At 39.0% G+C, this 72,089-nt stretch overlaps 1 long non-coding RNA gene across 8 annotated transcripts; it reads right to left on the bottom strand.

Moving 5' to 3' along the window:
- Positions 1 to 18,748: 18,748 nt before the first annotated feature.
- Positions 18,749 to 63,082, bottom strand: LOC131239909 (uncharacterized). Of its 8 annotated transcripts, XR_009168474.1 has the most exons (6): positions 62,801 to 63,082; positions 60,560 to 62,340; positions 60,353 to 60,445; positions 21,378 to 21,512; positions 19,085 to 19,148; positions 18,749 to 18,945 (listed from the first exon to the last, which is right to left on the bottom strand). It is a non-coding gene; the product is annotated as an uncharacterized LOC131239909 (long non-coding RNA). The 8 variants fall into 8 exon arrangements; XR_009168477.1 differs by lacking the exons at positions 18,749 to 18,945; positions 19,085 to 19,148 and having other exon boundaries at positions 19,398 to 21,512; positions 60,560 to 60,657; positions 61,116 to 62,340; XR_009168476.1 differs by lacking the exons at positions 18,749 to 18,945; positions 19,085 to 19,148 and having other exon boundaries at positions 19,398 to 21,512; positions 60,560 to 61,318; positions 61,427 to 62,340.
- Between the last annotated feature and the right edge of the window lie 9,007 nt (positions 63,083 to 72,089).

Below are 72,089 nucleotides of genomic sequence, written 5' to 3'. Positions count from 1 at the left end.
GTCTCCTTGGCATAGTTTTGTGATGGAATCACTTCCAATTCTCACAACTCTCATCCATTGAGAATTAGGTTAAAAGAAGTTCAGATTCAGTTTTACTGAGATATCTTCCAATTGGATAAGATGGGACTCTGATTCCAGTTGTGTCCTTGAATCAAGCATAGATCTCCCTGATCACTACAAGTGGATCATTGGAAACCCTTCCCACCTTTAAATTCTTAGTTTTAATTACTTAATTCACAATTATTCTCTCAATCACTGCAGATTTAGGTTTACATCTTTTTCTAGTTCTACTTCTAGTTGCTTTCAGAATACTCACGAGATTAGTCCCTGTGGATTCGACCTCGGCCTCACCGAGATTATTACTGCATTGCGATCCTACACTTGGGGTTTTGAATAGCTAGCCGAACCAAAACTTAGGCTAGCCGAATTTTTAAGAAAATTTGTTATTTTGCTCGGGCTTGAAGTTGGGCTGGTCAAGGAAGTTAGGCTGGCTGAATTCTAAGGAAAAACCACTTATTGAAAGCCAAGTTAATGAATTTTTGAAAGATACTAACCTAATGTCTTTTTAGGGTTATACCACCTGGGTTTTAGCAAATATATGAGATACCTTGTCTTGAAACTTTGACTTGATCTTGTCTTGAATTCGACCGTCAATTTCTTGAGAAGATGTGTCAATTTTTACTTGATCATAAACCGATATTGACTTGATCATTAGGCATGTAGAGTAGTTGTGATTCCATACTTGCGATCTGACCTTGAAGCGCTTTTGTCTTACGAAATTTAACAATCTATGTGTGCTTAACATAATAGCACTTATAGTATGGATTACTCTATTGAAAATGATTAAAACTAACTTGAGAAAAAGGAATAGAATAAGCTAAATTAAAATAAGATTTATCGCACAAATAGTTTAAGAAGGCCCTGACTTTCTCTCCTTACTTGAGTATATTGCTCACAATTTTTCATTGTTGAAATGAATGAGAGAAGGCCTCTATTTATATCCAAAGGTTTTGAAAATTCGGCTGGCCAGATTTTTGGTTTGGCTAGCCAAATTCCAATGATATCGTTCCAACAGCACTTGAATTTCCCAGGATAAGATCTTTCAAAAATTTAGCTAGCCCTAGCCAAAATTCGGCTGGCCAACTCCCAGTTCGAATAGCCGAATATAGGGTTCGGCCCACCGAGTCTCCCTGAGATCCAAAAATTAAATGTTGCTGGAAACTTGACCGAACACACTCGGGCTGGTTGAACCCAAGGTTGGGCTGGCCGAACTTGACTTGGAAAATCTTTATCTTGTTGTATACTTGCCCAAAATGTGTTGGGTTAGCCGAAGGTAATTAGGCTAGCCGAACCAGAAGTCGGGCTAGCATAACTTCAGTGTATTTTAATTAGAGTTATGTTCATTACGATATTAAATGAAATACACCTAACCTAGGGTCATTCTAAGGTTATACCACCTGATGGTTGACACATACAGATGCTTCAAACTTCAAACCAGGATAATTTAGAGCTTATGACGATGAGTCTTCCTTGAGATGTTGATCCACTCTTTATGCAATCTTTATGGGTCTTCGAAAAACATCTTCATGAGTGCTTGGGATCCATTTGGGACTGTGAAATTTGACAATCCTAACTGTGCTTTAAGTATTAGCACTTACAAATGGTCTGTACCTTAAGTTGATAAGATGAGTCTAGGCTTCCTCCTGGGGCTAGCATGTCATGGGTTGGCTCACCAGTGCCCTATACCAAGACAATTGGCTCGTAAGAGTCCATGCATTCAATCCTCAAGGTCCAATTCTCAAGGTAGGGCTTGCTAATTACATTTAACCATAGCCGGGGAGATTCTGGCAATGGGACGTGGTGTGGCTCTAGTGTCAACTAGCAGCAACAGGGTGACACTTCCAATCAACTTCCCTCTCACACTTTCTCCCCCTTCTTCTCTCCCTCTTTCCCCTAATGGTAATGAGAAATTCATATGGGAATGAGAGGGTGAGAATGAGGTGTTATTTATAGTGCACAAATAGCCATAATGTCCCCTTTTCCATTAGACTTGCCCTAGGGGAGGTTGCTTTCGGCTTATGGGGTCTTTCCTGGGTCCCACTGGCTTATCTACACCAAGGGATAGGTGCCCCGCTATGGGATTTATGTTTCATCACAACCGAGCGGCAATCAGAAGCTTTAATTAGCCGTGGGGGCCCCACTTACAATTAAAGGTCGTCAATGATTGATCGGGGTCACGGCTATCTGGATATGAGCAAGGAAATATCTTTAACTCGCACCTCGAGTTTGATCACGATCTAACGATTGGAAAGCCACAACTTCTTGAAAGAGTAGAAGGTTTATTTCATTAAGTTTTAGCTTACAGCCTAAGGCATTCACGTATTCTAAGCACTCAACATCTAGCCCAAGTTGAGTAGTTTTGAGTACTTTCTTAGTTCGCCACTCATGATGGGCATCAAGCCCAATGAGACAGATGTCTTTCTATAGCCTTAGGTTTAGTGGCCCACTAATGAGCAGTGTAGAGTTTGTTCGGATAGTCGAAGTATTTCTGAAATGAATTTGGTAAGGAGATTTCTTGCGCATAATGATTTAGGTCTGGATTAGCTAAGTCCATAGTGTGGCCTATTTACAATTTGCAAAATTGGTGATTCGGTCATAATCACTCTAAATCATTGGTTTATAGGCTAAATGAGTAGTTGAGTTGATTTGGTTTGCTAATTAAGATCTAACCCCTAGTTTTCTCGACTTTAGGTAGTTCTTTTTTTAGTTACGGTTGTCTCGATTAGTCAATGATAGGTCCCCTAAATGAACAAATCACAAAGCTAAACTTAATGTTTAAGTGATCGGTATGGATATATTGGCTTTCTATGGTTGATTATTCGAATGTGTGTGGTTCTTTACTGGTACCACCCATGTATAGGCTCACCTTGAGCGTCAAGGGTCAGTAAGTGACAAATAGGCTACTTATATCAAAAAATTTCAAGGATTTTTAAATTTTAAAATAGTGTAAATCTAGGACATTACAAGTACATTCACTTTTCCTTGTCTGTTTTTTCACCATCGCCTTCCACTGCTTGAAGATGGTGAAAACATCGGATTTATTTTTCATAAAATAAACTCGTACCTTCATGAAATAGTTGTCAATGAATGTGGCAAACCATGACAACCCTTCACCAGAAACCACGGGCGACGGCCCCCATACAGCAGAATGCACATAATCAAGAACACCCTTACATACATGTTTTCCATACTTAAAAGATAACATTGAATATTTACCATATATACAATGCTCGCATATACATAAATCAAAACTTTTAAAAGTTGAAATTAAACAACGGTCAGAAAGTACCTTCATGCCCCACTCACTTATGTGGCCTAAGCGTGTATGCCACACACGTGTAGATGTAGAATTCGCTACAGCCGTTGCAACTCCATCTAATGAAGTGATCCTTATCAACCTGTAAAGATCTTTCATTATGACTTCATGGCTATAAGTGGCCCCCTTTGAAACTTTAACGACATGATCAAACCTAGTGAATTTGCACCGAAGCACCTCGAGTGCCCTAAGAAATATCAAGCTTTTCCTTATCTCAAGAATGTGTCTCACCTCGGTCAAGGTACACTCCATGCCATCAAACATCTTGATGCGCACCAATCCAACACTCACAACATTACATGCATTGTCATTACTCATAAATACCTAGCCACCATCGCACTCTCTGTAATTGGTAAACCAATTCCGATGATGAGTCATGTGATATGATGCCCTAATATCCAAAATCCACTTGTCCTTACATTCATCGTATACGTGTCCAACCATGGACATTAATAATACATCATAACCACTTGTACCAACATCAAACTCTACAATGTTGGCCTCCTTGGAAGAAGCTTCTGAGTTCTCTTTCTTAACCTTAGGATTTATGCAATCCTTCTTCATGAGCCCAGATATCTCACAATTACAGTACTTCAACTTCCCTTTGCCCTTACCCTTGGATTTAGACATCAATCGAGAAAATCCATTATTCCACTCAAAATTTTACCCCCTTATAACCAGTGCATCAGTAGAGGCACCCATGTCACCACTTTTCTTTCTCATTGCCTCTCCTTGAAGGGTTGAGATAATGGTAACGACACTAATGGTCAATCTACTAGTGCACAACGAGTCCTTGAATGACTCATATGATGCTGGGAGAGAATTCAACAGGATGCATGCCCAATTCTCATTTTTCATCATTTCTTCCACATCCAACAATTTGTAAATAATATTGTTAAAGCTACTAATGTGGGCCTCAACATTAACCCCCTATGTCATCTTCAAATTGACCAACTGGAAATTTAAGTACAGGCGATTCTCAAGAGATTTCTTTGCATAAATATCCTCTAATTTTTCCCATGTACTTACTGCTGTTTTCTCTCTCGTAACATTGTAGAAGACCTCATCTGTTAGGCACAATTGGATAGAGGTTCTCGTTTTCTTATCCATCTTGTTACATTCTTTATCTACCATATATTATGGCCACTTCTTAAGGAGTGCATCATCTAATCCTTACCATACTAGGAGACCGGTCATCTTGACCTTACATAGTTCAAAGTTATTTTTTTCGAAATATTTTTCAAGATCGAACTTAAGATTAGAAGTCATTGATACTATGATTTCTAATTCAAATTGCCCTCAACATTTGCTCTGATACCACTTGTTGGGGGACCATGGAAGCACACAGAGATGAATCAAGTATTCCGATCACAGAACCAAGTCCAATAAAAAACACCCCAAATTTAACGTGGAAAAACCCTTTCGGGAAAAAACCACAACACGAAACGATAATAATGTACTATGAAAGTAGAAATTACAAGAGATAGAGATTACTCGATTCGAACAAGCCTCGAATCTCCCTTACAATCCCTTAAACCCTTTAGAATGAATTAGAAAGCCTTGAATACCCCCTATTCTTAATTACACCCATATATATATATATATATATATATATATATACATATATATACATATACATATATATATATACATACATATATATATAGCCTCTATGAGAATCACAATCGAAATAGGAAACAAATCCCGCACTTACGTAATTCTGTGTAAATCTGCACGATCATTTGATGGTACTTCGATGGTGTAAGGCCCGTACCCTAGACCGTACCATTCAGTATACTCATACGGTCCTCCCGGTCGAATTATGGCAACCCGCGATCTGTTATCAGTGTTGGCGCACGATCCTGAGACGTATTGTGTATAAGAGTTGGCTTGACCTGAGACTTGTACTAGTGCGACCGCACCGTCGCCGCGGTTCCGACGCCGCATCTTGCGCAGTGAGGCGATGCCCAGGCCAGGAGATGTGGGCCCGTATTCGGTTCGAGGAAAATGCCGCGCGTTGTAAAACCCAAGAGAATCTTTACGAAATGTCACATCAATCCATCAATCAATCAAAGTACAACCCATCACTCCATTCCATCCCCAAGTACAACTACCCTCCCTAAAAGTCAACAAGCACCTTACCTCTCATGTCACTCCACCATCCCTCTCTCCCATCACCTCATTTTCTCTCTCCCTCATTTTTTCTTCATTTTCAAGCAACCATGAGATCCCAACGTCCATGGCTCTCCATGGGAGGAGCTTTGTGCGACCCACTTCTATCTCCCATCTCCACCATCCAAGTTTGATCTCAACCGTTGAAATTGTCCATTTGGAGCTTTATCATGCATTGACGGAAGAAGAAGAGATCAAAGGTGGGTGTTCGTAACTCTAAATTAAGATCTTGGTGTAGGTCCCACTTATGATGGGACCCACTTTGATATATATGATGTGATCTAAGAGGGGCCCATAGTGGCGGGGTCCCTCATCTGCACTCTCTCTCTCTCTGTCTCCCTTTTTGTGATGGAGTGTGGCCCACCTAATCCAGACCATCCACGTGTTGGGCCCACTGATCAGATGGACAGGCTGGATGAAAGAAAAAAAATATAAATATCAGTTGATCCAGTGCTGTGGTGGGCCACCATGTGGACACACCTTGATGTATTATCAACACCATCCATCTGGTGAGACCCACCTCGTGCATATGATGTGTCTGGGCCGTCCATCTGCTGGACGGCCAGCAACACCTTGCTGATGAATTAACGTCAATAGGTTCTGTGAATTTCCCATGAGGCATGTGTTTCATCCATGTGTCATCCATCAGGGTCTGGGCGTGGCATCATGTTGATGATGTGTTGAATATCCACACAGTCCACACCTGGACGTGGGACCCACCCTGATGCGTGAAGTATATCCACGCCATCCAGGCTATAAAGCAGATTCAAATTTCTAGTGAACAACTGTCTATACGTGGGCCCACCATGATTTATATTTATATCCACACTGTCTAGTATCTGGACGGTGGAAATCCCACCTATATAGTTGCTGGGTTGGATGTTAGCTCGGTACGTGGACCTCCACCATGAGGTATTGTTATATCCAAACCGTCCATCAATGACGGTGGGGTCCACGATGATGTATGTATCCTATCTCCACCTCATCGTCCATCTGGATAGCTGTGTGAGAGGCCACCATGATGTTTTGTTACTTCAGCCGTCCATCTGGACGATCCATGTGATGTCTGAGATGTATATATAATATAACATTTAATATTATAATAAATATAATGGTGGAGCCCACCTTGTTATGCAACCATCCACACCGTCCAGTCTCCTGGACGGTGTGACCCACCTATTTTATATATACATAATATCATGTATTAACATAATATATATTATACATGTGGACCCCACATGGGATCCACCATGATGAATGCCTTTATCCTCACCGTCCATTATCGGGGACGGTGGGCCCCAGCTGGTGACGTCAGCAGGTGAAATGAGTCCGGTGATCCAGACCGTCCATTTAAAAGGCGAGCACTCCAGGGCTGATATATTGGCGCCAGTCTTGTGGGTATTGTCCACACCGTACATTTGCAAGGTCCCATATGATGCGTGTGCTTCGTTCACGCCGTCCATTTAGATGGGGCCCACCACAATATATGTACTTTTGATCCCCACCGTTCGTCTGATGGACGGTGGGCCTGTAGCTGCTGCACGTACAGCAAGGGATAAGGGTCACCATGATGTATGTACAATCCACTTCATCCGTCCATTTGGATGGTGGCAGATGGGGCCACCACTGATGGATGTATTTCATGCAAACCGTCCATTCACTCTCATGGACCCCTCACTCTGCTGGATGTATTTGATCCAAACCGTCCATCCATTTGATGTGTTGGCTACCCCACCGTTGATCCATGTGCTGCACCTAGACCGCCCATCGATGGGCCCCACGACACCAGCAATTCTGTGGGGCCGGCTAGTGTATGTGTTACATCTAAATCGTTCATCCGTTTGGTGTCACGTCTCAAGGCTTAAGACTAAAAGTAAGACAGATCTAGTATCAAGTGAACCACACTGCAGAAATAGTGGGATTGAATGTCTACCATTGAAACCCTTTGGGTTACAGTAGTTTTGGACCAACATGATATTTGTTTATCCAAGTCTTTGTGACCTTATGAACAGACCGGATGGAAGGTAAACGCTATGGTGGGCCCTCTTGATTTTAATGGTGGAAATCATTATCACCGCTGTTATGTGTGGTATGGTCCATATGATCTCTTGATATAATTCTTTTTTTTTTTTATAATACTCTAAAATGATCTCTACAGATAGATAATTGGTGTGGCCGTGGACGCGATCCACTTGTTGTATATGAGGCCCAATGGGGTGGCCCGGGGATGTGACCCATTGTGATATATTTGAGGCCCATAAATGGGGCCCAATGTGATGCATATGTGGCCCATGAGTGAGGCCCATTGTGATGTATATTAGGCCTTTGTGTGAGGCCATGGGCTTACTTTATGTTTGGCTCTATGTAGGTCATTGCTTGGGATCGATGTTGGTTGAATGTCCACATTGATAGGTAATAATAGTTGGATGTCCACATTGTGACCTTCCCTTAGGCCTTATTAGGCCCATTCTCACCGATATCGATTTGCCGATTCTAAGTATCGATCGATTTTGATTGTCGTGGCCGATTGACCGATTAGCGATCAAGGTCGATTATCATGACCAATTTGCTGATTCTGATTATCGATCGATCCGATTGTCGTGACCGATTTGCCGACTCTGATTATCGATCGATCCCGATTTGCCGATTCTGATTATCGATCGATCCGATTGTCGTGACTGATTTGCCGACTCTAATTATCGATCGATCCCGATTGTCGTGACCGATTTGCCAATTCTGATTATCGATCGATCCGATTATCATGACTGATTTACCGACTCTGATTATCGATCGATCCTAATTGTCGTGACCGATTTGCCGATTCTGATTATCGATCGATCCGATTGTCGTGACCGATTTGCCGATTCTGATTATCGATCGATCCGATTGTCGTGACCGATTTGCCGACTCTGATTTTCGATCTATCTCGATTGTCGTGACCGATTTGTCGATTCTAATTATCGATTGATCTGATTGTCGTGACTGATTTGCCGACCCTGATTATCGATTGATCCCGATTGTCGTGACCGATTTGTCGATTCTGATTATCGATCGATTCGATTGTCGTGACCGATTTGCGGATTCTGATTATCGATCGATCCAATTGTCGTGACTAATTTTTTTATTCTGATTATCGATCAATCCGATTGTCGTGACCGATTTGCCGATTCTGATTATCGATCGATCCGATTGTCGTGACTGATTTGCCGACTCTGATTATCGATCGATCTAGATTTCTCGATTCTGATTATCGATCGATCCGATTGTCGTGACTGATTTGCCGACTCTGATTATCGATCTATTCCGATTGTCGTGACCGATTTTTCGATTCTAATTATCGATTGATCTGATTGTCGTGACTGATTTGCCGACTCTGATTATCGATCGATCCCGATTGTCGTGACCGATTTACTGATTCTGATTATCGATCGATCCCGATTGTCGTGACCGATTTGTCGATTCTAAGTTCGATCGATCCGATTGTCGTGACCAATTTACTGATTCTGATTAGTGATCGAGGCTGATTATTGTGACCGATTTACCGATTTTGATTATCGATCGATCCCGATTGTCGAGGCCGAGTATTGAAGCCGATTTCGATTGTCAATGTCGATGGTATAGGCCGACTCTGATTATTGAGGCCAATTCCGAGTGTCAATTCCGATTGTCGAGACGTATATGATGTATATGCAAACCGTAGTCGAGGCCTACTGTGATGTATTCATGGCCCATCGGCAAGGCCGATTGTGGTGTATTCATGGCCTATGGGCAAGGCCATTATGATATGTATTAGGCCCATCATGTATGACGCATTTGATGTATTCGTGGCCCATGTGTAGGGCTCGCATTTCATGTATTTGAAGCCCATGAGCAGGGCCCACCTGTTGTGTATGTGTGGCCCTTGAGTAAGGCCCATGGTGTTATATATCAGGTCCTTGTGTGAGGCCATGAGTCTACTATATATTAGGCTTTATGTGGGTCATTCCTTGAGGGTAATGCTGGGTAAATGTCCACATTGACGAGATCGATTGTCGATGCTGGTTCTTGATACCGATTATGAGTAAATGACAGCATAGCATTATGATACATGCCCATATGCATCATCTGCATGTTTGTTATGAGATGTGATTGACTATTGCATATGCTATATGGTAAGTTGTTCATGGGGCTTCCTGATAGGCGGAGTTGCCTCACATGAGAGCACAACATGTGCAGGATTGATGCATGATTGGACTGTGTGACTCATACATCTCGCATTTGTGTGACATGACCACCATACGCCCTAGCGACATCAGGGCCATAGCCTCCATAGTTATTTTGTAGATGGTCAGATGGGACACAGAAAATCTGTTCTACATGGGGTGCTATAGATATCCCTGGGTGAAAGTCCCTAAACCCTCTTGGTTCCAGAGGTTACTCCAACGTCTAGACTGAGTGGATGCATGAGCGTATGAGGGTCGTATACCGTTAGGCCGCGTCTCCCAATATATCGTAGTCGGTTGGAAGGGGGTACGGCCTTACCTGCCCGAGAGGAGGGGGCAATGCTAGGCTGAGTCTGACCAGCTCGAGGAATGGGTCCGCTATCGACGAGCCGGGCCCGATATTGGCAGGCGGATAGTGAGGTCTCTTCCACTCACCTTGTTGCACGCGATGGGGCGGCTATCTGGTTTGGAGTGTAATAGACCCCGATGATTCCCAGAGAGGAACCATACTGATATGTGGACTTATTGAGTAGGAGTTGCATGTTCATACATTCATTTCATTCACTATCCACTCGGGCTGGTGGTGCGCAACTAATTGTTGTGTTCCTTCGCATGGCCAGGATTTCGGTTGGGCGCGTGATTAACCTGAGATTAGGAGTCTACTACATTGAGTCTGGTTATCCAAATTTAGGTATGGGACTGGTTTGGATAGAAGTCTCTTGTGATGGACCCCGTAGCCTGCGATACTACGTACTATCATCCTGACTTCACACTCCAACTTGGTCATTTCATTCGCATCGCATTGCATCTTTAGCACATAGCAGTTGGTTTACTGTGCTTCTATATTGTATAACATAATTAAGGTTAACGATATTCGTGGACTCGGTATCAGATATTTGGCTTACTATGTCTCCCCATTACATAGGTGATTTACATTACTTCCTCAGTATATGATATTGGTTTATTATATTCTTGCATCGCATAGCCTGGATAAAGCTGATGGTATTTATGGGCCTATCAGCATGTTTTTGCATTACTCTGATATCGTATGATTTATGATCTTGCTAGTATTTATGATGTTGTATGATTATGGGCTTCTTAGTATTTCCGCTTACTCTGATTACTCTGATATTTCTTACTTGACACTTACCTTATGCACACACTTACACCACCCACTAAGCTTTCTATAAGCTTATGCACGATAGATGCGTGCAGGTGATGTTAGGTTGAGCAGCATTGAGCCTAGAGCGTGCAGCGGTCTTCTGGAGCTTTGATTTATTTTATATATGTATTTCTTTTTCAGTATTGTACTCAAACGATTATATTAGTGGATATGTGATGATGATGTTGCCTTGGTGATTTAGGTAATCTTGTGGTTATGCTCATTACGAGATAAATGTACAATGAAAAAAAAAATCCTCCTTGTAGGATCTCAGGATCGGAATCTGGCGTATATACGCTGGGAACCGAGAATGGGGTACTACGGAGGCTGTAAGCACTGGATTTGGCGATCGGGCATTTTGTGAGCCCGGATTCCAAGTTTGAGACGTGACAGATGGCATCAACAGACTGTCGATGTCATCGAACTAAACACCAAAACTTTCCAGCAATAAAACCTGGATTTTCTGAGTTTTTTTGATAGCATCGAGCAGCCTTCGATAGCATTTAAAAGTCATCGACGGACCTATTGATTTTCAGATTTAAAGACATCAACAACATATAACCGAAGCCCATTGGCAGACTGCCATGCAACCATGGCATGAATGTGGCTGAAGAGTCACCACCGCCTTAAAATGGTAAATGATAATGAATAATCTCACGAGCCTAGCCATGATTTTTAATAGGAAAATTGATTCAGTTCTCTCAGAGCAACTTATTGTGCTCTTAGCTGCATCTAAACCTCTAGACAGTCGGATCAATTGATAAGAACAGCCAAATTGGATAATTCAATTTAGGTACAAGTAGTCCTTGATTTTTGTAGCCATCCATCTTTCAATCCATGGATCGGATGGTTAAAATTGCACGATAAATAACTGGCCCACAAAGGTTGCCATAAATAGACAACTTAAATTGTTGATTATAATGATCCTAGTCATCCTTATATCACATGGCTGGGCATGAAGTGTGTGTGGCTCTGTTTCTCACAATTAGAGCTTTCTTGAATCGGCTGTTCATCAATATGGTCTTATAGGCAGCATATTGCATAGTGAATGTAACAGCATGTAGCTCTGTGGTACAAGGAATTTGTGGGGCCGTGCATGTGTTTTATACACCCAGTCTTGCTAACTCATTTTAGGGCATGAGATCAAAATTGAAGGATATCCAAAGCTCAAGTGGACCACTCCACAGAAAGTAGTAAGAATTAAACGCCTATTGGAAACTTCTCAGGGCCACAGTAGTTAAGTTGATATTTGTGTTTTCTGTTCATTGAGATTTGTGTAACCTTATGAAAAGCTTAAATGGCAAATAAACATCATGATGAGCTCAAGGAAACTTTCAATAATAGGTGTCGTTGTTTGTGCTAATTTCTATGGCTTGGTCCATTTGATCTTTGGATCTACTCCATTTTGGGCTCATGCCATAAAATGATCTTGAAAAATGGCTGGACTGTGGATATAACACATACATTATGGTTCGGTCCATAGAAGTTTGCCACGTTAACACGTCCGTTGCCATGTGCTACACTATGCAATCCGAGTCCAGTGGAGAAAACTGGTGCAATGAATGTAGAAATACATATAATGACCTTAATTTTTATTTTCTATAAATTTTCTTCCTTCAGCTAAGCTCACCTGACATAATAGCAGTGACGTGGTAATTTGTTGTGCCTCCAACACAGACATCCGCATCTCTCGAGAGCATGTTTCCCGTATGAGCTTTGCTATAACCCTCTACTTCCCTGCAAACTCGGGTCATGGTGGACCCCAGAAAGCTTACAACGGTGGGGTTTACCATCGCTGATGTGGCCAGTTGAGTTTTGAATCTGCCTGTCCTGAAAATGGTAGAGAAATGGAAGGACGGATTACATTTTTCTGTGACTTCTAATCACTGGAAACTTGCATTGCTGGGTTCATGCACATGACGTCGGACGCAACTTAGAGTTCTGTGGGCCCACCATGATGTCGGTTTATATCTAATCCATCCATCGGCTGCGCCAACTCATGTTAGGACACAATCAGGCATGTTCAAAAATTAGTACACCACACCTCAAGAAACAGGGGAAAACCAACGGGTCCACTGAAACCTTACTGGTGGAGAGCCACAGAATTTTTAGATTAGGCTGATATTTATGTCTGCCCTTAGTCCTAGTGTATTTGGATGGTACATAAACATGACGATGGGCCCAGGAAGGTCTCAATGGTGTCGTTTTGATTCGTGTGGCCCACTTAAGTTTTTTATCTTATTTTTTTTTTAAAGCTTATTTTCTGAAATGAGCTGTTGAAATGGATGGAAGGAGACATAACACTGATATCACAGTGGGCCATATAACTTAGGGTTACAGGAGATTCATGTAACCGGAAGTGGAGTACCATGATCACACATGTGCCAGCATGATATAGAGATCCATCCATTTATTGATGTAAAAACAGATGTCTTAAATATGTCTGTCCGTGCTGCTTGACCAGTCGAGGGATTGGCTCGACTGGTCAATGCCCGTTCGACTCGAAGTCCAGCAGCAATGTATTTGGTGTTCTGAGGTGCTCGACCAATTGAGGGACTGGCTCGACTAGTCGACTAGTCGAAGGTCCCTTCAACTAGTCAAAGCCCTCCTTCGACTAGTCAAGGGTTATACAGACGGTGCGCGGATTCTACATGGACTGGGCAAATTTGAGGCGGTTTCTAGGGAGGTGCATAAGTAGGGTTTCCCCATCTATAAATAGGAGTCCCTAGAGCCATTCTCAAGTATTCTAAGGTTTCCTAAAGGTATTCCAAGGGTTCTAGGGTTATCAAAGGATGTAGCAAGGGTAAGATTTGAGGTTATTCGAATCGGGTAAGTCTTCTCTCTTTGGAATTTCTATTTTCATAGTGGATTTCTATCACTTTGTGCTATGGTTTTTTCCCAAAAGGGTTTTCCACATTAAATTTTGTGTTCTCTTGTGTTTGCTTGGTGCTCTTGGATTGCTATCCTAGATCCATATCTGTGTGATTCCGCAGCACAAATCCCAACAAGTGGCATTAGAGCAATCATTGGGGCATAGATCTGAATCTGTAAGATTAGCAATAATGGAAAGTACTACGTATGATATTGAGAAGTACTCAGGGAAAAATAACTTTGAGTTATGGAAGATCAAAATGACCAGTTCCTCAACCAAGCAGGGCAAGGATGGTGCTCTTGAGGTGAGAAAGTCAAGTATGACTGATGATGAATGGAATACTCTTGATAAGAATGCCTTATCCTCAATCCGTTTATATCTCACGAATAAGTTTCTCTATAATGTTTTAAGAGAGAAAATTGCCGCTAGTTTATGGGAGAAGTTAGAGGATATCTATGCGAAAAAAATCCTCTGAAAATCACCTACACTTGAAGTGGCAGTGGTATAACTTCAAGATGGCAAAGGGTGGAGATTTGGAGACTCACATTAGCAACTTTAATAAATTGGTTTGTAAATTACTGGATATGGAGGAAGTGATCAAAGATGAAGAACAAGCATGTATGTTGTTGAGTTCTCTTCCGGCATCGTTTGAGTCATTCAAGGACACAATGTGAACCATAAATAAAACCCTGAGTGTCGATGCCATTATCTCAGCCCTTCAAGGGAAGCATATGAGAAAGCTAAATGGCATAAGGACATCTTCCGATGCACTGATTACGAGAGGCAGGAATTTTGAGCGAGATATAGGATCTTCATGACCTATATCTAAATCCAAGGGCAAGGGCAAAGGAAAAGTAAAGTGCTGGAACTATGGGATGTCATGACACATGAAGAAAGATTATACCAATCATAAAGCAAAGAATAAAATTCAGAGGCTTCTTCCAAGGAGGCCAATGTTGTCACATCTGATGAAGAGACAAGTGGTGGTAATGTATTATTTGTGTCCATGATTGGACACTTTCACGATAATCATGGAGATGAGTGGATCCTCGACATAGGAGCATCATATTACATGACTCCTCATCAGAGTTGGTTCACCAGTTACAGAGAATGAGATGGTGGATAGGTTTTTATGGGCAATGACAATGCTTGTAATGTTGTGACTATTGATATGGTGAGCATCAAGATGTTTGATGGGATGGAGTGTACCTTGACTGACGTCAGGAACATTCCTGATATAAAGAAAAGTCTAATTTCTCTTGGTGCACTCGAGGCTATAGGGTGCAAGTTCACTGGTATTGATGGTGTCCTTAAAGTTTCAAAAGGGGCACTCGTAGTTATGAGAGCGCAAAGGCACAGAAACCTTTACAGGTTGATTGGGAACACTTCAGCATGTGGAGTGGCAATAGCTATTGCAGATTCCACGTCTCCACGTATGTGGCATGTTCATCTGGGCCACATTAGTGAGTGGGGCATGAAGGTACTATCTTTGTATATATGGTAAACAATCTAGATTATCTTTTAAATCTGGAAAACATGTAAGGGAGTGCTTGATTATGTACACTCTAACATATGGGGGCCTTCGCCAGAAGTTTCTATTAGAGAGTCATCATAGTTTGTTTCATTCATCGCTGACTACTCCAGGAAAGTTTGGGTTTACTTCATGAAACCATATTCAAACAAAGGAAGGCAATAGTGGAAAAATAGTTAGGGTGAAAAATAAAGGTTTTAAGAACTGACAATAGTGGAGAATTTATTTCTACTGAGTTTAATAATTATTTAAAGGAAGAAGGGATCATTAAGTGCAACACAGTGCACCACACGCCCAAACAAAATGGTGTGGCTAAGCGAATGAATCGAACTCTCCTGGAGAGGCCAGATGTAAGGCCCGTATCCTAGTCCTTACCATTTTATAGACTCCCGCGATCTTACCTATCAAATTCTGAAAAACCACGACCTATAATCGGTATTTGCACGCAACCCTAAGTCACATCCTATGGATCTGAGTCGACTCAACCCAAGACTTATACCCTATCGACTGTGCCGTCATCGCGGTTTTAACGCTGCAACTTACGCACCAATGCGATACCAGGCCAAGAGTTGTGGGCCCGCATTTATTTCGAGAAAAACATCGCGCGTTGCGAATCCCAAGAGAATCTCTACCATCCATCACCTCAATCAATCAATCACTAGTCAAGTACATAATTCATCCCTCTCTTACACAAGTCATCCCCAAAGTCAACTCTCTGTCTCTCTCCACCCATCCCTTTCTTACACTCACCCATCCCTTTCTTACACACACACCCATCTCTCTCTTACACCACCATCCCTCTCTCTAATCCATCACTCCATCTCATCTCTTTCTCCTCCATTTCCAAGCTTCCATGAGAGAATAGCTCTTAGGAGAGAATAGCTAAGTGTGGCCCACTTCCTACCCCCTTATCTCTCATCCTAGCCCTTCAAACTTTATCATCCACCATCAAAGAGAAAGCCTAGGAGCTAAGGAGTCAAAGGAGTTAAAGAAGAGGACATCGGTGGGTGATTATAGGATTAGATTATGACTTTTGATGATGGGCTAAGTGGGGCCTACTGATTGATGGTATGGATCTCACTTTGGACCCTAGATGTGGCTAATGGCCCACCATGGTTCATATGTTCATCCCATGATGGGGCCGTTCTCCATGGACCCCATCATGATGTTTATTTTTTCCATTGAGAAAAGGGTCATCTAGACCTTGCATTTTTGGTGGAAAGGGATCTCCACCGTTGATTTTGATTGGTGGGCCCACATGTAATGGGACCCACTTAATGTATGTTTTGTAATGCATGGCCCACCTAAGGAGGGCTCATAGTGGCAAAGCCCCTCCCCTCCATCGTCGTTTCTCTCTCTCTCTCTCTCTCTCTCTCTCTCTCTCTCTCTCTCTCTCTCTTTCCGTGTATAATGGCCCACCTTGATATATGATCCACGTCGTCCCGTTCGTGGGGTCCACCTCACTGGCATCTAGCGGGTAGGCCACTACCTGTCCGCCCTAAACAGACCTGGATGAGGGAATACACAAATATCACCTTCATGAAAAGCTAGTGGGTCCCACATGTGTGGACCCACCTCTGATGTATGCATTTCATCCATGCTATCCACCATTCACTACTGGACGATGGGACCCATGTGATGTATATGTTATATATCCATGTCAACCATCCGTTTTCAAGGTGTGGACCCACCCCACACGTGCAGCATGTGTGAGGGTGGGGTCCACCTTGATATATGTATTCTTTATTCACACCATCCATTTGTTAGGACAGTGGGACTCCACCGTGATGTAGCTGTTAATCCAAGCCATCCATTTGCTGGTTGGCCCAACTGTATAGTTGTTGAATTGACGTTAGTAAGCTATGTGGGCCTGATCGTGTGGCATGTGTTATATCTAAACCATCCATTTGATGGCTGGCCCAACAGCTAATGCTACTGTTTGAAGTCAGCAGTTCTGGGGCCTCATCATGGTGTACGTGTTTTATCTACATCGTTTATCTGTGGGACCTACCCACTGATGTATGTGTTGCTCCCACACCGTCCAGAAAAGGACATGATGAATGGATTTTATCAACGTCGTCCGTCCATTTTTCCAAGCAGCGGGTGGGGTCCACCTTGATGTATGTACTTTATATTCACACCATTCATCATTGAACGGTGCCGTGTGGGGTCGACCATGCTGTATAGGTCTTATCCACACCATCCATAGGCTGGGACGGGTGGGGCCCACATTCATGTATATATTCTATATTCGCACCGTTCATTTGCTGGGGACGGTGGGCCTCTTAATGCATGTATTCTACATCCAGCCATCCATCTATTGTTGAGCATGGACCCTACCTTAATGTATATCTACACCGTCCATGGGACGTGGGGTCCACCATGATGTGTATTGTATTCAGGCCCATCTTATAGGCTCATCTTGCAGGCCCACCTTGAAGTATATGATGTGCATGTGGCCATCTATTTTATTGGATTATGGGCCGCCCCATGAGGCCCAATGTGATGTATGTATGGCCCATTGATGAGGCCCAATGTGATGTATATGTGGCCCATTTAATAAGGCCCAATGTGATGTAATTGTGGCCCATTTGATGAGGCTCAATGTGATGTACTTGTGGCCCATTAGAATGTACAAGGCCCACCTTAATGTGATGTATTTATGGCCCAATGTGATCTATATGAGGCCCATATGATGGGCCTAGTTATGTGGCCCATTTGATGTATTTGAGGCCCATGGATATGGCTCATTGTGATGTATTTAAGGCCTTTGAATGAAGCCTATTGTGACGTATTTGAGTCCCGTGGGATGTGGCTCCTCGAGATGTATTTGAGGCCCATGGATGTGGCCCATTATGATGTATTTGAGGCCCATGGATGTGGCCCATCTTAATGTATTTAAGGCCCATGAGATATGGCCCAATGTGATGTACATGAGAGGTCCATTGTGATGTGTATTACGCCCATGTGATGCGGCCCATTGTGATGCATTTGAGGCCCATTGTGATGTATATGCGGCCCATTGTGATGTGTGATTCCACCAGAATGTATGCAATGATGTTTATGATGCCCATCCATGTTCCTAGTTGATATTAAATGGTTCATGCCTTAGGAGCAATGTTGGTTAGATGTCCACATTGTTAAGAGTACATTACACCAAAATCGTCATTTAGGAACGATTTTAAACCGTTCCTAAATGCTTCACGAATGGTTTAAAACTGTTCCTAAATGAGGCGTCGCAAAAAAATCAGGAATGGTTCAGAACCGTTTTGGGTACCATTTCAAAATTTAGATACGAAATTTTAGGAACGGTTTTAAACCGTTCTAGTGCCAACTGTCATATTTCAGAACAGTATTTTTTTTCTTATTTCGGAACGATTTTAAACCAAAAAACCTGCTGTAAAAAATAAAATAAAATAAAGGAACAAATATATTTAAGCAATATTCATTTAAGAATCAAAAGATAGTAAAAACAACCATGATGTAATTTGAAACATTATTTATCTGACTTACAAACCTGACAGTAAAAAATAAAATCTACAATGAAAGACTTCAAAATAAAAAGACATAATTCAATGAAAGTCCGTCAAGCAGATGAGGAGCTCCACAATGCGATGGCCTTTTATGTACCTAACCAACAAGCAACAAGTAAAAAATAAGAACAAAAACATGTGAATAGATTGAAACAACAACAATCAACTATCAAAACAGTGTGAAAAAAATTGTGAATTTGAACATACATATGGGGGACTGTTGTTAATTGACTCACCTAGTTTTTGGATATGCTCGATACACTCCTAACCCCAGGGGAGCTTGTTCTAGATCAAGCAGGGCTATGAATGGTAAGGGATACGTAATCAGCTCAATCTAGAGAGATTCTGAGGTTAAGATAGTTTTCCATGTTTATTATGAAAACCAAACCCAATTGTTGAGCCTATAATACAAAAAACAAACAAAATAAAGTAATGTCTAGCCGAATCATGTGAAGAGGCAATCCAAGGATTTGTGCATACATACATCTCAAAATAATAATAATAATAAATAAATAAATAAATAAATAAAACATTCTTTTGATACTTAACATAGCTAATTTTAAAGTCATGAAGGATTTGTACAATCTAGAAAAAAGCTACAGAGAGTAATAAAGGAAACTGCAATTTCTAGTTTGTAAGTGCTAGTTGATGTTGTAGTTTTCTTGTTTCTTCTTTCTGAGAGGAGCATCTATCTTGTAAAAGAAGATCAAAATCACATGCCATATTTGTTGGATCTTGAACAAGATAAAAATTTAGGAAAAGATAGCAACATACCTCAAAAGTAAATTTGTTTTTGCAGTCAAACTTTTCCAACTCTATAGAGGATTTTCCAGTATATTTGGTGTATCTATCTATTTCAGCCTTTAAGGTATGCACCTTTAAGGTTTGCACCTGTGCTAGTTGGAGATCATGATTCTCTTACTTGATGCAACTCTCCTTTGAATAAGCATAAACGAAACATTGATGCCTGCAACAGCAAATGGGTATTCCCACATGGCTCACTTCCCTTCAAGTTTGAACAATAACTTTGAAAAGAAGCCTTCATTTTGAGTTTGTATAAAATTAGTAATAAATCAACAATGCAAAAATCTGACAGCAAAGTCAGCTTAAAATAAAATAACATGATGGCAAAAGTAACATGCTAGTGAGAAATCAATTACAAAGATGAATGAACAAATCTGGTCTGTCTTACCAGATAAGTATTGGCAAAAAATAATAGATTCTCAAGTGAGATGTACCCACAGCCCCTAAGAAAAGGAAAATCCTTATAATGTTGCACAATTTTTCTGTGAAAGGACGCATGAGTTGTCCAAACAAATAAGGTATAAATGCATGGGAGAAAGAGAAGAGTAGTGCTTGGTCCAACAGATTGGGTCATCAAAATCAAGATTAGAGCTTAATCCTAATTCTGTAGGATCCCTATCCAAAAGGACTTTCAATTTCATGTGGAAAAAAAATTCAGTTCAGGTTAGAGCAAACCATAAATGATACAAAATCTACTTATTTCTTGGACAACACAAGTATATAAGGAAAAGTCAAACAAGAACATTAAAAAAATAAAGGACAAAAAAAATAAACACGAATTATATTTCAACTATAGAAACATGAAAAAAAAAAACTAATACAGATACTAAAAGAAGTCAGATATAAAAGAATCATAGTTTCTCAACGAGGAAATATCTAGCAAATTAAGGATCAGAAGAATCTTACCATTCAGAAAGACATGGCTGCAAATCAAGAGCAGAAGGAAATGGAGAAGAGAATAAGAGAAACTACTGTTTAAAAAGATATTTTGAAACAAATGGACTATTTGCAATGCAAATGGCTAGTTTAGAGAGGCCTTCATAAGCTGAAAAAAATTAAATCTAGGTGGATTAGTATCATCCAATCAGTCTTATTTTTATATGGCACCCCTTGAAATGTGTTCTAAACTCAATCAATAGTTTAAATCATTCTATTGAACTGTACAAATTACATGATGTAGCTAGGAAAACTATAATTCACTAGTTTTGTTGTGGCTGTCAGTGAAAATGCAAAGAGCTGGCCTAGAACTCATATCTAGTTGAGCAAAGAACTTCCAAACAAGGAAATCAGCAAGCTTGCACAAATTACGAATTAGTAGCTATTCATTAAGAACAGAAAAGGTACGTTTCACCCGCAAGGAAAGTGATAATGCAAGTATACTACGGATTTTAAAGAAAAGATAGAACATGCATCAGATTCCATCTGCAATCTAAGCAAATAGTATTTTCTCATATGTACTATATGATGCTTATTTAAAACAATATGTTGTTGTCTGAATCTTGCTAGAAGATCATCTCCTCTCCTAAAGAAACTCAGATGCCTAGTTAGTCAAAACTTACTCAAAATGAAGGAAATGCAAGTTCTTAGAACATAGATTGTTCAAAGTTCCAAACATCACATGCCTCATATGAAGGAAGAACTTCCTTTCTCTCCAAGGACACAAAACCCATAGAGAGAGAGAGATTTCAAAGGAGACTAAATAAAGATGAGTAAGATCTAGAAGACCTCGGCGAGAAGATTCACAGCTGTTGAGAGCGCTGCTCCAGTGATGGCGCAATGAATAACTTACTCATGAGAGGTGTCCTCGTAAGAGAGCACCAATGCCGCTCCTATCATTGCCCCTGCCACCACACTATTTTTCTGTAAGAAATTCACTCCTTTAGTCATTGCATGTAACTTGAAATTGCTGTGATTTGTGGGCCGCTGTAAGAAGCCAACACTAGTGTAATAAACAAAGGGTGGTCTGCTAACAAGACATGGGCCTGTTCATTGGTTTTTGTACTCTAACTTAGCTGATGGATTGTCTTGTCTAACTTCTAAATGGGCCCCACCTGAAGATCACCCCTCCCACATGCATGCATGGGTCCACACATGTAACTAATTGAATCTTTAAGATAAAAGTGGACAAATAAAAGCACGTGAAAGTTACCTAATCATGAGCTCCCCAAGCTTCTTGTAGGCCATATGTGATGCCAGAATACAAGCTAATGGCCAGTCCTACACCCAATCCCTAGTTAAAAAACCACAAGAATTCATAAAGAATCTAATAGCTTCCTGACCCAAGCACAATTGAAAACATGCCGAGTCAACTCAAATTTGCTAAATACCTATATGAAATCTTATGCAAACCATTGAATCAAGGATACCAAACTCACCGAGTCTTGCCTGGGCGTGTAAAGAAGCCAACACATGGAGAATCACAAACAAGTAAAATTTGCTTCCCATCCAAGGGGAATTTCATGACCCCTGTGCATACGTCTAAAGGTGTGTGTGTAGTTAGCAAATGCTAGGCCAAACTAAACTACAAAAGATAAGATTTTGGTGGTCAATCCATGAAGTGTTTTTTAGTTTAAAACTTGAGAAAAGGACAATAAAAGAGAAGAGATGCATGAATTTTGGAACCTATTAATATCTCTTTTTAAGCAACAGTACCTCTTTTGTTAAAGAACCTATTAATATCTCTTTTGAAGTAACAATTTCCCCTGTTTGTATATCCTTCAACTTAGATATGGTGCTGTAATTTTGGAAACAGAAGAAGAAAATATCATCTAGGAGACATCCATTCAACAACCATACATGAATAGCTACTAGAAACTACAGTTTGTTTCAAAGGAAGCAAGTACTCAGAATAAACTTAAAAACAATATCAAATGTGCATCTGGCATGAGGATTTGGTAGCATAACTCTAATTGTTGACTTTGTAAGAAGAATCTGAAGAAGTTCCAGAGGAGGCTTGTAAAGTGTCTTATTATATTTGCTGCTTAAATGGAAATGACAGCTTAACTACTAACTGAAACTTCAATACAAAAATGACAAAAACAGCCATATGGTTGTTCCTAAGAGAAAATGGTTTCTCCACCTTTCTTTTAAAGAATTTATTGCAATGTCAATTAACCCATCAATATCTCAAGATATGCAATTCAAATTGAGAGCAAGTAAACACAAGGACTGCTACTAGTCACATTGAAATAATTACTCCAATGTCAATTAACCCATCAAAATGCCTCAACTCACTGGAGATGGTTCACATTTCTGGGTCTAGAGATTATGCGTTTTATGACAAAGGATGGAAATTACACCTTTTTCATTAGGCGAAAAAGGTTACTGTAGCAACCGAAGAAGACATGAAGTCCCATCTCGATGTGATTCCCATGCTTATCTACAAATGAGCCCACTTTTCCGCTAACGAAAGACCGTGAAATGTAAATATCAACCTGCACAATAGAAAACAAAATCACCCTGATCAGTTTCATAATTAAATTAAGCATGGAAATGTGTGAGGAGAGATTTATCCAAGGGAAAGGCTATATGGAACTAATCCAACAGAGGTACAAAACCATTTTTGCTCTGACATAATGAACAAGCAGCTAATAAGGAACTTTTATGATGAATAGAATGCTTATCCTATGGCCATGTCAACAATGCCAAATTCCGTGACTGACATGTATAGAAGGTCGGTGGCATTGATAGAGTCATAGGTACAGTTACAGGTACAAATCCAACAATGGTATTCAAAACTACAATCTGTAAGCTCTGAAAATAGGATTTGTGGAATTGGAAGTATCATTAGTTTTACAAATCTAATATTTCTATATCATAATGGCATCATGATGGATAATATAATGGCATTACACATGTAATCTCACATTTTCCAAGTAAAAGTTTTCTGTTAAGGTTACAACTAAAAATTTATAGCAGATACAAATCTATGCTATTTGCACTGTTCAAAAAATTGTAATTAAAAAAAAAGGTTCCTTGTCACAAAAGACTCCATGGAGATTTGGAACTCAATATGTGTTAGCAGGGGTACTTTGCCCATTTAGAATAAGCAGCGGAATATACTTGCAATAAAAAACTTTATTCTTTCTAGCATAAACCAATAATGATGACTCAAAACTCAAGGGAACAAGCATGATCCGCGAGCCTAAATACCTCAAACTACAGTAGCACACAAACATAAAGAATATGCATAAGATCGACCTAAGAAGAAGAACCATTCTAGAGAAAATCTGAGCCAAACCTCATGACCTTGATCCAAAAGCTCCACTGCAGTAGACATGTTAGCCAGCCCATCTCCAATGATAGCAACTTTAAGCTTGGGCCCTCGATAATGCTCAGGTTTTGGTGGAAACAATCAAAATTGTTCGGCAGATGGTCAGATGTGTAACAACGGTGTTACTATGTTAGTAATCTATTATACACGTGGCATGCAGATGATAATTCAAAACAATCAAAATTGTACTTTTTTTTCTTGGAAAGGTTTGTATGGAAGGCGATGCAAACAACAGAGTTTCAAAATGCCAATGCCATATGTGAAATCCTCACACCCACAATCTTAAACATCCAGGTTTAATTTATAGAAACTGGTCCAATTACTGTATGTTTTAAAATAATAGATCTAGCAATAGGAAATGTACAGTTCAGATTGGCCTCCCTACTGATTGATTGCCCTCTATGCCACATTCTTTGCTAGAAGAAAATTTTCATTTGCATTCACACACATGATTAACTTTGCCTCAAGCATAAGATTCGTGATAGAAAATGGAAATTACAAAGTTATTAATCTCTCCATGGAACTTCATTTCTTAAAAAAAGACACCATCCAACAAGTGTAAACATCATTAAAAAAAAAAAGAAAAAAGATTATTGGTAAGATGGAAAAATTCCTCGCCATCTTCTCACTTATTTCTATACTCTTGACCCTTTCTTTTGATTGTTATATGGCTTGCACATTACGCTTATTCACTTTCTTTTTCAATCCCCTACAATAGATAGGGTTATGGATTCAATGGTTATCCACTATGGAGGGTCCACCTATCCACATTCTGCAACTGTACAACATACGCAACTACTGAAGTCAGATGCACCCTCACAAGCAAACATGCATGTTGTATATATACATACACCCACACCAAATGCTAATACATAAACCATGAATCTTGTAATTTCCAAAATAGACTATAATGTTAATTATTCATGTTTCAATTAATTAGTAAACAAATGCAGTCAGTCAATGATTCCAACAGCTAGTCCTAGTAAAGGCTAGTACCAATGATTTGTAATTATACAGTTTTCTCCCCTTCCAACTCATTATTGAATAGTATCTTCCAACTAGTTATAGTTAACATCTAATGGATTCAATTTTTCTTATCAACACCTTCCAAATAAAATCCTGTTCAGTTCTTCATCACTGAGGACAATTCTCACATATCTCACATGCTAGAATGTTTTCTTTTAGAGTCTCATAATGATATGTTTACTAAAGATGATACTTAACACCAAGAAAATGTCAACGGAAGTGACACTTCCACCATCCAGCTAGCTAGTGCATTCACAGATGTACAGAACAAGAAAACATAATAGTCATAGAGATTTGAAATCAAAAGAAAGCAATGCTGCCTTCAGTATCAGTGACTTCTTCCTCGCTTTCCTAATATAAAGATTAGAATAAAGAATCAGCTCCATATCAAATGGCCAATACTTTTTAACACTTCAATTCATTCAAGCAGAATTATGCAGTTCATATTAATGTTAAAGCAGCTAGAAAATCAGCCAATACATTTCCTAGAATAGAACCTCATCAAGTGGGGACACAGGACGAGTAGCTATAAGACACAGGAAATATGAACTACATGAGAAGCCATTTTGGCATCACCTTACCTAGGCAGCTATTGAGACTCAAATATTGCATAATTTTTCCCATTTACATAATGGTTTTATGAACATGAATCAGCTTAAGGTTCTATTTTACTCATGTATGTGTTGCAAGGTGAATTTAAGAGCTTGGATTGAAAAAGGGTGCTAAAAAGCATTGATTTGATGCTCAAGAATCACCAAGGCAAGGGATGGATCTTAGGAGACCAAGATTTAAGAATTCACATGTCAAAGATCTAAGAAAACTAAGTGAGGAATGAAAAGAATTGAAGATTTGAAGTGAAGAATCCTAAAATCATCCTGAAAAGTGTATTCTTAAGCTCTGAAGTCTATTTTGAAAAACTGTGCAGCGTAAAGACTATTTTAACGAAACTGTGTAGCAAGAAGCCTATTTTGGAAAACTATGTAAATTTGAGGCGGTTTCTGGAGTTTTCCAACTCTGTACGAAAATTGGAGTTCCCCACTTATAAATAGGGCTTCCTAGGGCATTCCTAAGCATCATTTAAGGCATCCCAAAGCAAAATTTAGGGTTTTTAATTTTATTAAAGTTTTATAAGTTATTTTTTTATTTTAGATCTTTTCTATTTGCATTTTTTCCTTTCTTATTGCTTTTTATTTCTGCAATTTAGTTATATTTTTCTAAGTTCCTTCTAGCCCAAGCTCGAAGGGAATTACATTGGTTTAATAATTCTTTAAGTTATAATGATTGATTATTTTAATGATGAGAAGAATGGTGTATGCATGTTATCTATTGTTTAGGTTTTGGTTTTCTTATCTTCTTGTGAGATCCATATGTTTCTATCATATGAGATCCACATTGATGGATAGGCTTACCCTAGATCAATCAAATTTCCTAGATAGGAGAGGTTCTCAACCTGTTATATTTCTTTAATTTTCATTATCTCATTGATATTGAATTCTTAAAATCACTGACGCTTGAGAATATATATCAATGGTGCAAATTCATGATTTTCTAATATTTTATATCACTTATTAAAATATTTAAACTATTTTATTTTCTGATTAGGCTGACCATAGTGCTCATATCCTAGTTGTGTTATCCAAGTCATCATGATTTTGGAACATTAACCTATGTGTGGAACTTTGAAGCTTGGGTGTTATTTTATTCAGTTGAATTACATCCATTCAAAAATCCCAAAATGAAATCATCAGTTTAGTTTTTATTACTTAGTTTGTTTTGCATTTGATTTTTTTCCTTCTCACAATTCATCTCCCTGTGGGATAGACCCTTTATTCACGGGATACCACTTACGAACCTCTGCACTTGGAAGCAAGCAATCAAGTTTGGGGAGAGACTGAGATAGATCAGATCTATGCAAGATAGCTAAGGTAAGTTCTCTTCTAAACCCTCTAAATTTTTTGTAGATTTTTTTTTTTAAAGTAAATTCAGTTGGGTCTTTTAAGCACTGACTATGACATAAGGTTACCCTGCTTAGGATTTTATTACCCAAGTGCTATGGTTGTCCTATAGTTGCTGTTTGATCAATAAAGATCATCTGTTGAATCTATTTTCCAGATTAGCATAGTTTAATTTCATATTAGTTTTACTTTTATCAATTTATTTATTATTATTATTATTATTGGACTGAACCCTCATGGTCAGCCCTGCCGCCTGGGTTGTTGATTTATTTTTGTTTTGTGGACGAACACTCATGGTCGGCCCTGCCGCATGGGTTGTTGATTTATTTTGCTTTGTGGATTGAACCCTCATGGTCGGCTATGCCGCCTGAGTTATTAGTTAAGTTTTTATTTTTATTTTAAGTATCATACTTGCTATTTGAATTAGTTGTATTTTTTGTGTGGTGTGGATGGTTTATGTCCCATTGGAGTAGGGATCAAAACAATCGACTCTCTTCTGAAGGCAGACTAGTTCCAGGCCTTGATTATTCACTTAGAAGAGGCACTCAATATCACTTGGATTCCATGGCAGACCCATTTGATAATCCAAATCCAAATCTGCCAGATCCGACTATAAATCAAAATAGAGAAAATCAACCTAATCCTCCTCTTGAGGATGAAAATGAAGTTCATAAGAATGTGTTAAACCAACCACAGACTTTACGTGAACATTTACACCCTGAGAGATCAACTTTACCATCTTGCATAGTTTTCCCTGCTCACACAAGGAACATTGATTTTAAACCAGGTGTGATTTAATTGATTCCTAAATTTCATGGCTTGGATTTTGAAAGCCCTTACTTGCACCTCAAGGACTTTAAGGAAGTAATTGCAATGTTACAAGTAAATAATGGCAATAGGGATGTACTTAAGCTTAGGTTATTCTCATTTTCTCTAAAGGATTGGGCCAATGTATGGCTCAACTCTCTAAGACCTAATAACATCACTTCATGGCAAGCCTTAAGTAGAGAGTTTTTAAAAAAGTTCTTTCTCGAGCACAAAACAAATGCACTAAAACAAGAAATCATGTCATTCTCCCAAAAGGGGAATGAACTATTTTTTCAAGTTTGGGAGCACTTCAAAGAGCTTCTAATTACTTGTCCACATCGGGGTTATGAACCATGGCACATGATTAATGCGTTCTAAAAGGGGCTCACCATGGATACCCGTCAGTTCATAAAGATGATGTGTGGTGGAACCTTTCTTAATAAAGATCATAATGAGGCTTGAGATTTTCTAGATATGTTAGAAGAGAATATGTAGACATAGGATGTCTCTGCTAAACCAGACCAAACTAGACCCATTCTTAAAGAGAAAGCGGGGATGTATGTCCTAAGAGACAAAGATGACCTTAATGTAAAATTCGTTGCATTAGTTAGAAAGGTCAAAGCTTTGGAAATTAGGAAGGTTGATATGGTAAAGGCAAACACTTCCTTAGGTAAATTTTGTAGCATTTGTGGTGGTACAGACCATGATACAAAGGATTGTCCAATAATTTCAATTGTACAAAATATCACTCATGAGCATGAGCAAACAAATGCTATAAATAACTACCAAAGGTTAGTTATGCAACTAATGGGAAACACATATAATCCAAATTGGTGTAACCATCCTAATCTTAGTTGAAGGAATGGACCACAAATTAATGGGCCTAATGCACCTCAAATGCCTCTACAAAACAACTTCTTTGGGGCACCTAACAATGCACCATATGTGTCCCTACCAAAGCAATCATCTGTGGAGGATGCATTGACCGCATTCATGAACTCTCATGCTTAAATGAATCAGTCTCTAATCCAATCAAATCAGGAATTGAAGACGATCGTGGCAGGATTGAGACTCAACTAAATGCTAGGGAAAAAAAGGCACCCTTCCTTCTTAACATGTGCCAAACCCTAGAAACACACGTTTCATTAGAGACTCAAATCCAAGTAAGCTACATCATGAACAAGCTAAGGCCATCATTATCTTGAGAAGTGAAAAAGAGGTCAATAACAAAATAATGCAACCGGTAGAAATACCAGAGAATGAGCCACTGTCTCAAGAGAATGATGAGCCGTCTATGGTTCAAGAGCCGCAATAACAAAAAGATAAAGAGATTGAGTCATATGAGCCTCCAGTTCCATTCCCATCTAAACTTTGGAATCTAACTGTCCCCATGAAATATCAAGAGGTGTTGGATGTGCTCTAAAAGGTTACTGTCAATATTCCTCTGTTTGATGCCATTAGATAAATTTCATCATATGCTAAATATTTCAAGGACTTGTGCACTGTAAAGAGGAAATTAAATGTGTAGAAAAAGGCCTTCCTTACTGAGAAAGTGAACGCTATCATTCAACAAAGGGTCATACTCAAATACAAAGACCCGAGAAGTCCCACTATTCCTTGTATTATTGGGAATTTCCAAATTGAGCATACTTTACTAGATTTGGGTGCAAGTGTCAGCTCAGTACCTTATTCAGTTTACAAACAAATGGGGTTAGGCGAGCTTAAACCAACCACAATTACACTTCAATTTGCTGACCGCTTTATTAAGGTACCAAGGGAAATTTTAGAGGACGTGCTAGTCTAAGTGGAGAAATTCTACTTCCCCATGGATTTTATTATATTAGACACTGAACTATGTGTAAATGCTAGCTCTCAAGTTCCCATCATTTTAGGCTACCCATTCCTAGTAACTTCAAATGCAATCATAAATTGCAGGAATGGAATGGTGAACTTGTCATTTGGTAACATGACTCTGGAGCTAAATATTTTCAATCTATGTAAGCAGCCCATTGATAATAATGAGATCCATGAGCTGAATTTCATGGACTGCTTAATAGAAGATGACGAATTGGAACCTAGTCTGACTGAGGAATTGATTCAAGTCAGTGGGGACTTGAAAAATTCTGATTTAGAAAAAGTGCTTGCTGAAATTTGTGATGATAATGAGAGCACTACCACCTAGGACATTGGTATGTACCAATGGAGACCACGCACTCAAATCCTATCTATCGAGGACTCATGACCTCTACTATCACCAACCAATGTTCCAAAGCTTGATTTAAAACCACTACCAAATGAGCTTAAGTATGTATACTTAGGTGAAAATAAAAATTATCCTATGGTGATCTCTTCATTTTTAGACAAGGATCAAGAGATTAAATTGTTGAATGTTCTAAGAGACCACAAAGGAGCCTTAGGTTAGACCATTTCTGACATCAAGGGTATAAGCCCTTCCATATGCACCCATCGGATCCACCTCGATGAGGACACCAAACCAATTAGACAACCTTAAGGGTGTCTCAATCCAAACATGATGGAAGTTGTAAAAAATGAGGTGATCAAATTGTTGGATGTGGGAATCATCTACCCAATATCCGATAGTTTTTGGGTGAGTCTAACTCAAGTAGTCCCAAAGAAATATGGAATAACTATTGTGCAAAATTCTAATAATGAACTCATACCAACACGTGTCACCACAGGTTGGCGTGTTTGCATTGACTATAGAAAATTGAACCAAGTCACGGAGGACCACTTCCCTCTACCATTCATTGATCAAGTTTTAGAGAGGGTAGCAGGTCACTCTTATAGTTTTCTTGATGGATATTCCGGATATAACCAAATAGAGATAGCCCTATAAGACCAAGAGAAAACCACGTTTACTTGTCTATTTGGTACGTTTTCTTTCAAACGGATGCCATTTGGATTGTGTAACACCCCAACAACTTTCCAACGGTGTATGTTAAGTATTTTTTCAAATATGGTTGTGAAGTTTCTTGAGGTTTTCATGGATGACTTATCTGTATTTGGGAGTAGTTTTGAGGAATGCCTCAACAATTTATCTCTTATATTATCTAGGTGTGAAGAGAAGCACCTTGTCTTAATGTAATGACCTGGAAAATTTCGTGCAAAGACCCGAGTACTACCTCAAATTCTTGAGAAGTTAAATGTGGGTTAATTAGTGCTAAACTCAATTGCTTGTGAAATTAGCGCAAATCACTTTAAATTTGATCTACAAGACTCAAAACCTGTAGAATCGTTAGCGCTATGTTACCCTGAAATCTAGGATTCAACGCTAAATCCAGATGCTCTCGGGACTACTTGAAAACTTTGTATCGGACCTGGACCGCTCGTCGAAAGTCCGATAGCGATGATCTTAGACATTTATGATCACCTTGTTGGGCTTGACCATCACCTCAAGAGTCTGAAGTAAAGAGGGTGAGAAAGGTAAGAAATTAAATATAAATTTATGAAATTTGAGTCGTGTCGCTTGCGCGACGATTTTAAGCAATCTGACCATTGGATTCTGATCCAAATTTACCCTCGGATCAGAGAAGATGGCCCAGGCATGTCATAGTGCTTGTGGACCTGATCGAGTTTCGGTGACCGTTGAATTGAGATTGGTCCGCCAGGCTGATCTATAAATCCGATCGGTACAAAAACTCAGCCTGACCTAGATCCATGGTCAGTGAGCTTAAGTCCGACCGCATGTGAAAAAGGGACCACCAGAAGCGCTCCGTTGGATCGAAATAGACCCGATTTGGTTATAACCTAAGTATACCTTGGCCTTGGGGCTATGTTCATCAATTTTAGGCCTATATAAAGACCTTAAAACCCTCACTCTTAATTCCATACGAATTTTCTAACCCTAGCTAAAGGAGAGAAAGGAAAAGAGAGAGAGTGAGAGAGAAGTTGGTGAATCATCTTGAGATTCTTCCTTGTTACTCTGCGTCTCTAAACCATCACTTCTGAATCGTTATTCCAGCGATTCTAAGTTCATTCTCAGGTAAGTCAATCAAACCCTAGTCTGTTTTGGAGCTTAGAATAGTTTAAGTGTTAATGTAGTTCATTTTATTCATGTCTTAGGTTTTCTAGTCACCGTTGATGAAGACTTATCGTCTGAATCAGATTTGTTGCTCATTTTCTAGTTTAAGGTGCGGACTATATTCGTATAGGTTATGGTTTTCAAGGCTTTCAATGTCGGTTAATGGTTTATTCTTATTGTGGGTGCAATTTCACATGCCAAATGCGATGTTTATATTGCATTCCTGATATATATGAGTTAGATTGAGATTTGTGTATTCCTTGTGTATGTAGAAAGTATCGTATACGTCTAAAATATGAGTATGTGTTTGCCATGATTAATTGTCATGTATTTATATTAGTTGTATGTGTAGCAACTCCTTGATGAAAGGAATTGTCCAAATGTGTGTTACCACCAACATACGTCATGTATGTTGGAATATGTAGTCTAAGTGTTTGTAGAAATGTCTGAATGATCAAGTGTGTTATATATGGTACTTTTTATGGGTGTTGAGAAGAGATTCTCAACTATCTTGTTGGTGTGAATGATTTCCTACATGCAATTTACATTCCTTGTTGTTTAAATTTAGGCACTACTTATGTGTATATCCATGTTAAGTTGATATTCATCAAATGCTCATATACTGTATGATTAGAATTGTTGATCCATTATTGTTCTAAATTGTTGGTATGAATATCTGTTATACTTGAATGTGTTTGGGACTATGAAATAGTCTAGGAAATCGGTAATAAACCTTGAGTTCGTGGCCGAGGTTGTTTCCGCCACGTAGGACGTGCTTGACGAACCCGAGTCGTATTAAGGTTAACGGCAGTGGTTTGGCCACACGGAGTGTTTGCGCAGTCTATGTCGTTCAACTCAACGTGCGCTCGTGCTAGTCGAGCTCGTCAAGTAAACTGATTATCCCGGTGGATGTGCACTATGTATGTACGTTATTGTTTGAATCTAGGGTACTAAACTTATCGATGCAATCCCGTTAACCATTGTACCTAGATCCAGTAAGACTCGTGAGCCGGGCATGGTGGTATGGGACACCGTGGTCGAGCTGTCGGCTTACGCTGGGGTGATGAGCCTCCCCGTAGTGACCAGTGAGCACACCAGACTCGTGAACCGATTATGGTGGTATGAGACACTATATTCGTGCCGTCGGCCTACATTGATTGGTGACGAGCCCTTTGTAGTGACCTCGAGCATACCTTGATACTGCATTGAGGCGACGAGCCTTAGCGTAGTAACTAAGGTATGATAGGCATGTATTGATTGGTGACGAGCCCTTTGCAGCGACCTAGAACCATATAATCGTATGAGACTGCCTAGGACTGACAACCCTAGAATGGATCACTGTGTGGAAATTGATATGAGGAAGGTACCTTAGCTTCCCAATCCTACTGTATGAAAAGGACTAATAATAACTTGGTAATCATTTTCATGCACCGCATTGCATGTGCGTTGGTGTCGTTGGCACTGCGGGAGGTTGTTATGCGTACCGTAAGATGAAGATGCTGAGGGAGTGCAGGCGAGAGCATGCATCATTTCTACATACATCCTTGCATTAACAAGAGTAATTAGGACGTATTTGATTGTATTGTCTTATCATTACTGCTTGATTGATTTGATAACATGTTAACTTTTACTATATAGTTCCACTGAGTTGATCACTCACTCCCACGTTTTGGGATGGTGTTTCAACACCAACCAGACTCTGTCTTACATGCAGATGATGATGCGGCCCCTAAGGCAGAGCAGGAGTACGAGGACAACGAGGATGCATTTTCTTTTATGCAGTTCTCAGGCGGGTTCGTGTGAGCCGCATCCTGATCTACGGGGATTCAGGGTTTTCTGTTATAATAGATAATTTCATTTTGATACTTGTATTTTGAAGACAAACACTTGTAATTATGACCAGGCAAAGCATACATATCACAGGGACTTGCACATGTACACATATATTTCTTTAAGTCTTCCGCTTGCGACTTTCACTTATCCCTGAATTATGTTTGCAATTTGGCTTAATCTATTCCATGTTTTATGCACTCATACAGGTAACATACATCCATCATTGCATGTGTTGCATAAGTGATGTTTTGAAACTGGGGAGCTGAGTTATGCTCGACCCCCGAATTTCAGGGCGTTACACTTAAATTGGGAGAAATGTCATTTCATGGTTCAAAAGGGAATTGTTTTGGGCCATGTTATCTCCAAAAATGGAATCGAGGTAGATCGCTCAAAACTCGACATTATTGCTAATCTACCTATCTCTCGAACTGTTAGAGATATTAGATCACTTATAGGGCATGCTGGTTTTTATAGAAGATTCATCAAGGACTTTAGTGGCATTACTAGGCCCTTAACTAATCTTCTTCAAAAGGATGTTCCATTTAAGTGGACAAATGAGTGTGCAAGTGCCTTTAATAAAATTAAATCATCCCTTACCATTGCACCTATCATGCATCCACTAGATTGGACACTTCCTTTTTAACTAATGTGCGATGCAAGTGATTATGTCATAGGGGCTATTTTGGGCCAAAGGAAAGACAAACGGCCCTACGTTATTCACTATGCGAGTAAAACTCTAAAATCGGCCCAAGTAACCTACTAACAACTGAAAAAGAGTTACTTGCAGTAGTTTTTGCTTTGGATAAGTTTAGGTCTTATTTGCTGGGATCTAAAGTAGTCATTTTCATGGACCACTCAGCTTTGAAATATTTGCTATCTAAGAAGGATGCTAAGCCGAGACTTTTGAGATGGATCCTCCTACTCTAAGAATTTGACTTGGAGATAAAAGATAAGAAGGGAGTAGAAAATGAAGTGGCTGATCACCTTTTCAAATTAATATTAGATGATTCCACTGAGGAGATGCATATCCAGGACACTTTCCCTGATGAACAATTATTTGCAATCTCCAAATTGCCTTGATATGCGGATATAGTGAACTATCTTGTAATGGGAAAAATGCCATATCGTTGGAAGTCACAAGATAGGAAGCATGTTGAAACCGAGGTTAGGAACTTCTTTTGGGATGACCCGTATTTATATAAATATGGGACTGATCAGATTTTTAGACGTTATGTCCCAGAGGATGAAGTTCAGAGTGTTATTTCCTTTTGTCACATGGAAGCATGTGGTGGCCATTTTTTTGCTAAGAAAACCACTGTAAAAATTCTGCATTGTGGTTTTATTGGCCCACCATATTTAAAGACACCTATGCTTTCTGTGTTGCTTGTGATAGATGTCAAAGGTTAGGAAAAGTGTCCCGGTGCAACATGATGCCTTTATCCCCAATTTTACCATTGGAGATATTTGATTGTTGGGGTATTGATTTTATGGGCCCATTTCCATCTTCTTTTAGATTTCTTTATATATTAGTTGGTGTGGATTATGTTTAAAAGTAGATTGAGGCAGTTCCAAGTAGGATTAATGACAACAAAGTTGTCATATGATTCCTCAAGGAAAATATTTTTTCTAGATTTGGAACTCCAAAGGCCATCATTAGTGATGGCGGGTCTTACTTTTGCAACACGACATTTAAGACTTTGATAAAGAAATATGGCATCAAGCATAAAGTGAGCACCCCATACCACCCACAAACGAGTGGGCAAGCTGAGATTTCTAATCAAAAAATTAAACACATTTTAGAGAAAACTATAAGGCCAGATAGGAAGGATTGGTCCCTCAGACTATCCGACGCTTAATGGGCTTATAGGACTGCTTATAAGACCCTGATTGGAATGTCTCCATACAGATTGGTATATGAGAAGGCTTGCCACTTGCCTGTGGAATTGGAGCATAGAGCCTACTGGGCAATAAAGAAATTAAACTTTAACATGGATCAAGCAAGTGGACAAAGGAAATTAGAGTTGAATGAAATAGAGGAGCTGAGGAGAGACTCTTATAAAAATTCTAAAATTTATAAAGAGAAAACCAAAGCTTTTCATGATAAAAACATCCTAATGAAGAATTTTGAACCTCAGCAAAAGGTCCTATTGTATAATTCCTGTCTCCAGATCTTTCCGGAAAAGTTAAGATCAAGATAGACAGGCCCATTCATTGTGAAGAATGTTTATACTCATGGGGCTATTGAAATTGAGAATCCATGTAATGGCAATGTGTACAAGGTTAACGGTCAGAGATTGAAGCCTTATGTGAAAAACTTTCATTTGGGAGAGGAGTCTGTTCCTCTTCATGAGCCAGAATATTCAGATTGATGCTTCTAGTATGACGGAGCATTTATGTAGGATCTGTATCATATTCAAATTTTTTTTAGTGTCACATAGTAGGTGAGTTCTTCATCATAGGTATTATCTACCTTTTCTTTTATTTTTATTACTCTCTGCATTACATTAGGGACAATGTCGATTTTAGGTTGGGGGGTGTGGATAGTCATCCATGTGAGGTTTTTTTTTAGGTTTCAGTTTTTTTTTTTTTTGGTTTATGGAGATTTTTTTAATATTAAATGTGAGGTTTTTTTTTTTTAGGTTTCACTTTTTTAAAGGTTTATGGGGAATTTTTTTTCAACATTTTCAAAATAATATGTTTATATACAAGAATGTGAATATGATATTATGTGAATTCCAAAGGCAAAGTTAATACTTAGTTTAGGTTTATAGTAGTCAGAAATTTGATAACTAAAAATTATAAACTTGAGTTCAATTATCTAATCACTAATTTAAAGTGAGTTGCAATTTGATGTACTGAATTCACAATACAACCTAGCTAACTAAGTGAGGAATATGATATGTGAACTAGAATAATAAATTTTGATTCAAACAAGGTTGAATGAACTAGTACCATTGATATATGCTTAAAAGAGAGAATATTGAATAAAAAAATGATGGAAAAAGAACGTTTTATTATAAAGCATGAATGCAATGACTATAGCAATCGTGTCAGTAATCCGGAGTAAGGATACCTAATTTTGGAAAACTGCATAAATTTGAGGTGGTTTCTAGAGTTTCCAACTCTGTATGAAAATTGGAGTTCCCCACTTATAAATAAGGCTCCCTAGGGCATTCCTAAGCATCATTCAAGGCATTGCAAAACAAAATTTAGGGTTTTTAAAGAGTTTTTAATTTTATTAAAGTTTTATAAGTTATTTTTTTATTTTAGATCTTTTCTATTTACATTTTTTTCTTTCTTATTGCTTTTTATTTCTACAGATTAGTTATGTTTCTAAGTTCCTTCTAGCCTAAGCTAGGTGGGAAGCACATGGGTTTAGTAATTCTTTAAGTTATGATGATTGATTATTTTAATGATGAGAAGAATGGTGTATGCATGTTATCTATTGTTTAGGTTTTATTTTTTTATCCTCTTGTGAGATCCATATTGATGGATAGGCTTACCCTAGATCAATCAGATTTCCTAGATAGGAGAGGTTCTCAACCTGTTATATTTCTTTGATTTTTATTATCTCATTGATATTGAGTTCTTAAAATCACTGACACTTGAGAATATATATCAATGGTGCAAATCCATGATTTTTTAATATTTTACATCACTTATTAAAATATTTAAACTATTTTAATTTCTGATTAGGTTAACCAAGTGCTCAGATCCTAGTTGTGTTATCCAAGTCATCATGATTTTGGAACATTAACCTATGTGTGGAACGTTGAAGCTTGGGTGTTATTTTAGTTAGTTGAATTACATCCATTCAAAAATCCTAAAATCAAATCATCAGTTTAGTTTTTTGTAATGCCCTGAAAATCAGGGGTCGAGCAGAAGCTCAACTCCCGAGTTCCAATGCATCACTTATGAACATAGGTAATGATGATTGAATGTTGTTCATATTAGTCCATTAAACATGAGTGGGATTATACCAAAACAACATATCATACTCCAGAGACAGTTAACTTTAGCAAGCGGAAGACTGTGATAAATATATAAAATATATAAACTGTTGTAAGTCTCCAGAGTGTGAACATGATTCCAGGTTAAATATATACATGTATACTCCCAAAATGAACAAAATGAAGATACATGGGTGTTCCGAAGGTACAAAATAACAAGTGTAATGGCATCTAATCAGCATCCATGTAACCTCGTCGATCAGAACATGGTCTACATAGACCCGCCTGATAACTGCATATAAGAGAAACCCTCCTCATCATCATAAAAGTCCGGCTCCAGTTCACAAACATCGTCATCATCTGAAACTAAAACAGGGTCTGGTTGGTGTTTAAAACATCGTCTCGTAATGTGGGAGTGAGTGATCAACTCAGTGGAATAATAAAGTAAAGGTTAACATGTTATCAATTTAGTCAAGCAGTAATGATAACACAATACAATAATCAGGTCCTACGTACTCTTGTTAATGCAAGAATGATATGAAATAATGATGCATGCCCTCACCTGCACTCCCTCAGCAACTTCATCTCACGATTGCGGCATGAAACACTTCCTCAGTGCTTGACCTGCTACGCCAAAGGCACACGTAATGCGGTGCATGAGCGTGCTTACCAAGTTCTTATTACTCCTTTTCATACAGCAGGATTAAGAAGCTAAGGTACCTCCTTTTTATCAATTCTCAAACAATGATCCATTCTAGGGTCGTCAATCCTAACAAATCTCATATGATGTTGCGGTTCTAGGTCACTATAAATTGCTCGTCACCTGATCAGTGTGAGCCTAGTTTATACTCTAATTGCTACGGAAAGACTCGTTGCCTCTCGTAGTCTTAGAGTATGTTCGAGGTCACTACGAATGGCTCGTCACCTAGATGTAGGCTGAGAGCTCGAATACAGTGTCTCATACCATCGTATTCGACTTACGAGTTTGGGTTGCTCACTGTTCACTACGAGGAGGCTCGTCACCCCAGCCTAGGCCGACAGCTCGACCACGGTGTCCCATACCACCATGCTCGGCTCATGAGTCTTAGCGGATCGAGGTACCAAGGTTAAAGGGATTTTTCAATAGTGGTTTGGTACCTTAGATTCAAGCAGTAGGGTCCATACATGGTGAACATACATCAGGTCAATCGGGTTACTTGACGAGCTCGACTGGTACGAGTGCACGTTGACTTGATCGACATGGAGTGCGTAAGCATTCCGGGTGGCCTAACCACTGCCGTCAAACAATGTACAACTTAGATTCGTAGAACGTATCCATCATAGTTAAATCAATTCAGCCACCCATCGTAAACCATTACCGATTGCCTGGACTACATCGTAGCCCCACTCACATTCCAAACAATCGCACTCACATATAATAATCCAAAACAACATGTGACAACCAGTGTAAATATAAATCTTACTTAAGCATTTAAACAACCACATCATACACATGTTATCACACATAAGCATTTCATCTATAATCACATAGTAGTAAGATAGGCTTCACACAGAAAACTGTAACTACGTATGAGGGGATCGAAAATCCTATCTCAACACCCTCATTAGATACATTACATCAAGCATTTCTCATTCAGGCATTTTATCAAACACTTAGACTACACATATTACATACATGTGATATATTAGTTATAACACATATTATAGCAAATCCTTCCATATAGGAGTTGCCATACATATAACAATCAAGTATTCCCAATTAGAAATCATGGCAAGCACAAATCATAATTCCACACTCATTCAGACATTTCAACAAACACATGGAATGCATTTAAAATCAACATAGTTCACATATATGTGTATTATATGGAAACCCTCGTATCTAAGCACATGTGATAGCAATCAAGCCAGTCATAAATCATTACTGACATTGAAAGCCTTAAAAACCATAACCTAAACATTTATAGTCTGCACCTTTCGCTGGTAAACTCGTACCGAGCTCGGTTTGAACATTACGTCTTTGTCTATGGCACCACGACAACCTATAGCATGAAATAGGTTAGCTATTTCATCACTTACACTATTTGAAACCCTAAAACAGGTTAGGGTTAGGTTTTCTTACCTAAGAACAGAATCGAAATTGCTCGTATAGCTATACAGGAATGGTGGTTAAGCACGTGGAGCGGCGGGAAGAATCCAAGGAATGAACTCCAACTCTCACCCTCACTTTCTCTTTCTTTCCTTCTCTTTTCTCTCTTCTCTCCCTTAGGGTTTTCCGAATTCCTATGGAATGAGAGAGAGAGAGTTTAAGCCCTTTATATAGGCTCAGAAGTGATAGGATTGGCCTCAAGGCCAAGGTATTCTTAGGTTACAGCCAAATAATGTCTGTTCTGATCCAATGGAGCACTTCTGAAGGCTCCTTTGCTAAATGCAATTGGACTTAAGCTCCCTGGCCATGGATCTAGGTCAGGCTAAGTTTTCAGTCCGATCGGGTTTGCAGATCGACCGTAGCGGACTAGTTTCAGTTCGACAGTCACCGGTACTCAATCAGGGCCACAAGTACTCTGACCTGTGTTGGCAATTTTTCCTGATCCGAGGGTGTAATTGGGTCAGATTCTGATGGTCAGAATCCTTAGATTTGGCCTGCAAGCGAACCGACTCAATTCACTTAAGTTTTAGTTCATTTCCTAAAGATATTCACATTTCTCACACACTTCACTCCGGGCTCAAGCTGTGCGCTTCTGGGTACTATTAGGACTTGATTTCTGAGGTTATTGTCAAGTCCAGTAAGGTGGTCATAATCGTATAGTTTTGGAGTAATCGAACTTTCGACGTGCGGTCCAGGTCCGATACGGAGTTTCATGATGCTCCCGAGAGCAATTGGGTTTTGAGATTGATCCTAGATTTTTAGGTAATGTTGAGTTAGTGATTCTACTAGTTTTGGATCTTGCAGTTCGTATAAAAAGTGGTTCAAGCTAAATCCATCGATTGTTTAGTTCAGTACTTAACCAAACTTCGCCCTAATTATGACAGAATAAGGTCCTAGGGCAATTCTATGCCCCCTTTTTGGCACTTCTATTTAGTATATTATTTTAATTATTTTTTTAATAGTTCATTATCAATTTTACTTCATCTCCACCAAATTTCATGAGATTTGGTATCGTAAAAAAATTCTGAAATTTTCAGAAGCAGCAGTTACGAATGATTTCCGGACAGTTGTCACAACGACCTACTTTTAACTATATTAAATATTTTATTATATTTTTCACTTATATTTATATGAAACTAGACTCATTTAGCTTCAATATAGCTTTTGAATCACCTAAATTGAAGTTATAATGAGGGACATATGAGTTTTTGGACTTGGATAAAAAATGCAGAAAATGGGCCGCCCGATGCACTGCGGCACGCCGGCCTCGCCGATCTGGCGAGGGCATCGCCGCTCGTTAGACCCTGGGGTGATGCCATCCCCCCCCCCCCTGAGGTGCCAGGAATGTGCAGGACCCACCTCGGGTCCCCCCGATTTGCGTCGTTTGGGCCCCCGACTCCGTTTGATGTAGTTTCGCCGATTCGAAATTTGAAACGGGTGCATCTTTTAATCAGGAATGGGTTCGTGATGTGCAATATATGATTTTGGGGTAGGAGAAGTTAATATATCCAAATAACCTATTTATATCATGAGATCTGTAAGTGTTATAGTTTATAGCCCTTTGTGTTGTCAAATTTGTGGTGCCAAAGACACTATTATGAAGCTTGTATCTGTGAAAAACAATGCTCTACTCAAGATCAACATAGGTTGACAAACACTGTTCACAAGTCAAGAATCTCAAGAAGCTTTCAAGTTCAACCTCAAGATCTCAAGAAGCTTTCAAGTTCAATCTCAAGATCTCAAAAAGCTCTCAAGTTTAAATGACATCAAGACTTCAAGCTCCATTACTTTCAAAGGTCACTCGTCTCTAAAGTTTCAATGTCCTTACTTCACTATTGAGGTATGACTGACCTTAGGTTGACCTTCAGAGTAGACCATTTTAGATACATCATTCATATATTTTATATAAGTGAGTTTGGTCTATTCTAAGACTAGTCCTGGACTTTGTTCAACTAGTCCTAGCACTGCTTCGACCTGTCTAAACATTTCTTGGATCAGTCGTAAGTTTGTTACAAAAATCAAAAATTTTCTGTTAGGCTTCGACTAGTCCTGGGGACTGTTCGACCAGTCATAGGAACAGTGTCGATTGCATCTTCGACCAGTCGTAGACCTACGACTCAAAGAACAGTGTTGAAATTCAGCCACCTACGACCAGTCGAAGGGATCCTATGACCAGTCGAAGGAGACCTACGACCAGTCGAAGGAAACCTATGACTAGTCGTGAAACTGCCAAATATTATCGCGCCTGAATTTTCCAATATCTGTTGGTTCTACGACCAGTCGTAGAGGTCCTTAGACCAGTCGAAGACGTGATTTGCTCACCTATAAATAGAGCACAAATCTCAGAATAAAATAGGTAATTCAAGTTAATTTAATTCAGTCTTTTGAGAGATAAGTCGGTGCTTCATTTAAGCTAAGTGTGCATATTTAATATTCTCTTTCTTTAGCTTTATTAATTGATTTTGTTTCTTACATTCCAATCAAATCTGAAAAGAGGAATTGTTGTTTTCCATTTTCTGGAATCAAAATCAATTAGAGCTAGCCCTTTCGTTTTAATTTAAAATCTATTAGAACCTAAAACTATTATAAAGTGAGTATTGGACATTGAACTTTGACATTCAAATCTCTACTCCGACTTGGTTCTTCTGGGCTGCTACACTGAAGGAGAAAATCAGGTATTTTACAATTTGTGTAATTTACATTGTTTGGTTTTATTTGAGGTTAAGCCAGAAAAATCTCAAAGTTGTTGGTTATCTGAGGAGAGCCAGAAAACTCAGAAGTGAGGGTTTTTGAATTGTGTAAGCCCTTTGAAAAAGACACAATTGTGAAGGTTTTAGGTGAACCTGTGAAAACCTATTTGATAGTGAACGTTAATATCCCTTATGTGAGGATATTAGGAGTGGAGTAGCATTCTATGTGGCTGTTGTTTAACAGTTGGTGAACACACAGGCGAACTACTATAATTCTTTGTGTTGTAGATGTGTGATTTATATTTCTTATCTTTTATCATGCAAAATTGTGGAATGTATGTGTGGATGAGAATGTTGTAAATTTTACATTTCAAGCTCAGTGGGGAATGTTGTAATAATTTAGATTTACATTTCAACATTATATTTTTGCTATCTCTTTATTACGTTGAGCTTCAGTTTCTCTATTTATTCTTGAAATAAGGTTGTCCTACCATAAACTTTGGTTTTTGGTGTAAGATTGTCCTTAGAACAATTTTTGTTTCTATTTCTCGATTTTAGGTTGCTTTCTATTCCTATACTGTGATTGGTATATAGTGCTATCTATTCTTTGTTTCATATTCTGCAGTATTTAAATTTAATTTGGCATAGTCCTATTCACCCCCCCTCTAGGACATATAGCTTGGCCATTTCAAGTGGTATCAGAGCCTAATAGCTCACTCTTATTACTTTTTATTTGGATTTAATTCCTGAGTTAACGATCTCAGCTATATAAAAGATGTCAAATTTTGATAGCCTATCAGTTACTAGGCCTCTACCCTTTGATGGCTCCAACTATGCCTATTGGAAAGCCAGGATGAGGATCTTCCTCAAATCCATGGATGAAAGTGTATGGCTATCCACAGTGAATGAATGGACCCCTCCTACCACTAAAGTAACCGGGATTGATGGTTCAAAATCTATGAAAATTACACCGTATTTCTCTTGGACCACACTTCAGAAAACTAAGAGTAGTGCAAATGCTAAAGCACTAAATGCAATTACTTGTGCACTATCACCGGATGAATTCAAAAGAATTATATCCTGTGATTCTACAAAACATGCTTGGGATATATTGGAAATGACACACGAGGGTACTTCAATTGTCAAGAAATCTAAAATACAAATCCTCACAACTAAATTTGAGGAAATACGTATGAAAGAAAATGAAATGTTCATGGACTTCTATACCAGATTAAATGAAATTGTAAACTCTATGTGGGGTCTAGGCGATAAAATTCCTGAAAGCAAGATATGTGCTAAAATACTACGCTCACTTCCTAAATAGTTCAATTCTAAAGTAATCGCAATCCAGAAACTTCGTGATACGGACAATATGAGGGTTGAGGAATTAGTTGGCTCATTATAACTTATGAGTTAACCATTAAAGCTCCAAAAGGTAAATCCATTACTTTAAAAACTTCTAAAAATGGTTTTCATGAAAATGATTTAAACTCTGATTTAGAAAACTCTGACGATGATATGGCTCTTTTGGCAAAGAGATTTTATAAAATTTTTAAAAGTAAAAAGAGGGTTGATTTTCAAAAAGCATTTGATAAAAAGAAACCTAAACCTAAAACTAGAAAATCTTTAAAAGACAGTAAATGTTACAACTGCCATGAGTATGGTCGTTTGGCTAACAAATGTCCTAATAAGGGCAAGTCAAAAAAGAAAAGTATGATGGCTACTTGGGATGAGTCCTCTGATTCTGAAGTCTCTTCTGAATCAAAATATTCTGAAACTGAGTCAGGGTGTGATGTTAAGGCCCTTATGACTCTAGCCAAATTCACTTTTTCAGATAATGATGACTCGACTAATGAAGAAAATCTGAATAGTGAATATAAAAATGAAGATGATCTTCAAGATGCTTACAATGCCCTATACAAGGAAAGTTGTAAATTTGCTGTGAAATTGAAACTTCAAAAAGAAAAATTTTCTAAACTCAAAGAAATTTATGAATCTCTTGTTTTAGAAAAGTCCCATATTTCAGACTGTTTTGAAAAGACAAAATGCGATTTAGATTTTAAAACCTCCCAGTTTGAAAATCTTAAATCTGAAAACGAACAACTAAAACATGAAGTCTCTTCTCTCTGAGTTTAAAGGAAACCTAGAAATATGCCCAAGGTGATCCTAAATTAGAAAAACTCTTATCTAGATTGAGAAAATGTGGCGATTGATCCAGTCTGGGCTATGACAAGAGTGTTCCTCCTAAACCGAAGAATACTTCTCCCACATTTGTAAAGGGAGAGATCTTAAACTCAAAAGGGAAAGATCAAATGTTTTCTAAAAACTTTAATTCTTTTCAAAAACCTAAAAGACATATCAACTATAAAAAGTAAAGCCAAAGTCCTTTTGCAGAAAAGATAGTTGATTTACTTAAGGAGCTTCTAAAGTCTAACTCACTACGTCATACTTATAACTCTTACAATCGAAAGAAGACCCGCTATCCTCCTAAACCCAAAATGGTTATGAAATGGGTTCCAAAGGTCACTTGCTTAGTTGCCCACACCACTTTTAAAGCAACAAGCCATTCTAAGTGGTACCTAGATAGTTGATGCTCCAGGCATATGACAGGCAACAAGGCTTTATTCACCGATCTCAAAGACATGACTGACGGTTCAGTCACATTTGGAGATGGCAACAACTGCATGATTATGGGCCAAGGTACGGTTCTACTCTTTAACCTTCCTTTGATTAAAAATGTGTTGTATGTTGAAGGACTGAAACATAATCTTCTAAGCATATTTCAAATTTGTGATAATAACCATAGTGTTTGGTTTTCTAATCAAAGTTATGAGATTCTAAACAACAAGGGTTCAGTAATACTAACTGGACGTAGAACATCTGAAAACTGCTATATTGTTAGCGAATCCAGCTCATCTAATCAATCATGTTACATGGTCCAAACAAACGAGACTGATTTATGGCATGAACATCTTGGACATGTACATTACCGAAATTTACATAGATTGAGCAAATGGGAACTTATAAGAGGTCTACCCAAACTACAAAAATTAGATAAAATATGTGGTGAATGCCAGATTAGCAAACAAACAAGGAACTTACACAAAAAGGTGAATTCCAATACCACATCAAGACCACTCGAGCTTCTCCATATGGATCTAGTAGGACCTACCAGGACGGAAAGTCGAGGTGACAAAAGATATATTTTGGTAATAGTAGATGACTTTACCAGATATACATGGGTTGTCTTCTTAAGGGACAAATCGGAAACCCTTGAAGAAGTAAAAAAGGTTCTCAAAAGGATTCAAACTGAAAAAGGTTCTCAAGTCAATAAGATTCGTAGTGATCATGGATCTGAATTTGAGAATAGCGGTTTTGAGAAGTTCTGTAGCGACCAGGGAATATTACATGAAATCTCAACGCTCAAAGCTCCACAACAAAATGGTATAGTTGAAAGGAAAAATAGAGTGCTTCAAGAAATGGCTAATGTCATGTTGAATAGTATGAAACTCTCTAAGAATCTTTGGGCTAAAGCAGTCAATACAACTTGTTATATTATTAACCGGGTTTACACTAGTAAAGGTAATAATAAAATGGCTTACGAAATGTGGTTCGATAAAAAGCCTACTGTCAAATACTTTCGAGTTTTTGACAGCAAGTGCTATATTTTACGAGATTGTAAACATCTGGGAAAGTTTAATACGAAGAGTGATGAAGGGATCTTTTTAGGATACTCTTTAAACAGTCAAGCTTATAGGGTTCTGAACAAAAGGACCGGTGTGATTCAAGAATCCATCAATGTGGTCATTGATGATCACTTAAACACACCAGTCTCAAATTCAGATAATGATGAAGTACTAGTAATTGATAAATCTGATATTTCATCTAATCAGACTGATTCTGAACTAAGGACTATTAAAGATCATCCAACCACACAAATTCTTGAAAACCGTCTCACTGGTGTTCGTACCCATAGACAACTTGAGGATATATGCAATTACGTATGTTTTACATCCCAGATAGAACCATCTAACGTAAAAGAAGCTCTTGCTAATGAAAACTGGATTGTTGCGATGCAAGAAGAACTTAACCAATTTGTGAGAAATGATGTTTGGTATCTCGTACCTAGACCTAAAGATAAACACATCATTGGAACCAAATGGATTTTCAAAAATAAGTCTGACGAACTTAGAAACATAATTAGAAACAAGGCTAGACTAGTGGTACAAGGTTACACTCAAATTGAAGATATTGACTATGATGAAACCTTTGCACCAGTAGCACGTCTTAAATCAATCAGACTCTTTATATCCATTGCGTGTTTTAGAAAGTTTAAGATTTACCAAATGGATGTGAAAAGTGCATTTTTAAATGGCGATCTACATGAGGAAGTTTATGTTGAACAACCAATGGGTTTTGAAGATCCCAAAAATGTTGATCATGTGTATCGTCTTAAAAAGGCACTTTACGGTTTAAAACAAGCTCCTAGGGCATTGTACGAGAAACTAACAAAGTTTTTATTAAGCCATAATTTTCAAATGGGATGTGTTGATAAAACTCTGTTTATTAAAAAACATAAGGATCACATCTTATTAGTACAAATCTATGTTGATGATATCATTTATGGATCTACCTGTACTAACATGACTATTGAGTTTGCAAATTTGATGAAATCTCAGTTTGAAATGAGCTTGCTTGGGGAATTGAATTATTTCCTCGGGTTACAAGTAAAACAAAAACCTGATGGAATGTTCATTTCTCAATCTAAATATGCCATGAACTTGATTAAGAGATTTGGATTTGAGAATAGTAAGAACTTTGATACTCCTATGAGTACAACCTTGAAACTCTCAAAAGATTCTGCAAGTAAAAATGTGGATCCGAAATTATATTGGAGTATGATTGGTAGTCTATTGTATTTAACTGCTAGTAGACCCGATATTGCTCTAAGTGTTGGTATTTGCGCTATATATCAGTCTGAACCTAAAGAGTCGCACTTGACTACTGTCAAGCGGATTATACGATATGTCACAAGTACTGTTAATCTCGGTCTCTGGTATCCTCATGAGACTAGTGTTCAATTAGCTGGGTACTCAGATGCTGACTGGGTTAGTAATCTTGATGATCGAAAATCAACCAGTGGTGGTTGTTTTTATATCGAAAACTGTTTAGTTTCTTGGTTTAGCAAGAAACAAAGTTCTATATCACTTTCAACAGCTGAAGCTGAATATATCGCAGCTGGTAATGCGTGTACACAACTTGTTTGGATGAAACGTATGCTAAGTGATTATGGAATTAAACAAGATTCTATGTTATTATATTGTGATAATTCCAGTGCCATAAATATTTCAAAAAATCCAATTCAGCATTCTCATACTAAGCAAATTGATATTAGATTTCATTATATTCGGGAATTAGTTGAAAAAAAGGTTATATCTTTGGAATATATCCCTACCGAGAATCAACGTGCTGATATTTTCACTAAACTGCTTGACAAAAGCAGGTTTAACAAAATGAAATTTGATCTCGGCATGTGCATTTTAAAATGATTAATTATGCCTATTTGTATCATATTGTATATATTTGCTAGTTTAGTTTTCAAATCTTGAAAAATATACAAAAAATAGATTTTTTGGCTTGTACTCGACCAGTCGTGAGTATCCACGACCAATCGTGCTACAACTTGTCATGTATATCCACGACCAGTCGTGAATCGCATGGATTCACTTAAAATTTGGGAGAAATCATCTTCTTCTTCATTTCAACTTTACTCTCCAACAAGCCGACACACGACTAGTCGAATCCATCTTCCAAAATCTTCAAGGTTAGTGCTCCATTTACATTTTGCTTGTAGATTTGTGTCTAGATTGCTTCTATTGCTCTTTTGGAGTTGTCTATTTCGAATTTAGTTGAGATTTGGGGTTTTTCTTTTGAAAAATCTGATTTGAGAAAACCCTTTTCTCAATCCTTTGCAACTCTTTATATCCTTGAAATCTTTGTTGCATATGCCTTATAGAGGAAGAAAATCAACGTCCCGTGGTCCGTCTTCTTCTTCCAGATCGGCCCCTATCACTAAGCGTCATCTTAGGGCTCCTAAGGACGATCCATCTTATATTCGGGACATCAGATTGCGTGTTGTTATTGTTGAGCATCCAGTTGACGTTAATCATATTGCTCCTTTTGATATTTTTCATATGCTCTAATCTGTAGGTTGGAATAACTTATTGCTTTGGGGTGGGCCAGCATACCGATCCATTGCCCAATCCATGTTTGCATGCATATGTGCTTTCTCACTGGAAAATTTAACTTTTTCTATCTCCACAAGAGAAGGGCCATTTGAAGTTGATCGTTATTTGATTTCAGCCCTTATGGATATTCCAGTGAATGATGAGGGTATTTTCATCCATACTTTATCTGATAAACCCTCTGTCGCTGAAAAAACATATGCTGACTAAGGACTTATGCAATTTGGATGTACAATGGACGCATAAAGGGAATGCGCTTCCTTCAAAATATCTGTTACCCAAATACAGAGTTCTTCACAAAACTTTGTGTCTAATTTATATCATCGGTTGGGTAATAAATCTGAATTGACATCCTTCATGGTTCGTATTCTTCATTCTGTTATCAGTGGTGTTAACATTTGTTTACCATCCTTGATTTGTCACTTCATCATTCAGTTTCAACTCCATCCTAGTCACAGTGACATTCCGTTTGGATATTTGATGACTGTGTTGGCTACACATATGTCAGTCGATATCCCGGTTGGAGAGGTCCCTATCCATCATCTGATATTTAACAATTCCAATATCAATAAGATGAAGCTGGATTTCCTTCCTTGCCAAGGTGATGGTGTTAGCAGTGATGAAGCTGACATGAGGAAGAAGCTGGTGATGTTCCTCCTGATGATATTAACATGGATGATATTTTTGAAGAGCTTACGTCTGATTCTATAAATGATTTAGATTATGAGCCTTCTTTATTTGATGCACGTCTGAGTGCATTGGAAGATAAAGTTGAGAATCTAAATATTAAGATGGAAAACATGTCTGTTGCCCATGATTTACAGTTCAAATATATGCGCAAATATCTTAGGCACTTGAACAAAGGCATGCATCAACTTGATCCTTCCATTCCTGCTCCTTTATCTGGGTCAGATTAGTATTTTTAAGTTTACTGGTTTGTAATAACTTTATTACTCCTTCCATTCCTGCTCCTTCATCTGGTCTATGAATTATGTGTGTTGCTTATGCTATGTTCTCATATCTTGACTAGTTACCTCTCATATTTCTCATTGATTATTTCTCCTCAGCCATCTATTTTGTGCTTCCTTTGTCCTATTGTGATAAAAAGGGGGAGTATGGATATGTTATGGATATGTATATGGATATGGATGTTGTCATGAGGAGGGAGATTGTATTGTATGGTGTTTTATGAGTATGTTACCCAGGGGGAGTATGTGCAGAGGTGGACTGAATATTGATTTACAAGTTTACAGGATGCTAGTTGATAACAACTAGTGCAACATTCTTTAATCAGATATAACAACTGGTATATGATTCTTTAATCAGATATTCTGTGTTATGTAACATATCTTGAAAGTATGTTTTGTCACTAATTTGACAAAGGGGGAGATTGTAAGTGCTATAGTTTATAGCCCTTTGTGTTGACAAATTTGTGGTGCTAAAGACACTATTATGAAGCTTGTATCTGTGAAGAACAATGCTCTACTCAAGATCAACTTAGGTTGACAAGCACTGTTCACAAGTCAAGAATCTCAAGAAGCTTTCAAGTTTAACCTCAAGATCTCAAGAAGCTTTCAAGTTCAATCTCAAGATCCCAAAAAGCTCTCAAGTTTAAACGACATCAAGACTTCAAGCTCCATTACTTTCAAAGGTCACTCGTCTCTAAAGTTTCAATGTCCTTACTTCACTATTGAGGTATGACTGACCTTAGGTTAACCTTTAGAGTAGGCCATTTTGGATACATAATTCATATGTTTTATATAAGTGAGTTTGGTCTGTTCTAAGACTAGTCCTGGACTTTGTTTGACTAGTCCTAGCACTACTTCGACCTGTCTAAACATTTCCTCGACCAGTCGTAAGTTTGTTACAAAAATTGAAAATTTCTTGTTAGGCTTCGACTAGTCCTGGGGACTAATCGACCAGTCGTAGGAACAGTGTCGACTGCATCTTTGACCAGTCGTAGACCTACGACTCAAAGAACAACGTTGAAATTCGGCCACCTACGACCAGTCGAAGGGATCCTACGACCAGTCGTGAAACTGCCAAATCTTATCGCGCTCGAATTTTCAAATATCTGTTGGTTCTACGACCAGTCGTAGAGGTCCTTAGACCAGTCAAAAACATGATTTGCTCACCTATAAATAGAGCACGATTCTCAAAATAAAATAGGCAATTCAAGTTAATTTAATTCAGTCTTCTGAGAGATAAGTCGGTGCTTCATTTATGCTAAGTGTGCATATTTAATATTCTCTTTCTTTATCTTTGTTAATTGATTTTGTTTCTTGCATTCCAATCTAATCTGAAAAGAGGAATTGTTGTTTTCCTTTTTCTGGAATCAAAATCAATTAGAGCTAGCCCTTTTATTTTAATTTAAAATCTATTAGAACCTAGAACTGTTATAAAGTGAGTATTGGACATTGAACTTTGACATTCAAATCTCTACTCCGACTTGGTTCTTTTGGGCTGCTACAACGAAGGAGAAAATCAGGTATTTTACAATTTCTGTAATTTACATTGTTTGGTTTTATTTGAGGTTAAGCCAGAAAAATCTCAAAGTTGTTGGTTATCTACGGAGAGCCAGAAAACTCAGAAGTGAGGGTTTTTGAATTGTGTAAGCCCTTTGAAAAAGACACAATTGTGAAGGTTTTAGGTGAACCTGTGAAAACCTATTTGATAGTGAATGCTAATATCCCCTGTGTGAGGATATTAGGAGTGGAGTAGCATTTTGTGTGACTGTTGTTTAACAGTTGGTGAACACACAGGTGAACCACTATAATTCTTTGTGTTGTGGATGTGTGATTTATATTTCCTATCTTTTATCATTCATAATTCTGGAATGTATGTATGGATGAGAATGTTGTAAATTTTACATTTCAAGCTCAGTGGGGAATGTTGTAATAATTTAGATTTATATTTCAGCATTATATTTTTGCTATCTCTTTATTACGTTGAGCTTCAGTTTCTCTATTTGTTCTAGAAATAAGGTTGTCCTAACATAAACTTTGGTTTTTGGTGTAAGGTTGTCCTTAGAACAATTTTTGTTTCTATTTCTCTATTTTAGGTTGCTTTCCGTTCCGCGGTATTTAAATTTAATTTGGTATAGTCCTATTCACCCCTGCTCTAGGACATATAGCTTGGCCATTTCTGATTCCAAAAAGGTTAATGGTCAAAAGCTCATTTTATTTATGTATTTACCATTTATAGTAAGTTTTAGTTTAAGTATTGTTCTTCATCATTAAAACTTTAGAATTAGTATCTAATTGAAAGTACTTGGAAAATTTTGAAGAATAAGGTGGTGAAAGGTGAGATTTTTTAAGGAAATGGGTTGAAAGGGGATTTGAGGCTTTAGGATTGAGTTCTGAGAAGTTAATTAAGGTGTTATGATCAACTCATTGCCCAAGGACGTCTAATTCCAGGTTGGAAAAAATCCGGGGTGTTACAATCTACCCCCCTTAAAAATAATTTCATCCCCGAAATTGGCTAAGGGTAATGAGTAAGGATTTTATTATTTCGTTTGCCTAAATTTTATTGATTTCCAGTTTATATGCATGGCAGGGTGGCTCATTTTAGTCTACCTCCCTTAAAACTTTTTTTTTCGCCCTGAAATTGGCTAAGGATTCTATTGGGTTCGTATCCAACGAGCACATTTGTGGATACACTGACCTCGACTATTGTAATTCAGCTCGTACCCATTGTTACGCCTATTCTTTAATATGAATTGGTTTAATACTTGAACCCTAATTACTTTCCTTCAATGACTTCATTATTGACATTCTAAGGAAGATTCAGATCCTATTTAGTGACATATCCCTACGCACAGCCTGGATCAATTTCCTTCGATCTTGGGCCAGTGAGGCAGGGGCCCACCACACTTCCACTGCACCACTTTGATCCAATGGATGTATAAACTGACTTAACTAGATTGGGCTCATAATGTTCTACCTCCCTTAAAAATTATTTTCACTCTCAAGGCTCAAGGATCTATGTCCTGATCCCTATGTTGGAACAAGGTGTAATTTAGGACCTATCCTTGACATGAAATGGGATACGATCTCCCAATACATTGGTCTTCCTTCCATCGATGATGTGTGGTATGGCATTGGTATCTATGGTTATAGAAAGAAGCTAAAATGATGGGTGTTGTGGTTGATTCTAGGGACGGGTGTGAGTTTGTAGCAAGATGCCTAATTCTACTCAAGAAGGAACTTTTGCTACGGTCTCGACTTACCCTCTTTAATCATGTCCAGTTTAATACCATAAGATAATCTATATATTATTAGTACAAAAGGAAGTTGGACAAAACAGGTTAACGGGCAGACTATCCTTCTAAGTTTTTATGTACAATATGTATACCAGAATGGTCTGTGATTCGGGACCTAATCCCTAACTGTCTATTGCCTATTTGAGAAATTTCTTGGGCCTAAAAAGGAAAATCTCTATTGGCTATATGTTCTTAACACTTATGAAAGGCGGAGTAATAAACTTTTGGTTGTAAGTGGTCGGGCCAACAAGGAAAGAAAGTTGTGTCGTGGGTCTGAGCCGGATACACAAACCTTCTGCCTAGCTAGGACAGAAAATTGTCGTATCAGTTCTTAATCCTAGTTTATCCTGATCTTCTGCTTGATCAGAGCATTGAGTTCATTGGTAACTACCAGGATTGAGAATTCGATTCAAACCGCGAATACTTCGCTTATATATATTTTCTCTACTCCGTGTTCCCAATTGTAACAAGTCCTTAAGAAGGTAATTCTAAGGGGTGTATTGATTTGACCTACAATAAATCTAAGGGATATATAAGTTTTCTCTGAACGTAACTAGTTTTTAAGTCAAAACAGCTTCTTAAGAGTTAAAAGAAGCCTATAAGTACTAAGGGGATTTAACGAAGGAATGAGGTCTCACTCTAACCTAATCAAGACAACTAAGTCTACATCCCAATTTTCTTAGTATAATCAGTCCTTTTACATTCCTTAGTATAACCAGTATCTTAGTCTTAACTTGTGAGTAGCTGTAATCCAATAGTTGTAATCCAAAGTCTATGCTCATACGCTAGATGATTTCATACCATTTCCAATACAAGAAATTGTTTTATTGCTTATGGTCAAAAGTTATCTAATTGGAATTGAGTTGCCCGAACTTGAACTTAACTGCACTTGAGTACTACACATATGCTCATACCAGCTAAGGAGGTTGTAGGGTTCACGTTATTACTTTATTGGATCTCCTATACTGTTAGATCTTATATAATCCCCATTCCCAAAGTCCTAGTTATCTCGTTACTCCCCTCTAAATTTCTTGGTTTGGATCCTTAGGCCCGTAGGTTCCATTTTTGTGGTCCAACGCACCGGTATGCTCGCCATTTGGATCTGTATCAGGTTTTGAATTTGTCAACTAATGACTTAAACTCGTCTACTGATGGCCTAGAGATGACCTAGGTCGATTCACGTGATCGAAGATACGTTTGGACTAAATTAAAGTATTCGGTCACGCTTGTTGGCGAAACCTTGAGATCCTGATGTCGTCTCTAAATTCCATCACCCCCTTCCTAAGTCAGAGTGCGTTAGTGTACGTCGTGTGACCATAACCCAGGTCCAGTTTAATCCAAATCATGCTCTGATACCATCTTGAAATGCCCCGAAAATCGAGGGTCGAGCAGAAGCTCAGCTCCCGAGTTCCAACACATCACTTATGCAACATAGGTAATGATGATTGAATGTTGTTCATATTAGTGCATTAAACATGAGTGGGATTATACCAAAACAACATATCATACTCCAGAGACAGTTAACTTTAGCAAGCGAAAGACTGTGATAAATATATAAAATATATAAACTGTTGTAAGTCTCCAGAGTGTGAACATGATTCCAGGTTAAATATATACATGTATACTCCCAAAATGAACAAAATGAAGATACATGGGTGTTCTGAAGGTGCAAAATAACAAGTGTAATGGCATCTAATCAGCATCCCTGTAACCCCGTCGATCAGAACATGGTCTACATAGACCCGCCTGATAGCTGCATATAGGAGAAACCCTCCTCATTATCATAAAAGTCCGGCTCCACTTCACAAACATTGCCATCATCTGAAACTAAAATAGGGTCTGGTTGGTGTTTAAAACACCGTCCCGTAACGTGGGAGTGAGTGATCAACTGAATGGAACAATAAAGCAAAGGTTAACATGTTATCAATTCAGTCAAGCAGTAATGATAACGCAATACAACAATCAGGTCCTAAGTACTCTTGTTAATGCAAGAATGATATGAAATAATGATGCATGCCCTCGCCTGCGCTCCCTTAGCAACTTCATCTCACGATTGCGGCATGAAACACTTCCTCAGTGCTTGACCTGCTATGCCAAAGGCACACGTAATGCGGTGCATGAGCGTGCTTACCAAGTTCTTATTACTCCTTTTCATACAGCAGGATTAGGAAGCTAAGGTACCTCCTTTATATCAATTCCCAAACAATGATCCATTCTAGGGTCGTCAATCCTAGCAAATCTCATATGATGTTGCGGTTCTAGGTCACTATAAATTGCTCGTCACCTGATCAGTGTGAGCCTAGTTTATACTCTAGTTGCTACGGAAAGACTCGTTGCCTCTACGTAGTCTTAGAGTATGTTCAAGGTCACTATGAATGGCTCGTCACCTAGATGTAGGCTGAGAGCTCGAATACAGTGTCTCATACCACCGTATTTGACTCACGAGTTTGGGTTACTCACTGTTCACTACGGGGAGGCTCTTCACCCTAGCGTAGGCCGACAGCTCGACCACGGTGTCCCATACCACCATGCCCGGCTCATGAGTCTTAGCGGATCGAGGTACCAAGATTAAAGGGATTTTTCACTAGTGGTTGGTACCTTAGATTCAAGCAGTAGGGTCCATACATGGTGAACATACATCAGGTCAATCGAGTTACTTGACGAGCTCGACTGGTACGAGTGCACATTGACTTGATCGACATGGAGTGCGTAAGCATTCCGCGCGGCCTAACCACTGCCGTCAAACAACGTACGACTCGGATTTGTCGAACGTATCCATCGTGGCTAAATCAATTCAGCCACCCATCGTAAACCATTACTGATTGCCTGGACTACATCGTATCCCCACTCACATTCCAAACAATCGCACTCACATATAATAATCCAAAACAACATGTGACAACCCGTGTAAATATAAATCTAACTTAAGGATTTAAACAACCACATCATACACATGTTATCACACATAAGCATTTCATCTATAATCACATAGTAGTAAGATAGGCTTCACACAGGAAACTGTAATTGAAAATCCTATCTCAACACCCTCATTAGATACATTACATCAAGCATTTTCTCATTCAGGCATTTTATCAAACACTTAGACTACACATATTACATACATGTAATATATTAGTTATAACACATATTATAGGAAATCCTTCCATATAGGAGTTGTCATACGTATAACAATCAAGTATTTCTAATAAAAAATCATGGCAAGCACAAATCATAATTCCCATTCAGACATTTCAACAAACACATGGAATCCATTTAAAATCAACATAGATCACTTATATGTGTATTATACGGAAACCCTCGTATCTAAGCACATGTGATAGCAATCAAGCCAGTCATAAATCATTACTGACATTGAAAGCCTTGAAAACCATAACCTAAACATTTATAGTCCGCACCTTTCGCCGGTAAAATCGTAACAAGCTTGGTTTGAACATTACGTCTTTGTCTACGGCACCACGGCAACCTATAGCATGAAATATATTAGCTATTTCATCACTTACACTATTTGAAAAACTAAAATAGTTTAGGGTTACGTTTTCTTACCTAAGAACGGAATCGGAATCGCCCGCATAGCGATACAAGAATGGTGGTTAAGCACGTGGAGCGACGGGAAGAATCCTAGGAATGAACTCCAACTCTTACCCTCACTTTCTCTCTCTTTCCTTCTCTTTTCTCTCTTCTCTCCCTTAGGGTTTTCCAAATTCACATGGAATGAGAGAGAGAGAGGGTTTAAGCACTTTATATAGGCTCAGAAGTGATGGGAATGGCCTCAGGGCCAAGGTATTCTTAGGTTACAGCTAAATAATGTCTGTTCTGATCCAACGAAGCACTTCTGGAGGACCCTTTGTTAAATGCAATTAAAATTAAGCTCCCTGGCCATGGATCTAGGTCAGGCTAAGTTTTTGGTCGAATCGGGTTTGCAGATTGACCATAGCGGACTAGTTTCAGTTCGACGGTCACTGGTACTCGATCAGGGCCACAAGTACTCTGACTTCTATTGGTAATTTTCCCTAATTCGAGGGTATAATTGGGTCAGATTCTGATGGTCAGAGTCCTTAGATTTGGCCTGCAAGCGAACCGACTCAATTCACTTAAGTTTTAGTTCATTTCATAAAGATATTCATGTTTCTCATAAACTTCGCTCCGAGCTCAAGTTGTGAACTTCTGGGTACTATTAGGACTTGATTTCTGAGGTGGTTGTCAAGTCCAACAAGGCAGTCATAATCGTATAGTTTTGGAGTAATCAGACTTTCGACGTGCGGTCCAGGTTCGATACGAAGTTTCATGATGCTCTCGAGAGCAACTGGGTTTTAAGATTGATCCTAGATTTTTAGGTAATATTGAGTTAGTGATTCTAATAGTTTTGGGTCTTGTATTTTGTATAGAAAGTGGTTCAAGCTAAATCCATCGATTGTTTAGTTCAGTACTTAACCAAACTCCGCCCTAATTATGACAGAATAAGGTTATAGGGAAATTTTATGCCCTTTTTTGGCACTTTTAGTTAGTATATTATTTTAATTATTTTTTTAATATTTCATCATCAAGTTTACTTCGTCTCCACCAAATTTCATGATATTTCGTGTAGTAGAAAAATTCTAAAAATTCCAGAAGCAGCAGCTGTCCAACAAATGATATCCGGATAGTTGTCACAATGACCTACTTTTAACTATATTAAATATTTTATTATATTTTCTCTTATTTTTATATAAAACTAGACTCATTTATCTTCAATCTGGATTTTTAATCACCTGAATCGGAGTTATAACGAGGGAGATATGACTTTTTGAAGTTGGAAAAAAAATACAGAAAAAAAGGCAGAAAACGGACCGCCCGATGTGCTGCGGCCAGCTAGGCCCACTGGCCGGCAAGGCCTCGCTGATCAGGCGAGGGCATCGTCACTTGCTAGACCCTGGGGTGATGTCATCCACCCCCCCCCCCCCCCCCTCCCGGGGGTGCCGGGAATGTGAGGGACCCACCTCGGGTCCCCCCGATTTGCGTCGTTTGGGCCCCCGACTCTGTTTAATGTGGTTTCACTGATCCGAGATTTGAAATGGGTGTATCTTTTAATCTGAAATGGGTTACGCGATGTGAAATATATGATTATGGGGTAGGAGAAGCTAATCTATCCAAATAACCTATTTATATCATGAGATTCCAAAAAGGTTAATGGTCAAAAGCCCATTTTATTTATGTATTTACCATTTATAGTAAGTTTTCATTTAAGTATTGTTCTTCATCATTTAAACTTTACAATTAGTATCTAATATGAAAGTACTTGGAAAAATTTGAAAAATAAGGTGGTGAAAGGTGAGATTTTTGAAGGAAATAGGTTGAAAGGGGATTTGAGGCTTTAAGATATAGTTCTGGGAAGTCAATTAAGGTGTTATGATTGACTCATTGCCCAAGGACATCTAATTCCAGGTTGAGAAAAATTCAGAGTGTTACATTTTTATTGCTTAGTTTGTTTTTCATTCAATTTTTTTCTTTCTCACAATTTATCTCCCTGTGGGATCGACCCTGTGTTCACAGGATACTACTTACAAACCTCTGCACTTGCAGGCAAGCAATCAGCAACAAAATGGCCTATCTTGACTAGGTTCCAAAATATGCTAAAGACTAAAGATTGGGGAGCTAAGAGTCTCAAGATGGTGGGTCATAAAAAGAATAAAGCCCAAACATCATGCCTGTCGATGGGTACCCATATTTGTGGATGTCAAAGTATCCAAACTGATTTATTTGGAACTATGTCTAAATTTGGGCCAGATTCAGGTCAATGATTTGGATTTAGTAGAAATTGGATCAGGCATGCATATTTTTGTTATGGATCCAACTCTGAATATAAATCCAAACATGGATCTCAAACTGATTTAGGATCAAAACATCATTTTGAATCCTAATTCACTCGAACATGATGGGATACCTGATGCAAATTGTAGCCATGCTCATGCATGAGTAGCTTACAAAGTTTCATAGTGGGATGTTCTTACACTAAAATGTGAACAGTGAGAGTGTGCGTTGTCGATGTACCTGTCTGCACGCTACTGCTGCTACTGCTACACTCACTCCCTCCCTTCAGTCTAACGACATATCACAATATTATATACCCCAAGTGTAGGGACTGTTGTGGGATGGTGGATGTTGCAGGGAGAGGGAGATCGAGGGAGGGAGGGAGAGGGAGAGGGAGATCGAGAGAGAGGGTTGAGATCGGGAGATCGAGGGAGAGGGAGATCGAGAGAGAGGGTTGAGATCGGGAGAGGGAGATCGAAAGAGAGGGAGATTGAGAGAGGAAGATCGGGAGAGGGAGATTGAGAGAGGGAGAGGGAGATCGTGTTTGACTTTTTGGGCAGTTTGGCAATGAAAAGAATCCAGTACTCTGTGACAGATTTACATAAATGTGACTCTTGGGCCATGTGGGGTACACTTACAGGGTTCTAATAGAATCCATTACGTCCATCTGTTTCAAAATAATACAATAAATCATAATAATAAGAAATAAGAAGATCCAATGCTCAATCGGGACACACCAACAAAAAAGTGAAAGTAACAATGTACAACAACAACTATTCCAGTACGGTTGAGTACCGTTTCAAATCAAGAACGGCTTAAAGCCGTTTCTGAACCAAAATGCCAACCGTACTAGTTTGGCAATTTTGGTGTAGTGAGGGAGTGATTATTGGGACTATTGTCGGTGTCATTGCTGGCGTAACAGTCATACTCCTCTGATCGGTAATCCAAGCTTGGATCTTCTAATATCGAACATTTTTGGTGAACCCAAATGCTTGAATCCATCATATGACAATCATATTAACAACTTTGATCATCAAACCATGGGTGCCACCTACAATGAATGGCAGTATCAGGACATATTCATGTGTTATTCTTCTTTAAGTACTGGAAATCAGTTGGTACTTTTCAACTACTAATATGCTCATGTAAAAAATTCTGCCTTTCGGATTGTAGCACTCAAGCTGTAGTTTTTTAGTATTTACAGTTCCTCTAGGAAGTAGACTACTTGGGAGCTTGTTTTAGAATACAGAGTCTGTTCTATATGAAAGCTCAAGCTTTTGAATTCTAGTCTTACTTTTTTGGAAGCTCCCAAATTCATGTATAGTATGCGTATTATGTGTGACCATATTTTTATTGTATGCTGATCAAATTGCTAACTATGGTTAGGTCTAGCAGTGGACTTCCATTGGGCTTCTAAGGCTCGTGCACCATGTTTTCACTATGTCGTCAACTTTAGAATATGAGAATACCTGCTAATTACAATTATGAAAGGAAGAAATAGACAAGTAGCTACAAGGATCTGATTTAGGAGCATTATTAAGTAGTGATAAATGAATGTAATTTTCATGAGGACTTACTTCATGAGATTCAGGAATTTGCTGTAATGATGAGTTGTTTATAATGTAAATGATTGGTATAACATAAGCAAAAGAACCACTCACTACTGTTAGCAATCGTGTTCCAACCAATACTTGTAGAAGTGTATTTACATCGGATACAAATAGCAGAGTTTGTATGACATGTATCTTGTCACCCTATGATTCATCACAAAAAATTAAAAAAATATCTAAACAAGTCAAGAATAAAAAGAGTTGGAAAGGAAAAAATTAGTGAGGATATATGCTATCTAAACTAAGATCTAAACTTACACTGGTTCCTCCCATTGCTGGAACAAGCATTGATGGAATCATTACGCTAGTTCTCGACATCAAGATCTTGTTTCGAAATGCGAATATGATAGTTTCAGCTGAAGGAGAAAGCTCAAGCATAAATAAATATAATGATAAAAAGAATTAGCTTATCAAGCATGCTCTCAAGCCTCAATAGTCCCATAAGAGATATATACGCTTTGGCCATTACAATATATGCATGTAATTAGATACATCTATGCATTTTCACATTCTGTACATAACAAACCTTAAGAGAAAAAAAATGTATATTCTTTTGAGAGCTCACTCTAGATGTCAAGTGACATTAGGGCAGATGCCACTTCAGATAAAATGACATCATTCTTAAGGTAATGGTTATCAAAGAGGTCTTCTTCTTGCCTATGAAGAAATTAACCAACTTTTACTTTTTCACATCAAGGTTGATGTATGGCCCTCTTTCCTCCTACAATGTAAATTTATTAGTAACAAAAGAAAAAGAGAGAGTACATGAAGTTAATGGATAAGAAAGGTTAATGTATAAACAAGATTGACTGACCATTATTTGGCACCTCCACCAAATCCTAGATTTTAGGTAGCTTCTTTCCCACGAGAAAGTCTTAGGCACCCTCTTTCCCAACAGTTCCATCCATATTTCCAGGAAATGAATTCATCATCAGATGGGCTTGCTTGGGAGTGTCTAGGAAAATTGCTTGTGTTTGTTAATTCTTCTCAATTGTTGTCCATTATCTTTTCCTTTCTCTTTGAATAAAATTTTCTTGTTAATCAAGGGAAAAATTTTGCAGTCTTAGAGAAACACAAGGCTTTCTACAACAGTTCTAAAAGGGAATGCAAAATCAAGAAAGTTACCTCAGGAACTGAAATTACTGAAAGCTGAGCATAGGGAAGATCAATTAGGGTCCCATTGAATTTGAAATGCATTAAAAGAACTTTTGCATCTTGACACAGTGAAGCTCTGATACTTCTAGTCTACTTTGAAGCATATTGCATAGAACAATAAAAAAGTCCTACCACAGTTATGAAATAACATATTAAAGGGATAAATTTCCACCTTAGACAACTAAGGAGCAAATCAAAAGGCATGTACATGAACTTACTTCCATTGATGCATAGATCGGGCTAACACATAAAACATCATTATCCGATTCTGAACCATGAAACTAAATGAAGGGTAAATGCCTTAGAAATGAAACATCAATTTTACATATAAGCAAGGAAACAAATGCAGCATTCAACATAGCATCTGACAGATGATTGAGAGAACAACCAATTACTCAATAGGGACACTAGTGAAACTGCCATATATCTAGTTAAAGAGAGCAAGGAGAGGCTCACTCGTCCACTATTCACTACCCATCCCTTTAAACTTTATAGCTCTATTTATCTAATAAAGGCAACAAACTATGATCACTAGCAAAATTAATGGCACAACTAAACAAGGTATGCATCAGAGAAGAGCCTTTTCAGCACTTAACAAATTACCTTGTTATACAGAGAATCACCATTTTTCTCACAAAGGTATGTAAAAGATGATAGCGTGGTTTTCCGAACCAAGTTCAGCAGACCTTTAAATGCTGTCTAAGAGACTGTTTCTATCAGACATTTCGTCAAACAGGCAACGAGCATCGTCAAGCCGGCACACTTAGATGTAGCTAGAGATCATGCAATTCCATGCAACGAGATCAAATCCATCAATCTGATTGAAGATGTTATCAACATCAGCAGATCTCTTGAAATTCTAGTACATGATCAGGAGCATGTTTCTATAAATTCGTGGGATGAGTTTCATGGGAGAAGTTGGAGACATGTAAGAATCTAGTATCAAATTTGAGAAAAGAACAAGATCTCCACTACTTTAATTCCAAATCAGATTATATAAATCTTAAATAAATAAATAAATAAAACTAAACATTTGTCACAGAAACTCCTGAAATAGAACTTGCCCTTCAAGATAGTATTTTTCATTACTTCTTTACAGAGTGGGCAATACAATTCTGGTGGAATAGTACTGACATATCGAGTTAAAGGTAACTTAGCCTCGTGGAATGCTATTCTGAACTAAAACACTATTAATTTAGCCCAAGAACTATAATATCCCCATAGTCATAATACAGCTTGGGTTCTCAGAAATAAGAACTGCAAAATCTTTCATGAATTACATATGCTGCATCTAGATTCTTCATTGAAATGAATGACAAAATCAATTCAATGAAGTGGAAAAACAGTAATTACCTTTCTCAGTATTCAAATTGAAGAACTAGGCTCCAAATAGAAATTGGATCACTTTCAAGTTGGACTTGTAAACAAATAGCTCCACTTGAAATTTGTATCTACTTCATTTTTGGAACCAAGCTTCTAGGCATGCGCTGTGCCAAAAGACCAGATGGTGAATAGTATACTTCCATTTTCAAGAAACACATACAGCCCTCCCTAAGTTGTATGGAGTCATTCACGTGAAGACCTAGTTATGAACATCAATCAAAGAAATAAATTATGAAATGAAATCATTAATATATATATATATATATATAAAGAATTAACAAAAGACTTTATGGAGCGTAGACATCTGTAGGCTATAATCAACTAGTTATTGCAAAATCACCTCAAATTCTCAATAATTTCTAAAAAAAAAATGGGGAAGTTAGAAGACTCCCAGATATGCATGTTCCCAAACACACTTGAAATTTGTATCTACTTCATTTTTGGAACCAAGCTTCTAGGCATGCGCTGTGCTAAAAGACTAGATGGTGAATAGTATACTTCCATTTTCAAGAAACACATACAGCCCTCCCTAAGTTGTATGGAGTCATTCACGTGAAGACCTGGTTATGAACATCAATCAAAGAAATAAATTATGAAATGAAATCATTAATATATATATATATATATATATATATATATATAAAGAATTAACGAAAGACTTTATGGAGCGTAGACATCTGTAGGCTATAATCAATTGGTTATTGCAAAATCACCTTAAATTCTCAATAATTTCTAAAAAAAAATGGGGAAGTTAGAAGACTGCCAGATATGCATGTTCCCATTGCCAAATTTCACGTCCCAATTACACATGCATGTACATTTAACATTGACTGATAGAACATAATTTTAGTTAGAGTCTAGACATCTTTTCTTAAAGGATGTTAGCACCTAGTTAAGAAAAAAAAAAAGAAGGAAAGACCATGAGAGGAAGAAGAAAAGCTCAATATATGAGACATAGTAGTTGATCTTTGGTAAAGAGGCTCTCCTGCTTCATTGGAGATGGAGGCTCGCTCCTGTCTTTTCCCTACAAGTGGAAAACACTTCTAGGCCATTAATGGATACCACATGAAAGACCTGTATCTCAAAAATAAAATAAAAATGGATAGAACTGCAGCAACCAAGTGTCTTAGGCATTGCATTAATAGGCAAGGCATCATTTTGTTGTCAAGGATGTATACCAAAATTTGTCAACCCCACTACATTTTCCATTCCGGGTCATGCAATCTGAAATATGGACCATTGTGATCCTGGTCAATATTTTTACCAATCCAAAATTACCATCCTATATTCCGAGAAAAGAACACCGTAAAACCGATGCTCCAATCCATCTGGAAGACAAGCTCCAATCCAACTTGAACAACAGAAACCTGAGAGAGACAAAACTTGAAGAAGCTTGGGCTGATAAGAAAATAGACCACACGAAAGGCTCCAACAAGGATGGAGACAACTTGCATACTTCACTAGGAACGACAAAAATAGGCCCTGCTAGAAAACTAACTAAACAGCAAATGAACCAAAAGCTTAGAAGATTAAGGCCCTGCTTGTAGAAAATTCTGACCACCCAGAACCCTTGACTTGCTAGAACATTTCACACTCATAGTTGTTAGCCTTCTTTTGCAGGAAATATCAAAGAAGCTAAAACTGGAATAGTTGCATGCCATCTCTTGCAAGGAATTTCAAATGAGCAGAAATTGGTCCTGCTCCACTATATGCATATACTAGAACATCAATACAAGAATACTTTCATTGGCCAAAAAACAAACAACTACCATGCATATGATCTTTACTACTAAGCGTATAATCTTTCAAATGAGCAGAAACATTTTAAATGAGTAGAAACACGTGTCACGCCCCAAACCCGGAAACTGGACTTACAAAATTCCTGATCGCCGAATCCGGTGCCGACAGCCTCTATAGTACCCCATTCTTGGCTCCCAGTGCGTATACGCCAGATTCCAATCTTAAGATCTTGCAAGGAGGATTTTTCAATGTACATTTATCTCATAAGAAGCATAACCACAAGTTTACCTAAATCACAAAGGTAATATCATCATCACATATCCACTAATATAAATATTTGAGTACAGTGCCAAAAGGGAAATACATATATCAAAAATCAAGCTCCAGAAGTTCGCTGCAAGCTCCAAGCTCAATGCTGCTGTAATCTAACATCACCTGCACACATCTATCGTGCATAAGCTTATAGAAAGCTTAGAGGTTGGTGTACGTGTGTGCACAAGGTAAATGCCAAGTATTCAATACAGTGTCATAACATACAATATCAGAAATACTAGGAAGATCATGAATCATACGATATCAGAATAAGCGGAAATACTGACAAATCCACAAGTCATACAATTTCATAGTACGCAATATAGATCAGTTATATAAACAAGGAGCAATAAAGACCCAAATATCATATTCCGATGATGCAATGCAATATACAATTCCTGATGAGTTCACGAATACTGTCAGTCGTATCTAGACCATACAAATGCAGAATACAGTTACCCAAAATGCCACATCCATGGATGTAATGCAATATGCGGTGTGAATGGGATGACCATGCTGGAGTGTGAAGTCGGGATGATAGTACGTAGTATCGCAGGCTAAGGGATCCACCATAAGGGACTTCTATCCAAACGAGTCCCATACCTAATTTGAATAGTCATACTCAATGTGATAAACTCCTGATCTCAGGTTAGTCGCACACCCCAACCGAAATCCTGGCCATTGCGAAGGCACATGTAACAAATAGTTGCGCACCACCAGCCTGAGTAGATAGTGAATGAATGAATGAATATGTAATGCCTGCTCCACAAATCCATACTGTATATCTCTGGGATCATTACCGGGGTCTAGTACACTCTACATGTAAATCGCAGCCCACTGACGCGTGACCATGCAAGTGGAAGAGACCTCACTATCCGTCTGACCATTAGTTAGCCAATATCTACTAGACACGTCGATAGCGGACCCATTCACGAGGTGGTCAAACTTAGCCTAGCTATGCCCCCTACTCTCGGGCAAGTAAGGCCACACCCCCTCCCAACTGACCATGACACAGTAGGAGATGCAGTCTCCTGGTATTCGGCACTTGGGCGCTCATATATCTACTCAGTTTCGACGTTGGGGTGTCTCCTAGCCACAGAGGTTTATGGACTTTCATCCATGGACATCCAAAGTGCTCAGATGCTCGAACCAAACATTTTTGGTGCCCATCTAGCTATCCACGACATGCCTATGGAGGCTACGACCCTGATGTCGCTAGGGCATATAGTAATCACAACACATAATGCAAGATGCATGAGTTATACAATCCAGTCATGCATCAATCCTGCGTATACCGTGCTCTCATGTGAGATAACCTCCGCCTATCAGGGAGTCTCATAACAACCTGCCCAATGACATGCAATGGTCAACCACATCTCGTAACAATCATGCAAATGATGCATATGTACATGTATCATGGATCCTATGCTGTCACATACTCATAATCGGTACTAATAATAGGCCTCGATAATCAGCATCGATAGTCAGACTCAACAATGTGGACATTTAACCAACATTGCCCCCAAGGAGTGGCCCACATAGAGCATAACGTATAGTGGACTCGTGGCCTCACACAAGGGCCAAATATACAACACCATGGGCCTCACTCAAGAGTTTAATACACATTACGATGGGCCTTTCACATGGGCCTAACATACATCACAATGGGCTCCATCGCCTGGCCCTCAAATGCATCACAATGGGCCTTATCACATAGGCCTCATAAACATCACATTGGGCCTCGTCAATCGGCCTCGACAATCAAAATCAGCCTTTATAATTGACCTCGACAATCGGCTTATACAATTGTCCTCAACAATCAGAATCAGCCTCGGCAATCGGAATTAGCCTCAACCATCGACCTCGATAATCGGCATCGGTAATAGGCCTCTACGCAAGGCGGGATCCATGGATGGACAACCAATGATAGACCAAGCAATATCAATGGGGCCCAACCGTTTGGGATAACCCACTAAAGAATGACGAGAATGGGCCTAACCAGGCCTAAGGGAAGGTCACAATGTGTACGTTTAACCATCATTGCCCATTAATGTGGACCTTTAACCAACATTGCTCCCAAGGAGTGGCCCACATAAGTTCGAACATATAGTGGGCCCATGACCTCACACAAGAGCCTAATACACATCGCGATGGGTCACATCCATGGGCCTCTCATACGTCAGGTGGGCTGCATCATATGGGCCGCATACACATCACAATGGGCCTCTGGAACGGGCCTACTATACATCATAAAGGGCCACATCCCATGGTCTCAAATATATCATAATGGGCCTCTACCCATGGGCTTCAAATACATCACAATGGGCCTTAACCCATGGGCCTCGAACACATCAAGTGGGCTGCATCACTAGGTCGCATATATATCAAGGTGGACCTCAACAACGGGCCTCATACACATCAAGGTGGACCTCATCAACAGGCCTCATATATCACATCAGGCCTAATCAAATGGGCCGATCAAATGGGCCGATACAAACGGGTTGAGTCAATGGGCCGAATCAAATGGGCCAAGTCAAATGGGCCGAGTTAATGGGCCAATACAAATGGGCCGAGTCAATGAGCCGAGTCAATGGGCTGATTCAAATGGGCTGAATTGATGGGCTGGATCAAATAGATCGAGTCAAATGGGCTTATTCAAATGGGCCGAGTCAAGTGGGCCAAGTCGAATGGGCCGATCAACACAATTCATTTTATTGTTAGAGATCATATTAGAGCATTATTAAAAAAAAGAAACCATTTCTAAAGGATCATCTAGACCATACCACAGTTAGCAGTGGTGATAATGATTTTTTACAGTTAAATCTTTCAGTGGGCCCCACCCTAGTATTTATTTCCATCCAGTCTGTTTATAAGGTCACAAGGACCTGAACAGGGAGGAAAAACAAATATTATATTGATTCAAAGCTTCAGTAATCCAAAGGGGTTTCAATGGTAGACGTTCACCTCCACTGTCTTCCTGTAGTGTTGTCCACTTGATACAAGATCTGTCTTATTTTAGTCTCAAACCCTGAGACGAGCTTGCCATATGAATGGACGATTTGGATATAACGCGTACATCAGCGAGCCCCACGCAGGGAAATAGATAGATGGCGTGGATACTAAATGCATCACCTGGGCATGTCGCTACTGCTGCACGTGCAGCAACATACGTGAGGTGTCCCACTGTCCTGTGGTGTGGACGGTGTGGATTACACCACATATATAAGGCCCTCATGGCACCGTCCAGATGGATCTGGACGGTGCATATACACATACACTAAAGGTGAGTCCCACATAGATGGGCCACCCCCACTACCCTCTCTCTTATATTAGAATATATTATATTAAATATTATTTATATATATATATGTGTATATATATATATATATTTAACAATCAGTCATCCAGTGTCCTAGACAGACGGCTGGATGGTAGCAGGTGCCCACCGTCCTTGTCATATGGATGGTGAGAGAAAGCACATGCATCATGGTGGTGCCACGTGGGTGGGCCACCATGATTGAATCAATGTGATATTCATGTTTTTCCCTCCGTCCAGACCCAGTGTCTGGATGGTCCGGATGATATAAACATCATGTGGGCCCCATGGAATCATCCAGGCACAGACAGCCTGATATGTAACACATATGATGGTGGTCCCCACCAACTTGCTAATGTAAAGCCAGCAGCTGGGTGCTCCAGCGATTATATATGATATATTATTTAAATATTATTTCTCTTTTCTTTTTCTCTTTTTTTTTGGGTCATCCCTTACATAGTCCAACAACAGAGGCTACTAAATGTCTAACATATGGATGCAATACATTCATTAAGGTGGGGTCCACGTACACATGGCCCACCAACCACATATATTGAGGTGGCCCCACTCATACGTGGTCCTTATATGGACGGTGTGGATTTAATCCATTCATCACGGTGGGGTCCATACGTCCCAAAACGGACGGTAAGGATATAATACATATGTCATAAGTGGGCCACTCTCATCATCATCACTAAGAGAGAGAGAGAGAAATCGCGATAATGGAGGGGCCCCGCCACTATGGGCCCCTCATGGATAGCATACATCAATGTGGGTCCCAACATAGGTGGGCCCTTGAATCATAAAATAAAATATACATGTGGTCCAAGATCACCCACCTATCGGCCTCCTTCTTTAGCTCCTTGGAAAGGTAGTCGCCTTAGCTTCGATCTCAACGGAAGATGATGAGGTTTTGACGGTTGAGATGGGAGGTTAGAGAGAGGGAAAAATGGGCCACACTTGGGAGAGAGAGCTTGGATGTTGGAAGCTCTCATGGAATTTAGAAGAATAAGAGAGAAAGAGAGGTGATGGATTGATATGGGATGGGTATAATGGGTGTTGTAAGGAAAGGGGATGGAGAGGTAAGGATTTGTTTGCAATTTGGAAAAAGAGGGATGGGTAGGGAGAGAGGGAGTTGACTTGTGGAAAAGAGGGAGTGGGCATTTATACTTGGGATAGGGTGAGGTGGCATTGAGGTATGGTAGTGTACTTGATTTGATGTGATGGGTCATAGAGATTCTCTTGGAATTCATAACGCGCGGCGTTTCTTTAGAATAAACGCGAGCCCACATCTCCTGGCCCATGTATCGGATCGGTGTGTGAGTCATGGCGTTGGAACCGCGGCTACGGTGCGGTCGCTAGGGTATAAGTTTCGGGTCTAGCTAACTTTGGTATCCAGGATTCAGCTTAGGATCACACATAAACATTGGATACAAGTCGAGGGTTGCCGAAATTCAACCGAGAGGATCGTGGGAGCCTAAGGAATGGTACAGTCAAGGATATGGGTCTTACAACATGAATATTAATACAAGAACATTTTCATTGGTAAAAAACCAAACACCTACCATACTCTGAGCTACTCATCCCAACTGTGATCTACCCACTTAGCTTGTTGTTCAATCCAACACGGATGCCATCTTGGAGTTCCTCCTGATAGGGGACTGAGACTGAAAGTTGACCCCCAATGCTAGTCACCCTGCCACCTCATCAGAGATAGACCCAAGGTGGATTGATCTTGACTAATTGGAAAATCCTCCTCTCTTAGGCGTGCTTCCAAGTTGGCCCCGTATGCAGAGCTCCCTTGATCAAGAGAGAGGGTTGAGATCGGGAGAGGGATATCGAGAGAGGGGGTTGAGATCAGGAGAGGGAGTTCGAAAGAGAGGGAGATCAAGGGAGAGGGAGATTGAGAGAGAGGGATGGAGAGGGAGAGGGAGATCGAAAGAGAGGGAGATTGAGAGAGGGAGAGGGAGATCGAAAGAGAGGGAGATTGAGAGAGGGAGAGGGAGTGGGAGATCGAAAGAGAGGGAGATTAAGAGAGGGAAGGGAGAGGGAGACAAAAATGGATGCGAAATAGGGTTTGGGAGCTTTTGGTGTAAGAAAGGACTGAAAATGAATTGGTAGTCGCGGCAGATATAAACTAATGTACCTCTTGGGCCTTGTGCGGTCCACTCAGAGGTTACTAATCAAATCCCTTCCGTTCATCTGTTTCAAAATAAAACAATAAAACATAATAATAACAAATAAGAAGATCCAATACTCAATTGGGACACACCAACAAAATAGTGAAAATAATACGTATACCGTCGAATACCATTTCAAATCAGAAACGGCTTGAAGACGTTTCTGAACCAGAATTGTAACCGTTCCAGTTAAACGACTTTGGTGTAATGGTAATTATGGTTAAATGTCTACATTGTAACTCTTCCTAGGGCCCATTGTTAGGCCCATCCTCATCCTCCTTAATGGGCTAACGCAAACCGTTGGGCCCCCATTAATAAAGTGCTTCCCGCCATGCCCTGTAGTACTGCCCAAATTTTTAAGCCCACCTCGTGTTCACACTAGGCCTTCCATAGAAAGGTGGCCCATCTAGATGCATGTTTTGCCCAAGTTTAGTGATTATACCCAAGGCCCACTTAGGTGTTGAGTGGGTTACCCAATCTGCTTGGAAGGACACATAGTCTTTGGTGTAGGTACTCCACCAAACCCACTCTATGTATGTATCAGGCTTCCCATAGGAAAGCCTAGTTTATTACATGATATAGAGATTTAGAAAGCCCAATTGTTCACCCTGGTAGCTCACCTTGTGAACTCACCCTATCATATACCCACTTGACTCACCATGAGAGGTGTATCCTACCCTTGTACCCATTTACTAGGACCTCATGACATGTACATATCATCCGCACCGTCCATCTCTTTGTTGAGACAAGTGCGAGGTCCATCTTGGACATTAGTGTATCATCTAGGCTATCATTTGCTTAGTACATCATCACCCCTTGCCATAGATAGAAGAATATGTAGTATCAGGTTTAGTATATCCACTATGTAGAACCTATCTCGACAAATGGACTAGACCTGTTGTCCCCATCTTGGATTATGTAGAGCCTTGGAAGGCTAATGTAAGACTAACCGCATAGGCTCCTATAGTTATAGAAGGAGCACATCGTTCAGTTTATACTCGTAGCATGTGACAAGTCAGTGATGGTCGATTGTGGAGTATTGTTGTCTGCCCTATCAGATAATCATGCCTATGTACTTTATTACATCATGATACATGTTCATACGCATCATATGTATGCTTGTTATGATGAGTGATTGATCATAACATATGACATTGGGTTGGTTTATTATGGGACTCCTTGTGAGACGGAGTTGCCCACATGATCGCGTAGTATGCGTAGGATTGTTGCATGACTGATAACGTGATTCGTGCAGCTCGCATTTGTGTGACATGACTACTATACGCCCAAGCGATATCAGGGTCGTAGCCTCCACAGGCATATCGTGGATGGCCAGATGGGACACTGGAAATCTTTTTCTACATGAGGTGTTATAGATGTCCTTGGGTGAAATTCTCTAAACCCTTTAAGTACCAGAGGATGCCCCAACGTGTAGATTGAGTGGATATATATGAGCGCATGAGGGTCGTATACCAGTAAGCCGCGTCTCCCACTATGTCGTGGTCGGTTAGGAGGGAGTGTGGCCTTACCCCCCCGAAGGAGTAGGAAATGTTAGGCTAAGTCTGACCAGCTCATTAAGGGGTCCACTATCGATGGGCTGGGCCGATATTGGTAGGTGGATAGTGAGGTCTCTTCCACTTACCAAGTTGTGCGCTTGATGGGGCGGCATGATGGCGTAGAGTGTACTAAACCTTGGTGATGA

Source organism: Magnolia sinica, chromosome 3 (assembly GCF_029962835.1).
Source record: "Magnolia sinica isolate HGM2019 chromosome 3, MsV1, whole genome shotgun sequence".
NCBI classification, from domain to species: domain Eukaryota; kingdom Viridiplantae; phylum Streptophyta; class Magnoliopsida; order Magnoliales; family Magnoliaceae; genus Magnolia; species Magnolia sinica.
The sequence above is the reverse complement of the archived record's forward strand: the minus strand, read 5'-3'. Positions and strand labels throughout refer to the sequence as shown.